Source organism: Calliphora vicina, chromosome 1 (assembly GCF_958450345.1).
Source record: "Calliphora vicina chromosome 1, idCalVici1.1, whole genome shotgun sequence".
NCBI classification, from domain to species: domain Eukaryota; kingdom Metazoa; phylum Arthropoda; class Insecta; order Diptera; family Calliphoridae; genus Calliphora; species Calliphora vicina.
In genome coordinates, this window is record NC_088780.1 from 97,397,693 (window position 1) to 97,469,781 (window position 72,089).

At 30.9% G+C, this 72,089-nt stretch overlaps 4 protein-coding genes across 4 annotated transcripts; 3 read left to right on the plus strand and 1 right to left on the minus strand.

Annotated features, from left to right (window-relative positions):
• The first annotated feature begins 1,769 nt into the window (after positions 1-1,769).
• On the plus strand, positions 1,770-4,051 carry LOC135963381 (sphingomyelin phosphodiesterase-like). The gene is made up of 5 exons (XM_065515212.1): positions 1,770-1,934; positions 2,009-2,915; positions 2,979-3,519; positions 3,582-3,761; positions 3,824-4,051. The coding sequence occupies exons 1-5, from the start codon at positions 1,820-1,822 to the stop codon at positions 3,983-3,985; spliced, it is 1,905 nt and encodes a 634-aa protein (XP_065371284.1). The 5' UTR covers positions 1,770-1,819; the 3' UTR covers positions 3,986-4,051.
• A 2,530-nt stretch (positions 4,052-6,581) lies between these two features.
• Positions 6,582-17,319, plus strand: LOC135963382 (RING finger protein 37). Its single transcript, XM_065515213.1, has 2 exons — positions 6,582-7,571; positions 14,354-17,319. Exons 1-2 carry the CDS (start codon positions 6,867-6,869, stop codon positions 15,293-15,295), a joined length of 1,647 nt encoding a protein of 548 aa, XP_065371285.1. The 5' UTR covers positions 6,582-6,866; the 3' UTR covers positions 15,296-17,319.
• Positions 17,320-21,254: 3,935 nt separating this feature from the next.
• On the plus strand, positions 21,255-21,960 carry LOC135954703 (uncharacterized). Its single transcript, XM_065504959.1, has one exon. It carries the CDS (start codon positions 21,260-21,262, stop codon positions 21,953-21,955), a length of 696 nt encoding a protein of 231 aa, XP_065361031.1. The 5' UTR covers positions 21,255-21,259; the 3' UTR covers positions 21,956-21,960.
• Positions 21,957-22,591, minus strand: mRpS18C (mitochondrial ribosomal protein S18C). The gene is made up of 2 exons (XM_065505074.1): positions 22,454-22,591; positions 21,957-22,387 (listed from the first exon to the last, which is right to left on the minus strand). The coding sequence occupies exons 1-2, from the start codon at positions 22,485-22,487 to the stop codon at positions 22,008-22,010; spliced, it is 414 nt and encodes a 137-aa protein (XP_065361146.1). The 5' UTR covers positions 22,488-22,591; the 3' UTR covers positions 21,957-22,007.
• Positions 22,592-72,089: the final 49,498 nt, after the last annotated feature.

Genomic DNA, 72,089 nt, shown 5'->3' on the forward strand with positions numbered 1-72,089 from the left:
TTTTTTTTTTTGATCACTAACAGATAAGCATGCAATTTATTAAGTCTACAGCTCAAACAATATTCAGTAACTTTGAAAACACTGGTAGAGTTAAAAACAAGCAGCGAAGTGGTCGCCCAAAGATACTACATCGTAGAGATGTAATCTTCATTTAAAAAGAAGTCAACAAAAACTCAAAAGTAAATACCACAAAATTGGCCAAAGAACTCGCAACAAGATCTGAAGTTATTGTTCATCCACGAACAATTCAAAGAACTTTAAATAATAATGGTAATTAAAGCAGAACTCCTCGTAAATTAGCGAACGGATCGCAAACTTCGTTTGGAATTCGCCCAAAGCACTTTGAAAAGGACATGGAATTCTGGAAGCGAGTTTTGTTCACTGATGCGTTGAAGTATAACATATTTGGAAGTGATGGGAGAGATAAAGTATGGCGCAAAACAAATACAGCAATGGATCCGAAAAACTTACTCGCTACAGTTATGCATGGTGTTGGCAGTGTGATGGTTTGGGGTACTTTCGCTGCTTCTGGAGCGGAAAAGTTAGTGTCTATTGAGGATAATATGGATCGTTTTCAGTACAAATCCATTTTGGAACAAAATTTAAGAGCATCCGTTGATATTTTAACTCTTGGTTAAAGTTGAATTTTTCAGCAAGATAGCTATCCGAAACATTGGTCTCAAATTGTGAAAGATTGGCTACTTTACCATGCCTTATGACAATTGTACACACCACCTCAAAGCCCGGACTTAAATGTTATTGAGCACGTGTGGGAAATTCTACAACGGAAGATCCGAAAACATCTTATTACTTGTGCACCAATGTTAAAGGAGAACCTTCCAGAAGAATGGCAAAATATAACGTCCGTAGAACTGGAAAATTTAGTTGCTTTGATGCCCAGACGCTTGTAGATGTCCGTGGTGGTCCAACGAAATATTGAATTTAATGAAAATTTGTATTTGCTGAAAAATGTTTATTTAGTGTACAGATAGATCGTATGTAGACTTTTGTCAACATATTTTTTTAATTTTTTGTGAATAAAAGTTAAATTAATTATAAATTTAGCGATATTTTTTTGTTATATTAATAAAAATGCATTTGAAATAAAACTGCATCATTACTTTTACTTATTATGGTTTAGAAGTCCGCGAGTTACGAAAATAATGGTCGTATGTAGAATTTTATCGGTCACTGTATATACCCTTGCCACTCATGGCGAAGGGTATAAAAAGTCTACCATATCTATCGCTCAAAAAATTATAAATTTAAGAACTTTATAATGGTCTGTAATAGAATATCTGATCAATATTGTTATACATATAAAATTCTACGCAAAGTAAAGAACAGAAAAGAAAGTTCCATTAAATTCCAGGATACTTCTAAAAAGTTTCCCTGTACATATGGTGTGATTTTCACTATCTTTTAGGCCAATTTCACTTTTCAATCAATTTCATTCATAAATTTACTAAATTTTCTAATATCAGTACATAAATTATTATATTTTGGTTGATTATTTTGTTTAATTTATTAAAGTCTAGTTTGTTTTTTTTTCTTCGTTAAATTAACGTCAATTATAGCAGTTAAGATAACCAAAAGAACATTTGGTATTATTTTGCAGTTTTTATATTTTTGTAATTTAATCAGTTTTCTTGAACTACATATAAATAATAAATAATTTTCTATTTTTAAAACACTTTGTTAGTTTTACAATATTTTCAATATAAAACTAGCACGGCCGAAGAACAAATTTAGTCCATTTTTAGACTCGAACACGTAGAGAGTAGGTCTAGTGGGTAATTGCAAAAAGTATTTCCAGAAAATGTTAAGAAAATTAATGTTGTTTGCCTTGTTGGCTGTAGCGGTCAATGGTTTGAATTTGCCAGGTGTGCCGGTGGATTTTGATCAAGATGACGAGACTCTTTCAGCAATTTCTCGTAAGTTAAAGTTTTAAGAAAAAAAGTGGATCCTTTTTTGAAAAAATCTTTCTTTTTTATGCTTTTGCTTTTAGAGGACATTGCCGATAAATTCTCCGAGGAATATATTAGATTCCTAGAAACTGGTGTGGAATCATCCATCTTAAAGCAACTCTCCACCCAATTGGCCAAATCGCACAGCAAAAAGGACATGTTCACCACAAGCATAGCCGAATTACATTCAGCCGATCAGTTCGTTATGTGCACCACCTGTCGTGCTGTGGCCAATGTTGCCGTCGAAACTTTCCGAGCTGAAGACGGTGAATTGAATGGCTCCAATGCTGAATCGAATACCAAAAAAATGGTTTTAGAATTGTGCAATCGTTTCCAAATTCAAACTCCAGAAGTGTGCAATGGTTTGGTGGACTTGAATTGGCCAATTTTGCATTACATTATCATGAACTCTTTGGCTGACACTCGCTCATTGTGTGGCACTTTACCCATAAGATTCTGTAAAGTTAAACAGGATAAGTTCAACTGGAGTGTTAAAGTTGACAAGAGCAAGGGTCTTTTAACGGCTCCCAAATCGAAAGTGCCTCAGAAAACTGATAACGATTTGAATATTGTGCAAATTACTGACATACATTTTGATCCCGATTATAAGGTAGGTGCTTCGGCGGAGTGTGAAGAACCCTTGTGTTGTCGTTTGAATCCAGAGGGTGGAGTGTCTGAATCCGCTAAGGCTGGCTACTGGAGTGATTATCGTTATTGTGATGCTCCTTTGCATATGGTTGAAAATGCTTTCGATCATGTCATGGAAACACATGAAAAGATTGATTACATCTATCAAACTGGTGATATTGTGCCACATAATGTCTGGACCACCTCTAAAGAAGGCAACAAAGCCATGTTGACTCAAATAAATGATTTGATGGCTGAGAAGTTCCCTGACATACAAATCTTCCCTTCTGTTGGCAACCATGAGCCACATCCTACCAATGTGTAAGTAAAAGAGAAAAACTGGTTTTATATCTAAATAATTTCTTGTTTTCTCTCAACTTAAAGTTTTGGCAATGAAGATGTACCCGCTGAATTAAATGTTTACTGGTTGTATGAACATTTATGGAGCAATTGGCAACGTTGGTTACCCGCCGAAGCTAAAGAAACCGTGTTGAAAGGTGGTTATTACACTGTCTCTCCCAAACCTGGTTTCCGCATCATTTCCTTGAACAACAATGATTGTTATATATACAATTGGTGGATCTATTTGGATGGTAGCGCCACCAGCCAACCTCAATTAGACTGGTTGCAAGAAACTCTATTGGCTGCCGAAAAAGCAGGTGAACATGTGCATATTTTGGCTCATATTCCTTCTGGAGAATCTGATTGCTGGACTGTGTGGGCTCGTGAATATAATCGTATTATTGAGCGCTACAGTCATATTATTGGTGGCATCTTTGGTGGTCATACTCACAAGGATGAAATGAATTTGCATTACTCCCAAAACGGTCATGCCATGGCTATTTACTGGAATGGTGGCAGTTTGACTTCATACTCTTTCAAGAATCCCAATTATAGAACCTATGACATAGAACCTTTAACTTATGTAAGCTTTCTTTTAATTTTTCTCTCTTAACCTACAAATTCTAACTTGTGCTAACTTTTTAGCAAGTTGTTGATCATCATACTTGGATCTTCAATGTGACTGAGGCCAATGAACTGGGTGCTCAAGCTACACCCAAATGGTTTAAGGAATATCAATTTACTGAATTTACCCAAGATTTAAGTCCGGCCGGTATTGATGCTCTATTTGAAAAGATGGCTGCTGAACCGGAAGTATTGCTGCAGGTGTGTTTAAATTTATTTTTAAATTATACATTTATAAAGTAAGCTAAATGTTATTATTTTAGTATTGGAAATATAAAATGACATCTGCTACTCCCCAATTGGAGGCTGGTTGTGATGAACGTTGCTTGTTAAACACCATTTGCCATTTGGTTAGAACTATCTATGATGAACCCGCCAGATGCAATGAATTGAAGGCGAAGTTAAAGGAATCATTAAATTATTAAAAATAATCAAGTTGTGATAAGATTTTTTAGAAATAGTAATTGTGAAGAAATATTTTAAAATACAATAAAACACTTTTGTACGAACTAGTTTTCCAGAAACTCAAATTACGCAATTTTTTTTCAAACAAATTTGGTGTAAAATTTAATAAACTCCAACTTTAACGATTTATTTTCATGGTAATTCAATTCAGAATTGGCATTCGCTATTTTGATAAATGATTGAAAAATGTAAAATTCATGTTCAGCTTGCACAAATTAGTAAGTAAAAAAAGAATTTCAAAAGAAATTATTCCAAAAAAAATTTTGAAAATTGATTATTTGAAAAGATAGAATGAAGGTTTTGCATTCGGCAAAAATAAATTGTATAAGATAGAGAAATAACAAAAATGCAAATAAAATAGTAAAAAAAAATATTTTTGTTATAAAATTCACACCATACTTAGATGAGGGCTGTTTTACTGAATATTTTACCATCAAAAAGTAATTTTCGTGAAAATCAAAGATAGAGGGTTTTGAATATAGGCCCCCGATATACATTTTTGAATTGGGTAATAATAAACTTTATCAAACCTCGTTCGTGTTGTGCATAAAACTGATTAATGTTCGTGCCTCGGGTATGTGTTTCATTCTCATTGGTCTATACGCAGTGTAAGAGATTACATTTATCATTAACGGCAGGTTACTTTTTAAAATCAAAGTTAAAGAATATCTAAACAAATCCATTGGTCTGTCCATCTAACTGGTTAGGTCGCAATTTATTTTGGCCCTAGGACGTAGACTAAAACATAGACCGTTTTTACCTAGCCACCATATAAATGTCTTTCCGAAATAGTTCTTAATTGGTCATAAATGTTTGAATATTGTACATAAATTGTAGACACTAATACCCCGGTTGGCGTCGCTAATTGTATTGATTTTCATTTAATTGGTTCCGAGATTAAAAATTTTAGCTGATTTAAACTGATTTTTCGGTACAAAAATTTTCATATTAACGACGCACATCGAAGTACAAACGACGCAACTTCGAAGACATGCGGCCCAAACTGAAGCCATGCGACGGAAACTGAAACAAAATCGATGCAACTTCGAAATCACAGACATTTTAAAAAGACGCAACTTCGAAACGCAGAACGAAGCGACTTAAACCGGGGTATTGGTGTAATTACAATTTAATTACTCGTGGAAACAAAAGGCTAAAATAATATCTGCGACAGGTTAACTGAATACAAAAAAGATCAGCATATAGATCAAGAAATTTTTGAACATTTCACAGCGGGATTTGTGCTCCACTCTGAGGTAAACCACAAAATAATTGTCTAATAACATGGGCATAATTTTTTCTGTTAACAAAAATTTATCTAAAAGCATATTTGTTCTTCTAAATAAATTTGTCTTTCACTTAAATGTGGCGTTTATAAATTGTACTATACTAATTATTTTTTTTCTGGTTTGACATACCTTTACTCCAATAACTTTTCATTAGGTCCACTGGTAATGCAGTTGATGTCTTCTTATTTTGGCCTAAGGTAGCTTGCTTTGTTTTTCTTTAGAATAATTTGTCACTATATCGCACAACTTGTTCTGTCTTATACACAATTTTTCCATTTTTAGTGTGATTATTATATCCAGTATCATGTTCTTTTTTTTTTTTTGTTAAATCCACTTTTTATTTGAAGGAAATCTCGTATCAATAAATTTTACCGGTATAAATAAAATCAGTTTATTTTAATATAAACACAAAACCGCAAAACATTAAATGCATTTTATGACTAGTATTTCCTCAATTAACATTTTGGTAAACATCTTAGCTAAGCCAATTGTCGGCTGTCAATTCCGTCACTATAAATTTTCAAATTATTTAATATTTGTCTTGACTGTTTAAAAATCAATCTGTTTAAAAATTGCATTTTTAATTTAAACACAACACCGGCAAACTTTAACCTCAATTTATGACTATTTCCTGAACCGTTAATTTAAATTATGAAATAATTTGGTAAGATTTTTAGCTAAGCCAAGCACCCAATTTGAAGGCTGTCAATTCCGGTTTCCTTTATTTATCATTTCCCTTCAAAATTGCCTTTTTAATTTAAACACAAAACCGGAAAACTCTAACTTCAATTTATGACTATTTCCTGAACCGTTAATTTAAATTTTCAAATAATTTGGTAAGATTTTTAGCTAAGCCAAGCACCCACTCTGATGGCTGTCAATTCCGGTTTCCTTCATTTGTACTTTTATCATTTCCCTTTTACACAATCTTTTGCATTTGCACAATGATATAGAAATTATAACAATTTTTACTCAATAATTTTTCTTATTTACACAAGATTTCTTAAACATATGTATGTATTCCGTATAACTATTACGCACCGCACTTTTTTTTAAATTAAATACTGAGTTTTACCAGTTTTTTTAAGAAATAAAAAATATCCAATAAGAACACTTGTCGACTGGCCGGTAAACCGCGAAAACTAAAGTTATTACACAGGGTGTTGCCAAAATCTATTGACATTTCATTTTGTTAGACACTTTATAGAGCTGTATTTCAGTCAATGGAAAATGTCATGTGCAAACAAAACAACAAACAACACTCAGTGTGTGTGAATGTAGTGGCTGCCGTAGTAGGAATTGCTGCAGGAGGAAGAGCAAACGAAAACGAAAAAAAAAAACATAATTTCGTACAAATAATTACAAAGCAATCGCAAGTGACGCCATTTTTTACATAAATCACACAATTTTATTCAGTTTTTAAAAAGAACAATAGACACAAAAAGAAAAATCCATATTCCAAAAGCCCTGGAAGCAAAGTGTGTATATGAAATAGTGTTTGATTTATTTAATTGTCGAGGCATTAACGAACAATAATTCATTCGTTTTTTTAATGAGTTTAATCAATTTCCTCAATCCCAAATTAAAACCCACGGTTGAGTGCGATGGCATCTGTGAAGATGGTTATGGTGTCTCCAACCTAATAGCCGACGATGCCGAACAGTTGCAGCGTGGCTTCATGGCCTTCTCGGTGAGCAAGCCACCGATTGAGATTGTCTTTGAATTCCCCAAGGCCATCGACTTGAAGGTGATTAAACTCTGGAACAGTCAGGGTGCTTTAAGGTCAACAGCATTTGAGCTGCACGGCAAATACGAGGGCATTTGGGAGCGTGTTGCGTATGTGCGTGATTTGGCCAAAGATGTCGATTCATTGACATTTTGCTATCAAAGTGACTACAGTTCGAAGAGTTCCGAACAGCAGTCGAGCGAGAAAGTGTTTTTCTTCAAGACAGCCCACAAAATGCTGTCAAACACCAACAGTATTAAATTGATTATACGTGCCACTCAAAATTGTGCACCAGTCTTGCGTAAGGTACAGGTATGGGGTTTGCCTGCTCGCTCACTGGACAAAGCCGATAGGGAGTTAGTCAAGAGTATATGGAATGAAATTACCAATCCCTATGATTATGGTGGCATGCGTCAGCGTGATGATGATGCCGGACAAAGATCACCATCGAGATCGATACCAGAATTGAATAAGGAATCATCGCTTAAAATACCGGAAGAGTTCCTAGATGCTATAACATGGGAACTGATGGTGAGTTAGAAAATGTTTGTTGAAAATAAAAGAAATCAGTTTGTTTGCATGTATCTTTAGTTTTAAGAGAAACAATTGTTGAAATAATAGAGAAAGAAAATCTTTAGTTTCGAAAAGTTATATTTTGTAAATGCGTTTACAAAAGAAAACTTTAATTTTTTATAATATTGATAAAATGTTAGGCTTTCTAATAAAATAAACAGCCCAATTATGAAAAAAAAATCCCCAGGAGTTTTTTCCATTTTCTTTTTTTTAACATAGAATTTGAATAGGGAAAAAAACTACCGGGGAATTTATTTTATAAAATCTTGCAATACATTTTCCAAAATTTTAATAATAAAGGGTATTTTTTTATGCCTGGCAGATCTTGCTAAAGGGTTAACTGTCAAACGAACTGTCCTCACTTTTTGACATTTAGGAACAGTATACTCTGGTAAATCATTATAAATAGATAGATACTTGAACAACGCTGCCAAATTATCCAAATATACTTTGAAAATCAGTTATAGATTTACATGCTTGTGGCATCATCGGACCTTATTTGTGACATACCATCAATTCAATGCCAAAGTGGTCGAAAATAGGACAGCCATGGTGGCCATATGCCCAAAATCATTTTCCAATGTTAGCCCTGTTTTTTGATTAAAAAAAATAATTGATAAAGATTTACTTTTGTGGAATTTATAACAATTTCAAGTTCCATCCGGCTTAAAAAAAACACATCTTAGAACTAGACATAACAATTCCAGAGCGACCACAAAAATAAATACTGGTAGTTTATTTAATTGCTTACTAATTACTAAATACATACATAAGTTAATTTTGCATACTGAAAGTATAACTCATTTACGTGAATATAATTTTGGAGAAAAAATTAAAATGGTAATATTTTTTGGAGCTAAAAATGGCAATAACTTGAAAAATTTCCCTATGGCTTTGGAAATTTTTACACTAATCGATGCAGAATTTCAAGCACTGCATAATACAGAAATAACGAATCATTGTTTTCGACTCAATTTTTTTCAATTTTCCAAAAAAAGTTCTGGACTTTCAGAACTAGTAAAACGATTGTTTCTTATCCCAACAAAGGCGTGATGCTCAAACAAATAAACAAACAAACTTACAAAGACATTTATATATTTATATAGATTATGATTCTTTTAATAAAGTGTATTTTATTACTGATTCATACTACAAACAAATATTTTATTTTAAATATAATTACATTTTACTTATTTATTTTCTTGTTCATTTAACAAAATTCTCTTCTTCAAATCACCACCCCAACGATATTTGTGCAAGTCACCCGTTTTAGCTTTAACACGATGACAAGGTATGAACATTGCAATATTATTGCTTCCTACAGCACTTGCCAATGCTCTAACAGCTTTGGGATTTCCAATCGCCACCGCCAACTCGCCATAAGTTCGTTCTTCGCCAAAAGGTATTTCCAGCAAGGTCGACCATACTTTCTTTTGAAAATCAGTGCCATTTAAAATCACACAAACTTCCTGCATTACTTTTTGCTCTGTCACATATTTGTCCCACACCTCCTTTGTTAATTTGTCATCGTGTTCAAGTTCTGAATTTGGCCAAAGTTTTTGCAAATCATTTGTAAATTTTTCCATAATTTTACCATTTGTAAAGTGGGCATAACAAATGTATAGATTTTTCTCTAGATAATAGGCAAGAAATAGCTGACCATATTTGAGAGTTTCAACGAAACCATAGTTTATTTTAGTGGGTGAAGTTGTAGAAATAATAGGTTTTATAATTATATTTTTGTACATTTTATTTAGTATTTATTTTACGCGCTTATTTTACGGAATGCGTTTGGGTTTATTGAGAACTAGATTGTTTGCTTTTTGTATAAATGTCAATTACATAGTATTTCGATTATTAGGGATGATAAATTGCGTATAAAAAAGTACTGTATAAATTATGATGAAATTGTTTGTGATAATAATAACTTAATTTCTACACAAATTTAAACCCTTGTAATTTTAAATGCTGGCAGTTGTATAACAACGACAAACAATTATGTTAATTATACCCTTCAATATGAGTGGCAAGGGTATATATCAATTTGTCATTCCGTTTGTGATTTCTACATTTTTCATTTGAGACCCCAGAAATGATATACATTCTGGATCGTCCGTCTTTCCTTCTGTATGTTGAAATCAATTTTGCGTAGCCCCCGGGAATTCTTCCGACTTGGTTGCCTTTTAAAATCGACAAAATCGGCCAATACATGGCTGAGATATAAGGAAAAAACCGGGACTACATCGACTTTAACCTATTTATACCCTACACCACCATAGTGGGAAGGGTATTATGCGTTTGTGCAGATGTGTGTAACGCCCAAAAATATTGGTCTAACACCCACCTAAAGTATACCGATCGACTTGGAATCATTTTCTGAATCGATTAAACGATGTCCGTCCGTCTGGCTGGCTGGTTGGTTGGTTGGCTGTCCATGTAAACCTTGTGCGCAGAGTACAGGTCGCAATTTTGAAGATATTTCTATAAAATTAGGTACATATCATTTTTTATTGAAACTGGCTGAAATCGGTCCATTATTTCACCTAGCCCCCATACAAATGTCCTCTCGAAATTGGACTTTATCGGTCATAAATGTTTAATTTATATAGGTATCTACACAAATTTCGCTTCAAATAAGTTTTATATATACAAAATTCATGTCACCAAATTTTGTTACGATCGGTCCATAATTAGTCATAGCTTCCGAAAATCACTTTAACGTGCTTAAATCACTTAAAAATGTTGGTATATACACAAAATTCAACATAAATAACTTTCATATAGACATAAATCACACGACCTAATTTCATGGTGATCGGTACATCATTGGTCATAGCTCCCATATAAGGCCCACTTCCGAAAATCACTCACGAATATAAATTATTGATATTTTAAAAGAAAAATATTTTTACTCATTTACTTGGACCATACTTTCTTACTTGTTTTGATCTACATATATCTGGATTACTAAGTCATTAAAATAGACAATATTGATATCTAATGATAGATATTTCAAAGTCCATTGCAACGATGTATATAAGGCTATAGTATATTGGACCTACAATAGGTCAAAATCGGGAAAAATATATGATTCGGCACAACCGAATATAGGACCCCTTTCACACTAGGCAATTTAGTTGCGCAAGTCTCTTGCCCAACACAAAACAGCATGTAAAATTTTCTTCTCCTTAACCCGACATTACCTCTTTCATCTACAAACACAAGAGACTTGCGCAACTAAATTGCCTAGTGTGAAAGGGGTCTAGCTCTCTTACTTGTTTTTCATTCGGCTCATTATCGATAGCTATGTCCGTATGTCTGTTTAAATCAGCTCAAATAAGTTACATACATGATCGATACATGAATATAACCGGTACAGTCCTTTTTCGGTTGCTATATAAATTTGGGAAAATCGGCCATCAATTGTTGATATATATCTGGATTATTAAGCAATTAACATAGACAATATGAATATATAATGAAAGACATTTCCAACGACGTATAAAATGCCATAGAAAATACGACCAACGATATATCAAAATCGGGGGAAAAGAAATTTTAACACGATTCCCGGGAAATTTAATTTTTCAATCCCGTTTCCTGGAAAAAATATTAAACGGGAAACTCCAAACCCTATTTGCATCCGACAGAACTTTTTTCCTGACCAAGAATTTTCGACATCATTACATTAATTTCATTTATTTTTATTAATTTATTTTATTTTTTGTTCATTTGACAAAATTTTCTTTTTCAACTCACTACCCGAACCATATTTGTACACATCATTACTGCTAGCTTTGACACGATGACATGGTATAAATATAGCAATATTATTACTACCAACAGCATTACCCACTGCTCTAGCAGCTTTTGGATTACCAATCATTGCTGCAACTTCGCCATAAGTGCGTTCCTCTCCAAAAGGAATACCCAGCAAGGCCGACCATACTTTCATCTGAAATTCACTGCCCTTTAACACTACATAAACGTCACGTGTTTCCTTTTGTTCTTGTAAATAATTACAAAATACTTCTGTTGTTTGTTTATTATCCTGAATACATTGCGATTGTGGCCAGGATTTTTGCAAATCAATTGCGAACTCTTCCAAAGTTTGTTTCAATGCAAATTGAAAACGGCAAATGTGTAGATGTTTTTCTTCCACATAATACGCTGTAAATATTTTACCATAATCAGGCGATTCAATGCAACCATAGTGTATTTTGTAGGGTGGATTTTTGGGAATTATGGGTTTAACTAAAGTATTTTTATACATTTTGTTTGATAAACTCCTATTGCGTGTATAACGGAGGTAATGTTTGTTTTTGTGCTCGACAAGTTTGTTTACTTTTGTGGGTATGTAAATAATTCGATAATTAGAGATGTTAACTTTGGTACTGTATAAACTAAATTTAGGACTGTGACCAAAATTAATTGAAAGAAGCTGAAATTTGACCCCATTTAAACTATGTACATTAGAGTGCTCCAAGATTGTATGGACGAAAAAAACTTTCTAGGTACAGGCCGTCCCCCCCTCTAGAATTGTTCTATGTATTGTAGAAACACGTTGTGTCAAATATTAGGATGATAGGATAACGTTAACTGGTGGCGCAACGACGCTGAAGTTTTGAGGTGCATTTACAAGGGGAAAATACGCAATTTTTTCAGTTTTTGTAAAAATTTTGCCATTAAATAATGACTTTTACAATTTAATTTAAAAGAATCGAAATGTGTACGTAATTGTCGTTATAATAAGATATAAAAGACAAACATTGGTGAAAAAATGTTAAAGTTATTAAAAAATCGCCAGGCCATTAACGTGTCTCATGCCACTAGAACAAGAAATTTATGAACAAAATTAACATATTTTGAGAAATATTAAAATAAAAGCTTATTTTTACTTAAAATATATCCATATTTACTTGTATATGAGTTTTTGTCCTCGTAGGATACCGTTAACCTATTCGCAGGTATGACCAAAAAAATTAAATTTTTTTAACGGCAGTTTCAAAACTCCAATTTCAAATTTTTAAAAATTTTGTTAAACAAATTTCAGAATTTTTTGATCATCACATGGGGATTTATTAACAACATAATAGGGAATAAAAGTGTGAAAAAAGTATGTCAATACCTCCTATAGTTTTTCCGTACCTGCGATATAAATTTTGCGATTTTCGAGAAAAACTAATTTTTTGGCCAAATTTTGGGGAATGACCAGAATTTCCTTACTGTAATGATTTTTAAGTAAAAGCTATTCAGAATAATATAGTACAGGTAATTTTAAATATAGTATGAAAGTTTTACTAAAATCGGAAAACTTTAACCCTTAAATCGTGAAGGTCAAAGGTCAATTTTTTCAATATTTGGAATTTCTCATGGAAAGATAGCGAAATATTATATATTTTTGGGCCGATTTTGATGAAACTTAAGAAAAATATAAAATGAAGTCTAGTATTCACAATAACAGTACAAAAATGGAAATTAACCCTTAATAGCACTTGGGGTCCAAATGACCCTCAACTTTTAAAATCACGAAAAACACATTAATTTTGACCCCAAGTACTCTTAAGGGTTAATTTCCATTTTTGTACTGTTATTGTGAATACTAGACTTCATTTTACATTTTTCTTAAGTTTCATCAAAATCGGCCCAAAAATATATAATATTTCGCTATCTTTCCATGAGAAATTCCATATATTGAAAAAATTGACCTTTGACCTTCACGATTTAAGGGTTAAAGTTTTCCGATTTTAGTAAAACTTTCATACTATATTTAAAATTACCTGGACTATATTATTCTGAATAGCTTTTACTTAAAAATCATTACAGTAAGGAAATTCTGGTCATTCCCCAAAATTTGGCCAAAAAATTAGTTTTTCTCGAAAATCGCAAAATTTATATCGCAGGTACGGAAAAACTATAGGAGGTATTGACATACTTTTTTCACATTATTATTCCCTATTATGTTGTTAATAAATTCCCATGTGATGATCAAAAAATTCTGAAATTTGTTTAACAAAATTTTTAAAAATTTGAAATTGGAGTTTTGAAACTGCCGTTAAAAAAATTTAATTTTTTTGGTCATACCTGCGAATAGGTTAACGGTATCCTACGAGGACAAAAACTCATATACAAGTAAATATGGATATATTTTAAGTAAAAATAAGCTTTTATTTTAATATTTCTCAAAATATGTTAATTTTGTTCATACATTTCTTGTTCTAGTGGCATGAGACACGTTAATGGCCTGGCGATTTTTTAATAACTTTAACATTTTTTCACCAATTTTTGTCTTTTATATCTTATTATAACGACAATTACGTACACATTTCGATTCTTTTAAATTAAATTGTTAAAGTCATTATTTAATGGCAAAATGTTTACAAAAACTGAAATAATTGCATATTTTCCCCTTATAAATGCACCTCAAAACTTCAGCGTCGTTGCGCCACCAGTTAACGTTATCCTATCATCCTAATATTTTACACAATATGTTTCTACAATACATAGAACAATTCTAGAGGGGGGGACGGTCAAAATTCGCAATTTTATTTTTTTGGAGCACTCTAATGTACATATATAAAAAAAAATTATTTGGTACATTTTGCAAATCTTTTAATAATAATGATCTAAAAATATTTTTCATAATTTGTATGAAAATTCATTTCAAATTAGAACTATATTTTATTTATGAATAATCAGTGTTTTTATATTTTTAAACCTTAAATAATTTTATCTTGCAGATCTTTCCAACCGTTTTACCATCCGGCAAAGTGGTCGATCAATCCACAATCGATAAGCACTCCGAAGAAGAAGCTAAATGGGGTCGTTTACCTTCGGATCCCTTTACAGGTCTTGAATTTACACCACATCGCAAGGCTATCTTGAATTTAGCCCTCAAAGCACGCATTGAAAAGTTCCTAATGGAGAATTCTGAACACTTTAAAACTGTACCACGTTCACTGGGCAGCTCACGAGTAAGACGCAGTAAAAATAGACATGCCTCGCAATTTGCTAGTCTCTGTCATCAACACACACCCGGTGTTTATTCATCTCTATCGAAAGCTTATAAAACTTCAGCCACAGCAACACTATCATCCGCAGACAGCAGCAGCACCATTGGTCTTATTGGCACAGCTGGCTCAAACTCGAAGTATGCTTTGCCAGCCAAACGTGCCCGACTTATGGAGTCAACAGCAATTGCCCCCTACACCACAATCACAGCCAGTAAATCCCGTCTAAACAAGAAATACACTACCTCGGTCACTTCCTCCACCACCTTAACTTCCTGCTCCAATCCCCTGCTGTTGACATCCACAGCTACCCAGACTTCTGCCACGGCAACAGCTTCATTCGCTAAATGTTCCACTTTAACCAGGGAAGCCAATGTTGCCAACACCACTACCACCAGCACTTCTGCCACAGCAACTTCCACCTCCTCCGGCATAGATCAGGCCATACAGCAAGCTTTACAGAAAATAACACGATTTTCACAATTGCCCCTGGCGCCCACACCACAGCCCGTGTGTTGTATTAAATGCCAGACCACAGAGTTTTCATACGAGATACAAACTTGTCGCCATTTGGTGTGTCGCGAGTGTTTGGTTACGCTTACGCGTGATGAAAAATGCATTTGTAGTATAACATTTCGTTCCTCGGATGTGGAACGTTATCATAAATTGTGAATGAATAGCAAGAAGAAGGAGGAGAATTAAATTTTTATTTTGTTTGTTTTTCTTAAAAAGGTTAAAAAAAACAGCAAAGCCAGCACACTTCCTACATAGGAGGAGGTTTTAAAGAGTATTATTTATATTTTTGTTTGCAAAAAGGTTTAGATATGTACACTTCCCATGCATTTTACTTTCAATAGAGTTTTTCTCAAAATTGCACAAATGAAATCATTATAAAGGTTAGATTAGCAGGTTGTCAATAGTAATGGATCTAATAGAGCAGCACAAAATTCAAAAGTTGTTGTCACCTAACTTTGATCAGCTTAAAAGTCAGCTGGAAAAACTGCATTAAACGTTTTTTTTAACAAATTCTTGGAATTCCATTGTACATTTTTAGCCTCCTCTCAAAAATTTAAGTACAATATTACTCACTGACATTTGTCTAAACGTATGAGAAGCACAAGAGATGACCTCAAATTTTACACATGAGTGCAAGGATAAAAAATCCAAATGAAATTGATTCGGACCTTATTAAAAATGTTAAATAATCCGCAGAGTAGTGCTGTGTTAGCTGAACCTAGACAAACATTTTATTTAATTTATTTGCTTTCATTAGTCGTCAATTTGTTTAATCTAGTTTATTGTCAAAAGCAGGTTACTTTTTTTCAAATAATTTTGTTTAAGCTTTAGAAAATAGATTTTTATTAAGATGGGATATATGAGACGTGGTTGCGCAAAATTATATTTGAAACAGGAAAGAACAAAGAAAGAGAATGAGCCTATAAAAATTTACTCAAAACTATTAAATTAAAATTGAGTGGAAGATTAGAAAAAGTGGCAGCATAAATGAAACATTTTAATGAAATAAATTTTCAATACTCAGAACTATTTAAATAAAATTGAATAAATGATAAAAAAAAAATATGGCAGCTGCAAAGAATATTATAGAATAGAAAACTTGCAATAACTAGGAATCTATTTTAATTGAAAAATCTTTCAAATTCGAATTTACGCAACCATGTTTAATATTACCGTGAATTGTAGTTGAGTTTTTTTTATAAGTAAAATATGCTGTAACTGAGTTTTTAGTTGGTTTATTTAAATAAAATTGTTTATTCATTATGTTTATATTATTTGTTTCTTAAATTATTAAAGAAATTAAAAAAAAGTGTTAAAATTAAAATAAAATAAAAAATATTCATACATTTAAATTTATTTTACTTAATTTGGAATTGTGCTAAAAATTTGTTAATTTTGTTTTTAAAACTCAGTTTAACAGTATATTTTGTGTAAACACACATTTTTTTGTTTAAACAATTTATCTCATATTCTACCACCGTGCATTAAAGCATAAATATTAATTATAATAATTTTTTTTTTTGAAAATAAAAACGTTCATTTATAATAGCTTTATTAAATTATTTTTAAAAACCTTTGTAATTTGTGTTTTTTTTTTACAACACTCTAAAATCAACAGTGCAAATTATCCATATACACACAAAATATAATTTTATGCTAATTTTCGTTTATTATTTCATTTAATACAGTTTAGTAGCAAGGTTTCTTTTACGTTAGAGTGACGAAGAATGAATAAGCGAGCGAACCAACAAGAAAACCCTCAAATAAATGAAACGTATGTTTCCTTAAATCAACCACAATTTAATTAATAAGTCAAACAGAAATCTAATAATTTGCTAAAACAAACATACATATAAACCATGTTATAAAATATATCATATATATTTTTTCATATAAACCTATTTTACATATACATAAAATACAAATAAATAAAGTTATAAAAAAAAATTAAGTAACATCATTAGCTGTTTAGAAATTTAACATACAATATAACAAACAATTCATCCGTATTTAAAATAATTAACAACTCATACAAACATATAATCTAATATATATATAGAAACCCATATAATTAGATTTATCATTATAATGCATACAACATACAACAATATTTGAATAAATATTAATAAACAATAATACAAATAAAATATCTATGAATAAAATCATATAGAAAACTTTAATATTTGCATATTTTTTATTTGAAATTTTACATGTGATAAGAAATTACACAGAGAAACACGACCTGAAAATTACACAGTGATACAAAACTAAACGATAAAATAAACAGAGATTCTCATGTAGCAATTCTCATTCCCACGACAGCCGGTTCTACATACCGGAATGACCCGAAGATCTTCGGCAAAGGGCTGCCAACCCAGCAACAACAACTATTTAGCATTCCCACGACAGCCGGTTCTACGCACCGGAATGACCCGAGTTCACTCGGCCAAGGGCTGTCAACTCAGCAAACACTGCTGCTACACAACAACAACATTTAGCAATTCTGTTTTGTTGGAGTCCATAAAAGACGCAAATACTTAAAGTTTTCCTCCATCTCGAAACATCCGGGGTTGTCATAGAATTCAATCATTGTCGGAATCGGTTTTGAAGACGAATGAAAAAGTACATTGGTCTTGGGAAACCGAAAATTATTTGTTTTATATTCGATCTAGAATTAAATTCTTTATCGATTAAACAAAAAATTACATTGGATTTCATAAATCAAATGTACCTTTTTTGTCGGTTTCAAAACCGATTCCGACCATGATTGGATTCTATGACAACCCCGATCATAAGTATTATCATTTGAAATTGATTTTAAAATTTTTTCTTTTGTTTGAAAGATGAGAGTTTTGCCTTTTAAGAATCGATTTTTAATTACTTACGTGTTCTCTTTTGTATGATTTTTCACAAGATTATGAAAAACTTATTTTACCTACTCACGATCAAATTAGAGCATGAAGAAAATAAAAATTTGTTTAAAAAGTGAGTTGTTTGAAACTTAAACGACCGTAACTCAGCCATTTACCAACCGGGTTTCAAATAGTATTTTCTGTTTAAAGGGTAAAACATATCGAGAGACTATATATTTAAATCTCTCTTAGAAAGCTTTAATTTTAAATTCTTCAACAATGTATTTTTATAGTGGAGAGGATAGTATATTGGATTTGTGCAAATGTTTGTAACGCCCAAAAATGTTAGCCTAACATCCACCTTTAAGTATACAGATCGACTCAGATCCACTTTTTGAGTCGATTAAACGATGTCCGTCTGGCTGGTTATCCATGTAAAACTTGTGCGCAATTTTGAAGATATTTCTCACGATAAAATTAGAGCGTGTAGAAAATAAAATATTTTTGAAAAAGGTGAGTTGTATGAAACTTAAACGACCGTAACTCAGCCATTTGCCAACCGGTTTTCAAATAGTATTTTTTAAAGGTAAAACATTTCGAGAGACTATAATTCTTAGAAAGCTTTAAATTTAAATTCTTCTACAATATATTTTTAAGCTCGCTCCATATACATATTTTTTTTTAATTTTGCATTATTGGCAATTTTATTAAAGATAGATGGTTTTCCATTGAAAAACTACATTTAAAATTGGATTTAATTTGTGACTTCCAGCTCGTTTTACTCGTCTATCCATCGTTACCTTAATATAGAAAGGCCCTAACTCGTGTTTTTTTTAAGTCGAGATTTTTTGGATAAATATGATATATGTATAATCGTACCATTTATCGAAATAAACGAAAATCTGGACTTACAAAAAACACGAGTAACAAATCATAATAATTTTTTTGATAAAAAAAGTTTTTTTTGGGATGTATTTTGCAATATTTTATTAACTTGTATTTTAATTTGACTACGCTACTATATATTTGCAATGTGAGTTAACGGGAATCACAACGAATACATTTAAAAATTTCAGAAGATAAAAATTAAGGAAGGCATAGTGTGTATAACACAGTGCAACACGAAAATATAACCATATACGATTTTTTTTTGCCCAGTTCAGGTCCATAGGTAGCAAACCGTTCAAAATTCAAGGAAACAATCAACTACAAAAATATACCTAAGATCAAAATTAACAACTTTCTAAAAAATGAACTTCCTGGAAATGATAACACCGTTTAGGTGGGTCAATATAAGTTAGTAAGAAAAAACTAAAGGAATTAAGTGTTTTGGTCCATAAACTATTAAATTATTATAAACTAAAGCATACATTACAAAACTTTATTTAGATTTTTTTAAAGTCTTGGAAATTCATTTTTTGGATTTTCTATGCTTACAATTTTTGTTCTTTATGAGAAAGGCGACAACATTGCCTCAGAGAGTAAATCAAAATTCCGAAATGTTTGCAAGATATGAGCCTAAGAAAATTATCACTTTTTTGCAAAAATGACACCAAGGCCGGGGGAGACACGGGCCTTTTTCTGGTCTTTTATCATGTACTGGTGTCCGTATATGGTTATATTTCCATGACTTAAAAAATTACATACAGTATAATTTAAGTTTTATACAGTTTATTGTGAAAAAAATAAACAATGGCAAGGAACAAGTGAATTTAAAATTGAAGTTATTGAAGACTGGAAGACGGGTTTATCACGCAATGAATTATCACGTTTCATATTTTAGTAAAATTAAATAATTTTATAAAAGTTTGGGACGTCATTTACCTTAAAAACTAAAAAAAAATATAATATGGTGATTTACCACGAATAAAAATATAAAATTTGAATTAATGTAAAATTTTAACAGTTAAAGATACAATAACAAATTTTGGAACCAATATAGACTCAAATGTCCTTAAATCAACGGCATTAGACTTTTTGACAATTTTAATTTTCAAATACCGAAATTCCTAAAAAGGGGAAAATGTGTTGCAAAAAACTGATAGGTCTGGGGGGTGTTGTATCCACTTAAGTGAGCCAAATTTATCTTTACACGCTTTTGTATTAAGTCCCGAAGAAAATTTTTTTCTACAAAAAAAATATATCGGCTTTTTTGGGAAAAAACTTAAAAAATACAACCCTTTTTACAATTTCCAACTTTGGATGTGTATAACTTTTTATAGGGACTAGATAACTGTTAGGAAGTTGTTTTTATTTTATTTAGAATTTTATCGCCAATATAGCTGATATTTTAAAAATAAATTTCGACCCTGCGTAGGCCCACCATATCTAAGAAACCATAAAAAGATCGAGCAAAATTAAAAAAATAATCAATAAACCTGAATATTTCTTCAACCAATAGAGATATCCTATACTTGTAAGCATATTTTTGTAGATCTTCTCAAGGACTATTTATATTTAAAATTTAATTTTCTCATTCGGAACATAAATGGATTTTTGGAGATTTTTTTAAAAAATTTGAGATAGGTACATACGTGATGAACAAACGTAAATCAACTCGAAAACACCTCAGCTCAAAACAAGATACCGAATTATTTCCAAAAAAATGTTTCTAAACCACTGTGCGATGTGTAAATCCACTAAGAGATTTTTGGAAAGGGGTTAAAAATGGGTAAAAACTTAAAATCGATATATCTATATCTCCGGAACTAATAAAGCTAGCACAAAAAATCCAATTTAAAATTTAGGCAAAAATTATTTTGTTTGGTAAAAAAATTAGTAGTAGTACGTGGTATCCGCTAGTGTTTAATAATTTTTTCTTTCGGATATATTTCTACTTCATTGATAGCATCTTCAGGAAAAAAATGAATTGTTTAAATTTTCCCCCTGAAGATGCTACTCAATGAAGTAGCTAAATATCGGAAATAAAATAATTATTAAACATTGTTTTTATATAAAATTAAGAACGGGTAACTCATCAAAATTTTAAACATAGTTCAGTTTTTATAATCTTGAAAATATAAATTTTTACCATATTTTTTACTAACATTATACTTCGAGGCTTTTAGCGATGACACTATGGCAAATCATGTTTATACAGTACTTTAATGTCAATAAGAATTTCTTTATAAAAAAACTTTCAAATAGTGTTTTTAGTTGTGAATTTTGCGCGTAAATTTTTCTGTGAGATTTTTTTAGTCTGTTAATTATAGTGAATAAAGTATTATTATAGAAAATTAAACAAGAAATTGTGATAAATTAACATAAAATGAATCCAACAAATGATAATTTTTCAACGCCGAAACAAACAAAAAGACTGGGTCTGAGACGCAGCAGTAGCATCTTAAAGGACAGCAGTGCAAAAAAAGCTTTGGGATCTGTAGCAAAAAATAAATTTATAGAAATTACCACACCCGCCTCCACACCTAGAAGGAGGTTGCCACAAAGTGATGTCAAAATAAATTATAAAAATTTAGAACAAAATGAAGGGGCGACGACGCATGCTGTTAATACACCAGGAACTCCCAAGAGTACAAATACCTCAGATTTACAACGACTAGCCGTAAGTACAAATTGTCGGCCCTATAGATTAGCGTTGAGTAAAAAGGTGAGAGAAAAAATGACCAAGAAAAGATTAGAATTTTATTTGGCCAATGAACTGGACAAAGAAGATGCAGAAGAAAAAGAAACGCATGAAAAACAAGAGAATGCTAAAACTGAATTAAAGCCAACTAATAAAGAAGATATATTGAAGCAAATAGAAATTGCGCGTAAAGAGCTTAAATCCCGGCAAGAGCATGTGAAAAAAGTTCAAGATCTCCAAGAGGCTGTTAATGTATGGAAAACTGGATTTTCCTCAGCTCTGCTTGATTTGCAAGAACATATTGAGCCCCGTTTAGAAACAGCCACCCTTTTAGAACGATTGCATATACCACAAGAAATGATTAAATACATTGACGAATAAGTCTAATTAAATATTAAACAAAAACAAATTGTATTTTATTCAAAATATTAAGTTAATATTTGTGTGGTCTGATAGGCTTCTCGGGATCAAACAATTTAGGATCCTTCATAAAATCTAAATCCTTATGGTACGTTGGCATCATGGCGCAATTTTGGGCTCTTATTATGGCTTTCTCCACCTCTGTTTGCTTTTGTTTACATAATCCGGTAATGTGGCGACCATAAATGCGGCCGGTGTATGGCGATTGGAATTGTGACAAAAGCTTAACATTCTTGTAGTCGGGCGTTATGTCATGTTTACACAATAGGCACACCTTACGTTCCTTTTCGAAGGGATTCTTGATGTCAACAGGTTCATCTGGATTTGTAGATGTTGAGGCCTTTACAGCAGAAACTCCCAGCAAACGTATGCCAGCTAAATTGCTGATATTCACTAACAAAAAAATAAAGAAAATAACATTTATAAATGAACAGATGTGATGTTTAATTAATAATTTACCATTTTGTGCTACGAATTTGCTTAATTTTAACATTTTAATTTAAAAACTTTAAACAAAAACTCGAAAATGCGACCACAGAAAACCTGCTGTAAAAATGTTTTATTCAACAGCTGTTCAATGCAGTGTAATAAATGACAGCTAAGGAAGTGTTCGGTATTTGTAAACAACAACATTCAAATGACAACCTTGTTCAAAGGGTTTTTGTCTCGAATAAAAAGCAAAGTACTGTATAATAAAATTAATAAAAAAGTTTAAAAAAAATTAATTTGTGTTTAAAAATAAAATATAAAAAAGTGAGGAAGAAATAAATTGAAAAAAGTATTTGTAATATTTATACCTATATGAGCAAAATCAAATATTTTGGAGAGTCGCTGAAACAGAATTCATATTTTGTGTTTCGAAATAAAGAAAATCAATGGGAATTGGTGGATCATAGAAAAAAATAACATGTGAGTCCGAAATCTTAGGTTACTAATATTTCACCTCTTACCTCCATTAACACGAAGTCTAGTTATGTGTTAACTAATAGTTATACTGTCGGTTAAAATTATTTTTGTATGAAAACTGTCAGTTTAACTATTAGTTAACACATAACCAAACTTCATGTTAATGGGGGTTAATGTTAAGTTAAAATCATTTAAGAGTTGAAAATTTAAATTTAAAAACTTTTTCAGAATCAATTGCACACAATGAAACTATTTAAAAATAAAATTAAGATATTTAGGATAAATCTTACTAATGAATCATTAAAAACTTAGTTATAATTTTACCAAACGTTAAATTGAATCCGATGTACATATCGAGGGCCTATATTCAAAACCCTCTATCTTGAAAAACACAACTTTTCAGGAGATCCATAAAACAGTTTTTTTCGCGTATTACTTGAGTTATTAAAATTCGGTATTCTACAATATTTTTTAAAAGCACCTACTGAATCTCACATACAATTGTTTTTTAAAATTTTGCATTATTGTGGGACTTTATGATAGATGGAGGGTTTTGCTTTTCAAAAATATTCAATGTGTATGTATGAAATGATCAGATAGAGGGTTTTGCACTTTAATAAAAATTAATTATTTTGATAGCGTCCATGATGTAATAAGTAAGGTGAGAGCGTTTCGACAACACAATATTTCTTACTGACAAGTACCTACATAGGTTTTGTCAAAATTGAATTTGTCAAATAAAAAATAAACAAATTTTATTTTGGCATCTTTTAGATTTTTTTAATGGGATGTTTATTTTTTAAGTTCAATTTTATTGATACTCATCTGATTATTTTGTATCTTTTATTTATTATTATACCCTTCACCTTCGATAGAATGGTATATATAAGTTTGTCATTCCGTTTGTAATTTCTACATTTTTTATTTCCGACCCTATAAAGTATATATATTCTGGATCCTTATAGATAGCGGAGTCGATTAAGCCAATTTTAAAATTTAAAAAGAAAATTTAAAATTTAAAAAAAAAAATTTTAACTAACAATCGAAAATTTTTTTTTCCAAAAACTGAAAAAAACAACTGCAAAAAAAAAATTAAATTTTGTTTACTTAAAAATATTTAAAATTTTTAAGTATAATTTGGTGAAGGGTATATAAGATTCGGCACAGCCGAATATAGCACTCTTACTTGTTTTTATTAACGTTGATTTTAGCAAAATTCAAAATGTTGCTTTCAGAATTAAAGAGATTTTAATTTTTGTTAGAATTTTTAAATGTATTATTATTTTTTATGTCAAGACACACAGTGGTTGACAAAACAATGGAAACTTTTCCAAATATTTCTTTAGTGGCTTAAAATCTGAAATAATTTTAACATTTTTGTAGTATTTTATTTGTATACTTTTATTAACTTAATTTAACAAAAAACAAAGGACATAATTAATTAGATTCTAAAAATGAGAAAACAAAATTAAACGATTTCTTTATTACGGCATTGCCAAAACAATGGAAACTTAGGTATTATTTTTAACAAATATGGTCTAAACTTTGCAATAACTCAATATTTTGTTGGGTATCCCTTATTTTTTATAACTGCTACACTTCGACGATGCATTGAACCAATTAAAGAGTCAATGGTATCCTTTGAAATATTTTGTCATTCTCTTATAACCACCTCCGATAAATCTTCCTTCCTGGTGTAATTTTGGGTCCTTATTTTACGATCTACAATTTCCCATAGATTTTCTATGGGATTGAGATCTGGCGATTGGGCAAGCCACTTCAAAACACGTACCTCGTTTGATTGTAACCACTCGGTTACAACCCTAGAGGTGTGTTTCGGGTCGTTGTCGTGTTGGAATCTCCAATCTCTTCCTCAGCGTATGGATACATAACATCGTTTAATATGGTTCTGTATCCTATACCTGTCATGGTATCTTTTATAATATGAATTGGGCCCATACCTTGCCCTGAAAAACATCCCCATACAATAATATTGCCACCGCCAAACTTTACATTCTTATTTGTGTACTTTGGATCCAATCTTTTTCCCTTCGGTCGTCTTACAAACGTTCTAACATCACTGCCTCTTAAATTTTATTTGTATTGGTCGGAAAAGTCTCATTTTTAGAAATTAGTGGTTTTTTCACAGGACGATAGCAACCAAGACCAGCATCATTTGCCCTGCGACTAACTGTTCGGGTACTTATTTCTAATTTTAGGCTATTCACAACGTCTCGAGGAGTTATTTTTGGGAATTTCTTGAACTCTCTCGCTATTAAATTATCTTGTCTAGGAGTAGTCTTACGAGGTCTTCCACCTAAATGTTGAGTTTTTACAGAACCGGTCTCACGAAATTTCTTTATAATTTTTGAAACTGCTCATTTATTTATTGAATATTTGTCACAGATACTTTTTTGTTTTAAACCAGCTTTAAAATCGTTAATTATTTTATTTTTTAAGTCTTCACAAATCTTAACTTTAGCCATTTTCGTTAACTTTGAAAAAAAGCAATTATGCGAAAAACTTAGAAAAAGAAATTGTGAAAAATTACCAGAATTTAAAAATAAAATAACTGTAAACAGGATGCTTTTTACATCGTTCTCTTAAGAAGTTTTACACTTCTTTCTTGCACAAGTTTAAAAGTTTCCATTGTTTTGTCTGTAGCGAAATAGTGAATATTTTTAATTTTGTTCCCTTTTTTCAGAATATAATTAATTATGTTGTTTGTTTTCCAGTTAATTTATATAAATAAAACTATACAAGTAAAATACTACAAAAAAATTTTTTTTTATTTTAAAAAAATATTTTAAATTTTGGGCTATTTGGAAAAGTTTCCATTGTTTTGTCAACCACTGTATTTTTAAAAGCTAACCTGATTAAAAAATAATAATTTGTTGGACCAAGAATAAGTTTTGGCTTTTTCTGACTCACTCTTTGTAGGTTATTTTTAAGACTTTTCAGATTTTATTATTTACTAGCTGACCGTTAGTTAGTTAGTTCTTCAAGTTTCTCCAAAAATTTCTCTTAAGTATTAAGAAAAATGAGAAGTGAAAAGGAATTAAAAATTAAAATTTCCGAATTTTTTTTTTCTCGAAAATTGCGAATTGAATTAAAAAAAAATCTGCCAAATCACAGAACATAGTATCTGAGATATAGGCAACATCTTGAAAGTAGGCCTTCCTCGCCTACTATAGAAATTATTAGAGGCAAAAATAATACCTTAATGAGAACACAAAGATTAACTTTATGCCATTTTAAATTCCTTAGACTTCTTCAATAATAATAATTTAAAACCTTTTGAAACATTCAATTTCACAAAGATAAACTGCATATTTCAAAAAGGGTTGTTTGAATAAACCCCTAAAATTTAAACAAATCAAAACCATATTTGATAAAAACATCACATGCAGTTCTCAAAGTAATTGAATTTCAAACTTTTTTTTTTAAAAAAATTTTGTTAAACAAAATAAAACTTATCAGCTGGCTGCTTATTAACTTCCTTTATAAAAATGTTTAACAAAAGAAATCTAAAATAACCTGTAATAAATTTTAATATGGTTCTTCCTGCCTTTCATACTTATTTTTTTTTTTTTCGTTTGTAAGGAAGTTTCATTTCGCGAAATACAGTAACATTATTAACATAATTTTCAATTTAAAGTGTATCATAGGAGGGGTATGCAAATTTCGAATTACCAGCACATAATAACCCATTCATTTATATTGGCACCCTTTGCTGTCTGCATTTCTGTTTTTTCTTGGGTTTGATGGCAAACTTAAGCAAATGTAACCCAATTTCAGCATTGGCTGCTGGTATGGAATGAATATATGCTGAAGTTGTTATCAATAGGGCTGTGTTGATGTTTCATTATCATGTAAATCCCGCGAGAATTTTTTTTGTTATTTTGCAACAATGTAATTTGTTGGCAAACAAAATTTATTTGACTTTTTTTGTCACTGCTGCTGATAAACACTGACACGGTTTATTATATAAAAGTGTATTTTTAAGAAAATAAAATTTGTTTTCTATTTGAAACACAGATACCGAGAAAAAAGGAACTAAATAAAGTTTTATGCATACGATTATTATGCGTTAAGCAAAAATGTGAGTAAAAAGAACTTAGATTTTACATGTTTATATCCGTTTCCGCATTTTTGTATAGAGGAAATGTTTATTCATGTGTCAGTAGGAGGCACAAAATACCCCTTTTTATTTTCTATTGTTGCAAAGAAACAGACAGACAGACACACACATGTGTTTGGGTGAGTGTGTTTGTTGTGCAGCATATTACAGCGTTTGTTGTGGGTTTATGGTTTGAAATGGGTTAAATGAGTGTCTACATTCTTGTATTGTTGTTGCCAATACATTGGAAACTGGCTGGGTAATAAATCTTTCAACGTCTATTGTTGCACTGTTGAACAATTGACATTCGATTGCCTCTGATGACATTCATTGTAAAGTCAAATATTCTATTTAATTTCGAGCGCTGGCAATGGGGAACACCGTGTACCGTGCATTCTTCACTATGAATAGGGGTTTAAATTTTGTACAAAAGGTAACTTGATTTGAGTCTAAGGGTTAAGTACTGGCAATTGAAATAGTTAATTAGAAATTAGAAAATTTACAATGTTTGCTATTTAAGATCAATAAGAAAGGGAAATATGATAGAGTGTAATATTCGATAACTATTAATAAAAGAGTTTTAAAGAAAAAACGGACGCTTTCAGAGTACTATCCCAGCTAAATTTTGGGTAATGACATACCATTACTGTCCATCATACTTTTCAATGTCTTTTATATACCATCTGCATTAATTACAAGTAGTTTGGCAATTAGTTTTCCACAACGATTTAACTGATTTTAACTGTGTGTGATGATCTTTGATTCCAATTTATAATCAGCATTACGAAGTCAAAACACGAGAATGCATATAGCTAGCATCGACTTTAGTTAATTATTATGAAAAATCGATTTTTGTTTGAATTAAAAAGTGTTAACAAATTACCGCCCATTTTCCATTTGGGCAACTATTTACCGTCTTAGAGCCACGTTTATGTTTTCGTTTAAGTTCATTTTCATATGAAAAATCTATCTTTGGTAGAAAATATAAGTGATCACAGAATATCGTTCTATTTCCATTTGGACTATTTACCAACATTTACGTTTCATTTTTTTTTTTATTTATAGCCTCGTTTATGATTCAGTTCATTTGTATTTTATCTTCCACTACATTTTTTTCTTATCAAAAATGGATCTTGGGTTAAAATATATAATTGATCACAGATTATCGTTCTCTTGGGCCCTTTTTATTTAAATTTTTATGAGCAAAAGAAAGCTTAGGTCCATTCCTTTAAGAGGTGTTTGGTTGCTTAGTGTGATATCTATCACTCGCTATTTTGAAAAAAATATGTATATCTTGAGTTACAAAATATTTATTTTGATAGATATCCCACTCGTAGCCCACTAAGCGACCGAATTTTGACCCCCTCTAACTCAGAGAATTCTCGACCGATCTTGCTGCAAATTTGTGTCTGAATTACTATCCAATAGAACTAATCTCGGAAGACATCGATTTCAAAAGTTGGTTCATTTGACATGAAATCCCCCATATACATATAATTTTTTATCAAGCTTGGTTACCTATTCGAAACGGTTAAAAGATTACGGTAATGGTAATTGCAATTATTTTGGTATTTTATTGATAAAGTTAATTTCATCCTGGATTGAATTATTATGTATATGCCGTTTCGTTATCCATTATGCGGCTGAAATATTTTTTTTATAAAACTTGACTTCAATCTCCGTGCTCTATTTTTGGCCTCTAAATTTTTAGCAGCGTTCCTGTAAGGAACCTTTTGAGCCTTGAATGTTTTTAAACTAACATTGGCTTTAACTTTTCGTACCAAATAGTAAGATCACTGAAGCTAACCGGGCTGCTTTCCTACCGGATGTGTTGGGAGATCTTTTAAAAATGATTTCACGTGTTCACCATTCCTTCTACCTTCTACCAGATAGAACAAGTTCCCCCGGTACTGTTTAATAATATTGGAATCAGTTTGACGGTAGACCTTTCATTGTTTGGCCAACTTTTTGTAGGACCAAGTTGGGGTTTGTTGAAAATATTTAATAATTTTAATACGCACTTTTTTCTGGTCACTCATTTTAATCAGATTAACAACAAATGAATATAATTGACATTAAAAGTAATAGCAGGCATGCTTTATAAAGGTAACTTGATCAAAAAAAATAATACTTAGGTTAAAAGTTTTAATGAAAAATGTGTATTAAGAATTTTTCGATATCAGTCCTTACATTTTTTCTGTTATCAATAAAATTTATATTATTTTAAATATGAAAACACCTAAAAAATTTTATTAAAATACGTAATTTCAATTGTTCGGATGCTATTTAAATTCGGCCCACAAATGGCTGAGATATAAGGAAAAAACCGGGAAAACCTCGATTTTAGGCCTATTTTTGATCTATATCTGGATTACTAAATCATTAATATAGACAATATGGATATCTAATGATAGATATTTTAAAGTCCATTGCAACGATGTATATAAGTTGGACCTACAATGGGTCAAAATATTTTTTAATCAAACATTTTTTTGTCATAAATAATTTTTCCAAAAAATTTTTTTATAAAAAAATTAAAAACAAAAAAATTTTTAAAAAAAAAATTCGAAAAGAAAAAATTTAAAAATAAATTTTTTATAAAAAAATTTTAATTTTTTTTACCTAAAAATAATTTAAAAAAAAATTATTTTTAAGTATAATTTGGTGAAGAGTAGTGTTTATAAAAAACCGACTTTTTAAAAAACCGGTTTGTCGGTTAACGAAAATTGGACTTTTTAAAAAAAACGGTTTTTCGGTTAATCGACATCTAAAAAACAGGTTAAACCGGTTAACCGTCATATACACATCTGCTCAAAATAATAGATACACCTAATTGGAAAAAATTTAAATGGCGGTAACATTGAAAATTTCCTCGCAAGCGTTAAGAATACATCATATTATTAAAATTTCTATCTGGCAATGTCATGTCAGTCAAAAATCTGGCAACTATTTGCTTTCATGTTGATTTTTAAAAACGAATTTATTTGAATTACAAAAAATTATTTGCTCATAAAAATAGATACACATCAGTAATTTGTAATTTGTTTATATACAATTTTTTTTTTGTGCAATTTTTTGTTCCTATTTACGTGAAACAGTAAGTATAATTAAAATTTTAGCAACAATTTTATAAAAAATAGGACTCTTTTGAAGAAAATGGGACGAAATCATCATTGTACCGAAGATGAGAAAAAAATTGTTCAAACGATGAGAAATCAAGGAAAATCATTACGGGAAATAGCAAAGAGCATAGGAAGATCTTTACATTTTGTCCAAAATGCTTTATCTAAAAAACAAAAAAGAGAAACTCGCGGTAGACCAAAAAAAACCAGTCCAGAAACAGATAGGCGGATCGTCCTTATGGTTAAAAAAGACCCTTTCATATCATCGAAAGCTATTTCTGCGGAGCTATGTAACGAAATCAGTCCACAAACAGTTCGTCGTCGTCTTTTACAAGCTAAATTGCCGGGAAGAATTGCCAGAAAAGTGCCACTAATGCGCCAAAAAAATATCAAGACAAGATTAGAATTTGCTAAAGAGCACTTACAATGGTCCGGGTGTGAAGGCGAAAAAAAATGGAGAAATATTTTATGGAGCGACGAAACAAAAATAAATTTGTTTGGAAACGACTACCAAAGAAATGTACGCCGACCAAAAGGAAAATAATTCCACGTTAAATTTACAAAAAAGACGGTAAAACATGGCGGGGGAAACATAATGGTTTGGGGTTGCTTTTCATGGAATGGTGTTGGTCCGATATTCCGAATAGAAGATACCATGAATGCTAGTGGGTATAGAGACATATTGGAAAACGTAATGCTTCCATATGCATCGGAAAATATGCAATTAATATGGACATTCCAGCAGGACAACGACCCAAAACATAGTTCAAGATTAGTTAAAAACTGGTTCTTGGAGAATAACGTACCTGTTTTAAGCTGGCCCAGCCAATCCCCTGATTTAAACCCAATAGAAAACTTGTGGAGTGAATTAAAGATAAGGCTTTCAAAGGAAGTTTTCAAAAATAAAGACGATTTATGGGAGAAAACGCAAAAAATATGGTACGAGATTCCATTGGAGAAGTGTCAGAACTTGATATCCAGTATGCCCAGAAGAGTGGAGAAAGTTTTACAAAACAAAGGTGGATATACTGGATACTAGCTTTACTTTAATAATAAACTAATTTTTTTAAGATAAAATTTATTAGCTTTTGTTTAATAAGAATTTTTAAAAATGTATCTATTATTATGAGCACCAAATTTTTCGAAATTTAAGAAATTTAATTTACTTTATAATATTTATTATTAATTATGAAATATTTTGTTTTTGTTTTTTACTCTCCTTTTAACTATAAATAAAAATCGACTGAATTTTTTTTATAATTTTACAATATACCATTATTTTTTTTCGTTTTTAAAAAATAAATTTTGGTGTATCTATTATTTTGAGCAGATGTGTATGTGTAGAAAACATAAAATGTCCAATAAAGTATATACAGCTCTAAATTTTGTAATTTTTAGTAGTAAAATAAATATAAATATACAAAAGTGCTAAGTCCATTTATTTTGTAAAAATTTCAAAATTATTATCTCAGTCAAATGGAATTGAGTATACTAACCCCCATATTCATAAAATATTAGTTTTAAGGTTTAAAATACAATTTAGTTAAAACACATTTTAGGCCTAAAATTGCTTTCTTATAAATTCGTATTTATAATGAGCATTTTAAGTAAACAGTATTTTAATATTTTTTTAAATTCTGTGATGGTAACACTATAATTTTTATGTGCCACTTCAATCATAGTGCAGCAAAACAATGAATATTAAATAATAAAGTACTCGTACTATTTTTTTTTCAGTAAAAAAATCTGAAATTACAGATTAAACTTGTTGTTAAACTTACACAATCAGCGAACAAAAACCGTTCCTATTTACATTAAGCCTAAATATATTAATATACAACATTTTTATATTTTTTTTTTTCAATTATTATTAAAAGTATTCGAATGACGAATATTCTTTGTTTAAATAAACATCACTATTTTATGATTTGTTTTATTAATTTATTTTTATTGTCATTTTGTTAAATTGTAACAAAATCTAATGATTTTCTATGATAAAACTCTTAATTTTAATGCCGGAGTGAGTATATTAGATTGTGTGGACCTTCTTCCACGATGTTTACACATTTAATTACTACATGCCGTTACAGGTTAACAGTAAATGACAAAAATGTATATAAAACTAACTTCTGAAACTCATATAGTTCACTGCCGGAGGAATATCTAACAAAATCATATATTTTTATAATGGTAATTATTCCGCAGCGGAGTTAAAATTATGTTTAGCAATTGCAATATTATCGTCTATTATTGCAAATTTATAAACACTTATCTTTAAAAATCCTTTATTTTAAGATAAAATATAAAAAGAATACCTTAAAATAGGTTTAAAATAGGGTCGAAGCAATTTTAAAATTCGTTTATTTAAAACAACATTTGTATTTTAAGTATTTTAAGCTAAAATACGTTTATGAATACTATTTTTGAAATTTCATTCAAGCGCCTCTTTGGACACATTTGAACCCAATGTGGGACGGTTTGTTCTTCAATAAATATACTGTTTTTTCCAAACTTCGAATAAATGCATTTTTTTATTTCCAATATTTATTTTACTGTATTTTCAATACTTTTGCCTTCTATTGATTTTGATTGGAAAAAGTTCTATTCATACCTCTATAAAATTGAAATCTATTATTAGGTCAAATCTTTCCACCCCTTTCACTAAATTGCCAATAAAATATGCTTAAAAAAACTTTTTGATTACATATTCCATAAATTCCTAATTTTTATTAAATTATACATTACAGCCACTAAACAATGACAATTTTTACACAATTATGTTTGTTATACATTTAACATAAACATAAATTTATTAATATTAAAAGCAAACAAAACAACAAACAAACCCACGAATAAAAATGTCATATTTTAGCCAACAACAAAGAAAAGAAATCGAAAAGATGATGACATGTAATTGAATGGTACGAGTTGGACAATATTGTAAAAAATTTACCAAACAAAATCACGCATTATCCTTTTTTTATTTAATAACCCAACAATGAATACAACTTAAAGCCAACCCCTATGATGAGTACAAAATAGAAAAAAGAAAGAAAAATTCTGGAATCAAATATGTATGAAGAATGAAACAATAAGGGACAATATTGAACAACGACATACATACATAACTACTTGTACAAACATGAGTAGTCATAACTATTCATTATTGTAAACTATGCATGAATAGCTTGTCCTGATAAATACAAAAGGACGAACAGGGAAAAAAGTTGCAGTCAATGGAAAAAGTGAAAGTACACAATTTATGGCACTCCCCTGGTTTAGAGAATATTCTAAAGTAGGAAAAGGAAACCATGCTGGGACCAAACAGCATACATACACTTACTTTAATACATAATTTCTAATAATAATGTATGTATGACGATGCGAACAAATATCCTGCAATCCTACTTAACCCTTTTTTTCTTGATTTGGATATTGGAAAATGTAACTGCGTTATTTCATAATGCCATCATCATAATTTAATATCAGAAAACTATTATACATAAATAACGATTTAAAATTATATTTATGGTCATGGTTTTATTAATATTTTCATCCTTTGTGTCACTTACCCGGTAGGGACACGCGCTTGTGTTTTTCTTTCATTCTCGTTAAAAGATGATTTCTATTACTATTTGACTTGTCAGAGAGCATTATTATTAAATAAAATTTAATTTTTGATTTAGTGTACGCCACCCCATCCATGCAACCCTTTTTGCATCACATTCTCCTCCTCCTCCTCGTCCTTAAATATTTCATTTCGTATCCAAGATAGTTGATAGTTTATTTATTGGATTTTCAAGTGTGCGTAGTTATGTGTACTTGAATAAATGTTTGTTTTTCCAGTTGCAGGATATTGATAAAATATCGAAATTGAATGGGAAATAATACCACATTTTACTTAAAACACATCATAAATGTGTGTAAGATGGATTTTATTTGAATTTGAAGAGGACATTGTGTCATGTTTGTACCAGTATTGTTAGTAGTTTATTGGAAAAAGGATTGATAATGAATATTTTTATTTTAATACCAATATTGGTTATGACGTGGTAAATATTGTTTGAGGGTTAATTTTTGGGTGTATTTCGGCATTTTAATTAAATATGCAGCAAAACTAGAGGAACCAGAAACTAGCGTTAAATATAAAAATGTATAATCTTGAATTTCTACTTCTAAATAATAATTTTATCATTATACCCACAATCAGTAAAGATAGGGGGGTTTAAATATTTTGTCATTCCGTTGGTAACACATCAAAATATTTGCCGTTGACTCACATAAGTATATGGGGGATTTCATGTCAAGTGAACCAACTTTTGAAATCGATGTCTTCCCAGGTTAATTCCAATAATAGTTCTATTGGATAGTAATGCAGACACAATTTTTCAACAAGATCGGTAGAGAACTCTTTGAGTTAGTGGGGGTCAAAATTTGATATTTTTCTTCAATCTTTTTTAAAAAAAAAAAAAAATTATATTTGTTTTCCGAAATCAAAACTTTTTTTACTTTTTTTTTTCAAAATAAGTGGGATATGTATCAAATAAATATTTTGTAAGTCAAGATATACAATTTTTGATTTTTTTTTTTTGCAAAATCTAACTTTTTTTTAAAATGGGTTTTTTTTTGCTCAAAAGAAAGTTTAGGTCCATTTCTTTAACATGTTTGTGGTCGATTAGTGTATGCGAGTGGGATATCTATCAATATAAATATTTTGTAACTCAGTACACAATATGTATTACTTTTTTTACAAAAGAAAAAAATTTCTTTTGAGAACAACAAATTTTAAAAGATGGCACCATGAGATCCCCCATATACATTCTGGGTCTTCATAAGATTCTAAAACGATCTACCAATCGATCTGTCCGTCCACCTGTCTGTCTATTGAAATTTTCCTCAAATATTCTCTGTTGATAAGGTTTATTGGGTATGGAGAATGGGCAATATTAGGGTATGATTTCACCCCCATATAAATGTCCCACGAAATACTGTTTGAGCAGTCATAAATATGTTGATAATGCGGCAATCCTCATACAATTTTGCACAAATTAGTTCTAAGTATTTCGATAAAAAAAATAAATGTTGGGCCGTTACTTTTCCATATAAAATTTAAAATTCTCAAGAATTTCGAAATTCGCTAGTTTATGTAAATTCACATAATACCTAAACTAAAACTGTTAATAACTTTATAATATAACAGAATATCAAATACCTATACAGTGTAGTATTTTTATAAGAAACTAGTTGACCCGCCCGTTTTCACCCACATACACCTGCCTGTTATTATTTATTTGCAAATAAAATATCCAAATTTGCACTGCATACTTAAGGGAGCTTTTTTTATTAAAGTCGACTGGACTCAAAAAAAAATTCCGAGTTTTACCCGGAATTTTTGAATTTTTTTTCTTTACAAACCATCTCCTGAAAATTTCGAATCGAATAACAAAAATCAGCCAAATCGCTCCAGCCGTTCTCAAGTGATGCCATTACATCATGGACCATTTCATTTTTTTTATATATAGAAGAGCACGAAAATGGCAACATTTAAAAAAAATTCAAAATTATCACCCTGTGATAAAATTCTACACATTCTTATTCAAAAGGGCAAAAATAAAACAGCAAAATGCAACATTTTTTGCATGCAAAGAAAGTAATTAAAACAATAGTAGATTTTAATTTTTTTTAGAAATCCGTTTCTCATTAAATCAGGATGTAACATAAAAAATCGACGTTAATCAAGGGATATCTCAAAAAAGCCATCATAAATTTTACACAGATTTTACTTAAATTGGAGGCTCCTCGTTATAATTGAAATTTTGGGATATATTTGAAAAAAATGTTTTTACGTTTTTGTGTATATTTATTATAATTAATTGTCCAATTTCTATAAACTAAGGGCCATTATTACAACTTGCCTTTAAGTTCCAAATAGTAAAAGTAACTTTAAGCAATAGAAAAAGGTGCTTTAAAGTTAACTTTTACTATTTGGAACTTAAAGGCAGTTGTAATAATGGCTCTAAGTCTAATATAAATCTTTGAATGTTTTATATTTAAAAAAAAAGTTTTTAACAGAAAGAGGAATATTATTATGATTAGGGTCCTTTGAATAAGGATATCTCGAACATTTTTAAGGATATACTATTATATGTACTTTTACCATTTCAATTTCAAATTCAAATACACCATTTTGCGGACATTTTTTGTGATAAGGATATGTCACAAACGATTATATCTGTATTCATATTTTAAATTCAGATTTGAATATATTAAAGTTTTTTATAATAAAAATCGGATTTTGCAGTAAAATACGAGTGATCAGAGATTGAGCTAATTTTCCTTAAAATTTCAGTATTTACGAAGTTATTAACGATTTGAGATATTTCATATTTGAGTTTTTTATACCCTTCACCATGAGTGGAAATTCCGTTTGTAATTTCCACATTTTTCATTTGCGACCCCATAAAGTATATATATTCTGGATCCTTATAGATAGCGGAATCGATATAGCCATGTCCGTCTGTGTGTTGAAATCAACTTTCCGAAGCCCCCAAATAACTTACACATTCATACATCAATATCTCCGAAATTCTTCCGGCTCGGTTGCTATTTAAAATCGAAAAAATCGGTCCACAAATGGAAAAAACTAGGACAACCTCGATTTTTGACCTATATCTGGATTACTAAGTCATTAATATAGACTAGAGTGACAATCAGTTGTATGGAAAAAATGTTTTGTTAAAATTTTGAATAGTGCCGGGTGGAATATTGTGACACTAGGCCTAAAAGTTAAGTGCTGAAAATTTGATCCAAATCGGTCAACGATTTCTTTACGCGCATCGAGGTCAAAGTTCAGATATATGCAAAATTTTACTATTTATATGGAATAAATAGGTGAAACTCGTTAAATTTCTGCATTGTTTTCTAGAAATGTATAGATTTATTTATATTACAGATATTTTAAAAAGTTTGCTACTAAATAAATACTTTTGCAATTGAATGCAAAAGAATCAAAATGTGTACGTAATTATCGTTGTAATGAGATATAAATGACAAAATTTGGTTAAAAAATGTTAAAGTTATTACAAATTCGCCAGACCATTAACGTGTTTCAGGCCACTTGGACAAAAAATTTAGGAAAAAAATTAACATATTTCGAGAAAAATTTACTTGTGTATGAGTTTTTGTCTTCGTAGGATACCGTTAACCTATTCGCAGGTATGGCCAAAAAAAAATATTTTTTTTAACGGCTGTTTCAAATCTCCATTTTCAAATTTTTAAAAATTTTGTTAAACAAATTTCAGAATTTTTTGATCATCACATTGGGATTTATTGAGATCAAAATAGGGAATAAAAATATGAAAAAATTATGTCAATATCTCTTACAGTTTTTCCGTACCAGCGATTTAAATTTTGCGATTTTCAAGAAAAACTAATTTTTTGTCCATATTTATGTGAATGAGCCCAATTTCCTTAATGTTATAAATTTTAAGTAAAACCTATTCATAATATTATAGTCCTTGTAATTTTAAATATGGTCTGAAAGTTTTAATAAAATCGGAAAACGATAACCTTAAATCGTGAAGGTCAAAGGTAAAATTTTTCAATATTTGGAATTTCTAAAGAAAAGATAGCGAAATGTTATATATTTTTGGGCCGATTTTAATGAGATTTAATTTTTTTTAATTGTTTTTTTTTTAAATTGTTTTCTAATTTTTTTAAAAAAAAGTTTTTTTTTAATTTTTTTTTGGAAAAAAAAATGTATGACAAAAAAATTTTTTGATGAAAAAAAATTCGACCCATTGTAGGTCCAACCCATTTGACCCATTGTAGGTCCAACTTACTATAGCCTTATCTACATCGTTGCAATGGACTTTGAAATATCTATCATTAGATATCCATATTATCTATATTAATGACTTAATCCAGATATAGATCAAAAATAGGTCAAAAATTGAGGTTGTCCCGGTTTTTTGCTCATATCTCCGTTATTTATGGACCGATTTTGCTGATTTGAAATAGCAAACTTCTCGAAAGCATGTCTGAAAGAATTATTGAAGATTTGGATCCCGAAGATATCTGGGGTCTTCAGAAAATTGATTTCAACAGACAGACAGACGGACATGGCTTAATCGACTCCGCTATCTATAAGGATCCAGAATATATATACTTTATAGGGTCGGAAATGAAAAATGTAGAAATTACAAACGGAATGACAAACTTATATATACCCTTCTCACGAAGGTGAAGGGTATAATAAAAATATATTTTTTGTATAAAATTTTAGTAACCACAGATTGAGCTTATTTTCCCTAAAATCGTGGTATTTACGACGTTATTAACGATTTAAGATGTTTTTGTTTGAGTTTCGATTTGTAATATAAAATTTGAGTGATTACAGATTGATATTATTTTCCTCAGATGGATTTGGATTAGATTTATCTACACCTTCACATTCGAGTTCCAATTAGCAGTTAGTTATTTTTTGTATGAAAATTTTATCAAAATTGGCTTGATAATTTCAAATAAAATGTGAATTCCCGGTTTTACCCCTTTTTGGAACTTTTTCGTCCCCATGGAAATAATACAAATTTTAAATAGTTCGAATTTCCAAAATTTTAATAAGTAAAGAATCTATTTGAAATGTATTTATATTTTTATTGGGGTAGCTAAAAGGTACCAAAATACAGTTTTTTTTTAAAAAGATAAAGAAGCATAGATTTGCATATAAAGTTACCGAATGTATCCATTTTTACCACCTAATCATCGAATTTGCAAAAATCCATTCTTAGTGGATCTTCATAGGGAGAGGGTAACGTATAGTCTAAATTTCATATGTCTAGCTTTTGGAATAGGAATTTTGTTTTCCTGTCTTTGGCACAATTGTAGCTATATACTATGAGAAAATTGTGTAAAACAAACTAACCCGAAATTGCTAAAATGTCGAAAATTTGTATTTGTTTATATCTTTTTTCACCATTTTTGGCCCATATTGAAATGAAAGTTTCATATAAGGCCAACTCAATCACTCACAAAAATAAATTATTGAAATTTTAAAAGAAAAATGTTTTACTCATGTGTTTAAACAACAACAAACAAAATATAATGATTCAAAAGAATCCATAGTTTTCGATCTAATTCCTTTCGACTTCCGATCTTATAATTATAAAATTCGCTTTAAATTTGACTAGAAATAAAGTTTTACAGCAAAACAATTGTTATGAAATGGTGCGTTTAGTGTGCATTTAATAAATTAATAAATTTTAAAATTGTTCGAATCTATTAAGATTTATTACCACTAACATTCGCATTAATACTCGTAAATCTCAACATTTAATTGAAATGTTAACAGTTGTGAAACTTTCTAACAATATAAATCAAAATTATGTCTATTTAATAAATTAAACATAAAGCGTTATCCATGATAGTAATAATTTTTCATAAATACATTTTTTAAAATACAATGATAAGAGTTTAAACAAGAAGTTTAGCTAAATATTGAAATATTTATAAATAATGTTTAAAATCATAAATACATTGCTCTGAGTTATTGAAATAAAGACACTTTCAATTTTTACACACGATTAAATAATTTTAATGATAAACGAAGACAATGTCACTTACAATGAAGGGTGAGGAGTTAAAGAGAGGGCGCCAAACAAATAACACCCCATTTAATAACCATAAAATTGAAACATTTCTGTTACTATCATATGAATTATATGTTCTTTGTATAGATTTGAGCAAATAAAACTTTTAAGAATATATTTATGGAAATACAACACATAAATAAAAATGATATATGGAGAAATGTATACGATCTGAAATTACTCGTATTTATTTATATATTTTATAATACAAGTATGTATTTCCATTAACTATACGTTTCTGTTTCCTGGAAAACTTTACTTACATCTGATTAATCAGGGTTAAAAGAAAATAAAAACAAAAAAAGGTTAATAAAAGTTATTGTTGTTTGCATACAACTTAATGACATGTAATTTATAAAGATTTTTACTTCAATTCAAAACATTGAGACATTTATTAATATTATTTAGGGGTATTTATTTGGCAAATATCTAGTACACATCTACCATACGTAGATATTTATGTTTGTATATTGAAAGGCTGTGTTTAAGTTTGCAAAAAAATGAAACATTATTGTTTGCTAAATAAATAATTTTTGACACTAACGCAGCTATTTTGGTCAAATAACTTTTTTGTTTGTTTTACTGTAACCAACACTATGGAAATATTGCCCTCAATTTGTCAATATAGAACCGTGACGAAAATCCAATCAACTCGATATACAACATACGTTTTTTATATTGCTTTAATATTGTAAATTAAAGGCGGCATATTCGATTTGTTGTGCTGTTTGTTACAACAAATCATAATATGTAGTTACTCGATTTATGTATTTCCACAAAAGATTAAGAAATAAATCGGGATACGAATTTTTAGCTCAAAAGGCTTTATTTGTAAATATTGTTTAGGTAGCTGGTCCTTTTCCTCTCTGGATAAGAACTATAGATTAATCTTAATGAATAGCTCTATTTCGGCCGATCATAAGAGATTCTCTCCTGCATTATTTCAAACTACAGTCATTTTACAAAATAGACTGTAAGTCTCATTTTGAATCGGTTAATCTTGCTGACATCGGCAGTGATCATGAGCTCATCAAAATCAAACTGAAATGGCAAGGAAGAACAAACAGGCACACTAAGCGTAAACGGCTGTACCTACAACAACTCCAAAATAACGATACTAAGAACACGTTAGCGGCGATTATTCGTGAACAGCTACCAATAAACCAACACCACTCATGGGAAGATATCACAGCAACATATAATCGAGTGGCAGAAGAAACATTGGATATAGCGCAACCACAAAAAAGGTTTGGATATCAGACGACACGTGGAACCTGGTTGCTCAAAGAAGTAAACTCAAGCTGCAGTTAAACAACAACAACAACACTTTGAGACAGCAGTACCAACTACTGGCAAAACAAGTAAAAAATCTGCAAAGGGAGACAAAAGAAAGTTCATAGAGCGGCTTGCAATATCGGCAGAAGAAGCGGCTAGCCTGAACAAAATGAGAAAACTACACCAGACGATAAACTATCTCATCAATCGAAAGTGTAACAAGAACCAACCAAATTATGCACAGACACAAAGATGGAGATAACATTTCGAAGAAATTAGTAATGACACCTTGAATGCAACTACTAAGACAACAAAATTTAAAACAACAGCCCTGCTGGAAATATCCTAAGAATATACAAGCAGCTCCCCCACAGTATAAGTGAGATAAAGGAGGCCATCGGAAAGTTAAGAAATAACAAGGCAGCAGGCGAAAATGGAAAACCAGCTGCAATTCTTTGGTTGAAATCGAAACCACAGCTGGGTCTGTGAGGAGGAAAGGCTATATCCAACTTGGAAAAATGGCATCGTCGTTAAGTTACCAAAAAGTAGCTACTTGAAAGATTGCAACAACTAGAGAGGAATTACTCTGCTTAACACCATATACAAGATACTAGCAGTCATAATACAGGAAAGCCTTCAAATTAAAATGGAGATCTTTCTACGTGATGAACAGGCAGGTTTCCGGCCAAACAGGAGCTGCCAAACATGTAGACCAGGTCAACACTCTACACATTATAATAGAACAATCTCTAGAATGGCGTACTCCCCTGTACCCACTGTTCGCAGGATGCAGAGTTATCAGTTCTTCACAACGGGATTATAAGTCAACCACTACACACAAACGCTGGAGTAAAACAAGTATGTCCCCTATCACCTCTGCTATTCACTATAGTGCTGGATGACATCATGAGCGAAGTCTGTTCAGAGATAAGAGGAATAACATGGACTTAGTTTATGAGGACTTAGTTTATGCGGATGATATTTGTCTACTCTCGCAAAGGTCTCCAACATACAAGCAAAAATAGAAGATTTGGAAAGATTAGCACGCAATGTTGGACTTGAGATATCAAGAAAACCAAAGCTATGAGAATCAACAACGTTAGCACCGATAACATCATGCTACAATGCCAACCAGTTGAATACGTAGAAAGCTTCTGCTATCTATCGGTACAGTATCAACGAATGGCAGCGCCGAAACAGACGTAAATAACATAACAATAAGACTACAACCAGTATGGAAACTCACAAATAACCAGACGAACCAAGCTTAGAATATTCAACGCATGTGTAAATTCTACTCTGTTGTACTTGGTTAGTATTGAACACCATCACGCAAAAACTACAGGTATTTATTAACAAGTGCCTCAGAATCATATGCAGAATATTCTTACCTAACAACATCAGCAATACGGATCTCTGGAACCTTACCAACGAGGATCTCATACATTCGTTGTTTCCATATCGAACCAATCAGATTCTCTGATGAGAGAATATATGCGCCTGAGATTCATCATCGACAGGCACAAGAAAAAAGACGAGGTAAAAGTACAGTTCCTCGTATTGGCCAAGGACAGATATTGCACAGTGGTTTAGAAACTTTTTTTTTTGTTGAAATAATTCGGTATCTTGGAAACTATTGGAGATATTGTTACGAAATTTCACATGGTATGAGCTGAGGTGTTTTCGAGTTGATTTACGTTTGTTCAGCTTCCTTGGACCAATGGGGGCCAGTGCGTAGCCCCTCAAAGTTGGTCACCTCGAGTCTCAAATTTATTAAAAAAATCGCCAAAAATCCATTTATGACCCGAATGATATGAAATTTTGAATGTAAATGGTAGATCTTTTAAAAAAGGCCCAAAAGTCAATCGTACGTATATTTTAGTAACTGTGTGTACATACAGAATAAGTGTCTTCTATGTTCTTTGGATCGGTGACCTTGTTGCACTTCTACAGACTACATTGGTTTGACATCGTCTGTGGTTGACCCACAGGAAGATGCCATTAGGGTGAACTGTTTCGGTTCTCTTTGATAACTTTCCAATATGGATCCATCACTGGAACTTCTCGATCGGCGACCTTGTTGCACTTCATGCCTTCTTAAGGCTACATGGGCTTGACATCGTCTGTAGTTGAGGTATCATCTTTGTTATCGCTTCGGTAGACGCGCAGTAAGATCCAAATGGGATGGACCACCTCGATTCTCTTTGAGAATTTTCCAGAACACTACTACAAGTTTTTGTTTCAACACATCCCAATTTAATTGGGATATGGATCCATCACCGGCACTTCTCTCACTAGTCCCTATCGCCGCTTTTAACAGGATGTTGCTGATCTTTGAATTTCCTTTAACTTTAGTTTTGCAAATTTTATTTGCATTTTGGTTATTTGTCTTCAACAGCTCTTCTTAGTATGACTAAGTAGTTATCGCATCCCATTTCTGGCCCGCCTTTTAACTTAACTTTACGATATCGTAGTTCGCTTCTTCTTAGTATAATGTAATTGATTTTTGATTTCTTGACGGCATTTCTGTGTTCGTTGTTATTTCTGTGTTTAACTTAAGTGCTTCTGTGGTCCAAAGTATATTACAATTAAGTTTTTATATTTTGTTATGTAGAGTTCTTTAAATTCGACCTAAACATATATTTTTACCTACATGAATTGCACAAAGTAGATATTTATGACAAAATTCTTCTGTTTTATATCATTTAAACATTTATTAAAGAAGGGAGAAAACACTTCATGGTGTAAAAAAGACAAATATGTTTTTCTATTTTATTTTTTTCCAGACATTTTTTCGCTACACATTCTGTGTTTTATTGCAATTTGTTTGTTTTTTCTCTCCTGTTTTTTGGTTTAAGGGTCACAGGCGTTAAAAATTTAGATGAATGTTGCAATTTGTATATGTTTTCATGTCTTACGATTACATTGTTATTAGTTTGCTATAATTTGCTGATTATGCCATAAATATTTGGGATATTTCTGTTGGCTTAATAAGGAGTGAGATCGAAAAATTCTTAACATACATATATGTTTATAAAAAAGAAACCACTAAACTTACAGCTTTAATTTTTTTTTTATTTGATTGAAATTATTATTACAATTTACAAAAAAAATTATTTTTATAGTTTTAATCACTAGTGATGAAATTTTGAACCTTTTTCGGAAACCCTTCCATTAACGTTTTTATAGTGCTTTCTGTCACTTTGCTCGAACATGTAGTCCATCTCCGTTTAAAATCTACCACACTTTTGGACACCTTTTTTGTACTCTTCAATTCTCTTTTAACAAGAGCCCAATATCTCTCCACTGGCCTTAGCTCCGGGCAGTTTGGAGGATTTGCCTCTCTTGGTACAAATACCACATTATTGTTCTTGTACCACTCAAGGGCTTGTTTGCCATAGTGACAGGATGCCAAGTCAGGCCAAAAATAAGTGGACACATTATGAAGTCTTATGAATGGAAGCAGCCTTTTTTGTAAACATTCCTTGATGTAAATTTCGGTATTTATAGAGCCCGTTGTAACAAATGAGTGGCTTCTTTTGCCGCAACTGCATATTGCTTGCCATACCAAGAACTTTCTGGGAAATTTTGTCTGCTTTTGGGTCCTAAACTTTTCTTCAACATTCCCTCGAGCATCAGCAACATAAAATTTTTGACCTGGAAGTTGCGAAAAATCTGCCAGAACATACGTTTCGTCATCCATTAGGCAGCAAGAATATTTTTTTATAAAACTTGACTTCAATTTCCGTGCTCTGTTTTTGGCCTCTAAATTTTTAGTAGCGTTCCTGTCAGGAACTTTTTGAGCCTTGTATGTTTTTAAACCTGCATTAGCTTTAACTTTTCGTACCAAATAGTCCGAGCACTGAGCTAACCGGGCTGCTTTCCTACCGGATGTGTTGGGAGCTCTTTTGAAAATGCGTTCTATTTTTTTGGCTTTAGAAACATCATGTGGACCATTCCTTCTACCTGAACCAGGTTTTCTATCAACTGACAAGTTCTCCCGGTACTGTTTAATAACATTGGAAACAGTTTGACGGCAGACCTTTGTATGCTTGGCCAACTTTTTGTAAGACCAAGTTGGGTTTTGTTGAAAATATTTAATAATTTCAGTACGCACTTTTTTCTGGTCACTCATTTTAATCAGATTAACAAAAAAATTAATATAATTGACATTACACATAATAACTGACATGTTTTTCAAAGGTAACTTGATCAAAAAAAAATTCAAATAATACTTGGGTTAAAAAATGTAATGAAAAACGTGTGTTAAGAATTTTTCGATCTCAGTCCTTAGCAATATTTTTGCCTATGGAAGAATTTTTTTGTTTTGCATGACTTGTAATAGGAAATGGGGAATATGCTTAGACAAGTGTATTAGAAACAGTAGTTACTTCACATAATCTTGATGTAACAACCACTGAACTTGGCTTGACTTTAAAACTAAGGGAACAATAAATATTGAAATAACTATATCATTGAGGATTTCAAAAAAACTAATTAAAAATTCATGAATTTCAATCAAATATCCCGAAGGACCATTTGGTTCATATTTTGGTATGTTGTACATTCAAGACTAAAGACAATTTGACATTCACCAAATGTCTTGCGATATGACAGGGTATTTCTGTCATGTTGGCGGTTAACCATACACAATAATGCCATTAAAATAAGTAAATATGTATAAACATACGTATGGGGTCATAATTAATAAAAACATAATTTTAAAATTCAAATAACAAATGTATGTGAGTAAGATTGTTGAATGAAAATGATAAGGAAATTAAGGACACCAACGGTACGGCGAAAGCAAACATATAGATGCGTATTAAACCCGTTATGAGAAACAGAACAGGAAACAGATACGAGTACTTTGAATGCCGGATGTTGTGGTACACACCAACACCAGCAATGTTGGAAAATTTACAACCATGACAACTTGAAAAGTTGTTAAGTTGTTTTACTATTAGAAACCAGAAAAACAATAAATAAATTCCCTCCTGGAAATTCATTAAAAATTCAGCTTCTACATACGACTAAGTAACATTGGTTGGGTGGCTGACTGGCTGGCTGACTTCATCGAGCATTAAAGCATGAAATATGCCCAACAAAACTTCCATGTACTAAGCAAAATTTTGTGTATAGAACTTAACTCCAAGTTGCAAACAAGTGGGCAGGATGAGTTGTAGGAAATTTTAGAAATTATTATCATGTTGGTGTCTATTACTTTATGTAAATGTGCGATATCATCAGTTTTATTTATTTTTTTTGTATTTCAACTTTTCATTTCGATAAAGTTAAATAAGTTAACAATATTAACATAACATGGCTTTAATTTTAATCACTTGCCAAATATTTGAACAGCAGGAGTATGAATGAATTGTGTTTCCAAATTAAAAAAATATAAAGTGGGTGTGAATTTAAGTATCTAAATGTGTACTTCATCATCTGTATCACATCATTATAATAAAACCATTCTTTAACAATCTTTTTAGCTGAAGGGGTTGCGTTGTTTGCTTTGTCTTTTAAAAAGCTGCTTAATTTCTAAATGCTCGCCATTTTTTCTATTTTCTATTTTCTATGTGAAGAATATTTAATTATTGCATGACTTTGTAATTTTATTACGTTTCTATGAAACCGTTAATTTCATTAATAAATATTTATGGTTTTTAATATTTACGTTAAGCCCAGCCGAAAAGAACAAGGATTTATTAGCCAGAAAAGTTTTGTCGTAATTTCATTAAGTCTTTTCGCTATCATTTAGGGCTTTTTGTCGTTGTTAATTTAAAAATTGTTTTATTATGGAAATTAACAAGATTAAAATTTGTTGTAAATTTATTTGAAATCATTCAACTGCATGGTTTAATATTAAGAAACAATGTGGGTGTATTTAGTTTTTTAAGAGGTTTACTTGCCATTTTATTAATAAAAAAATTTAAACAATTCACTGAAACTTCGTCTGTCTCTACAAGTAATGAAACTAAATATTAGTCGAAATTCTGAACATCCAGTTTTGTTCCAGAAGCGAAATTGGTTGGCTTTTTATTCAAATTATACAAAGTCGGCCGTTCAATCGTACAGCTCACTTGGATCCACTCAGTTTATCCCTTTGTGTTCCTTGAGAAGATAAGGAATAGATAGAGAAAGCGAGAAAGCGTGAAGATGTTATAGTATAAAAAGTCGAGTTGAAAGTTTCAGAATAATTTTATATTTTGTACTGGTAACCGATTGCTAGAGTGCTCCAAGATTGTATGGACGAAAAAAAATTCTAGGTACAGGCCGTCCCCGCCACTAGAATTGTTCTATGAATTGTAGAAACACGTTGTGTAAAATATAAGGATGATAGGATAACGTTAACTGGTGCCGCAACGAGAGGAGCGGGACCAGGGGTTCCCAAAGTAGGACACCTCGGGTATGTTCAATTTTTAAAATGATACTATTTCTTCGATTTAAAAAAAAATACAGAATCTCCTCGTGTAGCACTACATAAAACCTATCAATTATCTCTTATAGCTTAGGAGATATTCGCATTTGAAAATTTAATTTTCAACATTTTTACCCACCCTACACCAGTTTTTTTGGTGACCGCGGTTCCAAATATTCTTCGATTTTATCCATTTTTCTTTTATAGGATTAACTATATAACTATCTATAGTATATATCAAATAAAGAAAGAAGTGTTAAAAAATCGTGACTGAGTCCAAAGTTACATGCATTTGAATATAAAAAAAATTAAAAAGGCGATTTTTCGCAATTTTTTTGAGAAAAAGGTACTTTTATTCTTTTTCAGTTATCTAAAAAATTTCTAAGAGATTGTATAATGAATTTCTACTTTTTGAAAAGCTAAATTAACGTCAAATATTTTAAATGAACAAAAAAATTATAATTTTTGATACCCAGGGGACCAAGTCCATTCAAAAAACGCCTATTTTTTATGTAAAATTAAACTTTATATCAATGGATAGAGGATTTTGTCTACTTTTCAAAAATGTATATAACTTTTGACAATTAAAAAATTCATGGAATACTTTTTTGAAAAATATGACAAAAAATGCTTTTTATTGAATTTTGCATAGATACAAATTTTTCAAATTGAAATAAAATTTTTATTTATGAATATTTTTTAATGAAATTTCACAGTTATGTAGACTTTTCTATTTAAAATGGAAAAATAAAAACAAATTTTGAAATTTGTAATCAAGTATCCCGCAATTTCCAAAAAAATCTTGAAAAATGGGATTTTTCGTTTTTTGGCTATAATATCTATAATAGGGGCAAGGTTATCGGAAACCTTTACAAGATCATTAAGAACTTATTGGGCCATCTAAAAGAGGTTACTATATTTTGATATCGAGTATGCGATTTTAGAATTTTTGCCCTAAATTTGTATTTTAAATAAAAAATAGGAAGTTTTTGAATGGACTTGATCCCGTCGGTATCAAAAATTATAAATGTTTTTTTCATTTGAAATATTTGGCGTAAAGTTAGCTTTTCAGAAAGTACAAATTCATTATACATCCTTTTAGAAATTTTTTAGATAACTTAAAAAGAATAAAAGTACTTTTTTCCCCTTTTTAATTTTTTTAAATTCAAATGCATGTAACTTTGGACTCAGTCATGATTTTTAAACACTTCTTTCTTTATTTGATATATACATCTATTGCTAATCCTATAAAAGAAAAATGGATAAAATCGGGGAATATTTGGAATATTTGGAATATTTGGAACCGCGGTCACCAAAAAACTGGAGTAGGGTGGGTAAAAATGTTGAAAATTAAATTTTCAAATGCGAATATCTCCTAAGCTATAAGAGATAATTGATAGCTAGTTTTATGTAGTGTTCGACGAGGAGATTCTGTATGTGTAATTTTTTTAAATCGGAACACAAATGAAGAAATAGGATCATTTTAAAAATTGAACATACCAGAGAAACCCTGGTCCCGCTCCTGTTGGGGTCATGAGGTCCAAATTCGACTACACTTCCTCTTTGCGCATGTGAAATTTCATTCAAATCGGCGTAAGGGTTTAGAAGTTACAGATTTATTTCCCTCTTTTTTTATTCTCATACCACTGTGCGACGCTGAAGTTTCGGGTGCATTTACAAGGGGGAAAAAATGCAATTTTTTCAGTTTCTGTAAAAATTTTGTTATTAAATAGTTACTTTTGCAATTTAATTTAAAAGAATCGAAATGTGTACGTAATTGTCGTTCTAATAAGATATGAAAGACAAAAATTGCATACCAAATGTTAATGTTACTAAAAATTCACCAGGCCATTAACGTGTCTCAGGTCACTAGAACAAGAAATGTAGGAACAAGATTTGAGAAATATTAAAATAAAAGCTTATTTTTACTTAAAATATATCCATATTTACTTGTATATGAGTTTTTGTCTTCGTAGGATACCGTTAACCTATTCGCAGTTATGACCAAAAAAATAAAATTTTTTTAACGGCCGTTGTAAAACTCCATTTTCAAATTTTTAAAAATTTTGTTAAACAAATTTCAGAAATTTTTGATCATCGCATTGGGATTTATTGAGAAGATAATAGGGAATAAAAATATGAAAAAAGTATGACAAGACCTCCTATAGTTTTTCCGTACCTGCGAATTAAGTTTTTTGCGATTTTCGAGAAAAACTAATTTTTTGGCCATTTTTGGCGAATGTGCCGAATTTCCTTACTGTTATGAATTTTAGGTAAAACCTATTCAGAATATTATAGTCTAGGTAATTTTAAATATAGTCTGAAAATTAAAAACTAAATATAGTGTAATGGGGGCAAGTACGTAGCCCCTCAAAGTTGGTCAATCCGAATGAGATGAAATTTTGAATATTAATAGTCCTAGAGAAGATCTACAAAAAATTACAAGTGTAGGTTATCTCTATTAGTTGAAGAGATATTCAGGTTTATTGATTTATTTTTTTTAATTTTGCTCGATCTTTTTATGGTTTTTTAGATATGGCGGGCCTCGGGGGATCGAAATTTATTTTTAAAATATCAGCTATATTGACGATAAAATTCTAAATAAAATAAAAACAACTTGCTAACAGTTATCTCTTCCCTATAAAAAGTTATACGCATCCAAAGTTGGAACTTGTAAAAAGGGCAGTATTTGTTGACGTTTTTCCCAAAAAAGCCCATATATATTTTTATATTATATAGAATTTTTATATGATCCGGAAAGATAACTTAATGCAAAAGCGTGTATAGAAAAATTTAGCTCACTTAAGCGGACATACCACCCCCAGTCCTATCAAAACTTGGCCAATTTAAAAAAAACAAGTAAGAGTGCTATATTCGGCTGTGCCGAATCTTATATACCCTTCACCAAATTATACTTAAAAATTTTAAATATTTTTAGGTAAACAAAATTTATTTTTTTTCCAGTTGTTTTTTGAATTTTTTGGAAAAAAAATTTTTCGATTGTTATTTTTTTTTTTTTTTTAAATTAAAATTTTTTTTTTTAAATTTTAAAAAATTTTTTTTTTTTAAATTTAAAAAAATTATTTTTTTTTAAATTTAAAATTTTTTTTTTTGTTTTTTCAATTTTTTTTTTAAAAAAAAAAATTCGGGTTCAAAATTTTTTTTCCCGATTTTGACCCATTGTAGGTCCAACTTTCTATGGTCTTATATACGTCGTTGCAAATGCCTTTGAAATATCTATCATTAGATATCAATATTGTCTATATTAATGTCTTAGTAATCCAGATATAGGTAAAAATATAGGTCAAAAATCGAGGTTGTCTTGGTTTTTACCTCATATCTCAGCCATTTGTGGACCGATTTTGCTGATTTTAAATAGCAAAATTCTCGAAAGCATGTCTGACAGAATTATTGAAGATTTGGATCCCGAAGATATCTGGGGTCTTCAGAAAACTGATTTCAACAGACAGACAGACAGACAGACAGACAGACAGACAGACAGACAGACAGACAGACAGACAGACAGACAGACAGACAGACAGACAGACAGACAGACAGACAGACAGACAGACAGACAGACAGACAGACAGACAGACAGACAGACAGACAGACAGACAGACAGACAGACAGACAGACAGACAGACAGACAGACAGACAGACAGACAGACAGACAGACAGACAGACAGACAGACAGACATGGCTTAATCGACTCCGCTATCTATAAGGATCCAGAATATATATACTTTATAGGGTCGGAAATGAAAAATGTAGAAATTACAAACGGAATGACAAACTTATATATACCCTTCTCACGAAGGTGAAGGGTATAAAAATTTCGGTTTGAGTAAAAAATTCTAAAAAGGAAAGCACCGATCCACGAAAAAGCTCCATATTTGTATAACCCCATATGTTTCTTAAATACCTACTAAGTATTTTTACTATCACACGGTAAATAACGTCACAGTAGGCACTTTTCTAAAAAAAACTTTCGGAACACATTATCCCCGTTTTAGGAATTTCGGTATTTGAAAATAAAAAATTTCAAAAATTCTAATGCCATTGATTTAAGGATATTTGAGTCTATATTGGTTCCAAATTTTGTTATGATATCTTTAATTGTTAAAATTTTACATTAATTCAAATTTTATATTTTTATTTTTTTGTAGATCTTTTCTAGGACTATTTATATTAAATGTTTCAGCTCATTCGCAACATTCGCGATTTTTTTAAAAAAAATTTAGAACCGAGGTGACCAGGAAGCTGAACAAACGTAAATCAACTCGAAAACACCTCAGCTCAAACCATGTGAAAAAAAAAATTTTAAATCACTGTATAACGGTATATCTCGAACATACGAGTTAACCTAAAAAACGGTTAGCACCACTTAACTCTGCGTACCCGGATTAGTTTAACCCACTGGGTGCCCTTCTTGACAGAAAAAATTTTAATTTCGTGCACAGTGTAATTATACATAGAGGAAGAGCTATAAGTCTTTTGTTTAAATACTTTTCCCTGTAAATTGTAAACAATTTTTTCAATTATCATATTTTGTAATAACAATGAAATCTTTAAAATATTTATAGAACTATATTTTACTATCTATGCAAAGTATTTACTAAACATCCACGTACATAATTTATACAATTTTAAAACATCAGTAACATTTTAATAAATCCACAATGAAATTCATCTGCAACATTTTCAATTTATTTAGCATAAATTATACAATTTAAAGAAAATTAATTCTAAACTGACAAATGAAAATACACACTACATAGTACATAGATATAAGTAAGTTGGTATTTATTTGTTAAACCAAATGAATAAAGTTTAAAATTTCCGCTACAGTTTTTGTAGCAAATTATGATTATGTATTTTAAATGTTAAAACCGAAATACTTGCTCTCTAGGGAAACAAACATCAAGCCGGCGAATAAAAGTCATAAATCTCTTACAGATGTCAGCGAATATTATTCTCATTTGTAGGAAAATTAAAAATAGTACAATGAAATAAACAAAATTTGTATGCATATTAAACAAATTTGAAAATGAAAATCGAATCAAATATCAAAAAAACATAAAAGCTGAATTTTTTTAAATGATAAAGCCACCAACCACAGTTGTTACACAAACATACATTTATTTATATCCTGTTTTGTAAAATTTTAAAAGGAAATGTAATTTTCAACTTCAAATACAAACAACGTCAGGAACATTAGAAACCAACCCTAAAGTGTTGGAAAAGAACTTTAAAGTAGAATTATTTTTACGTTGCTTTATGGTAGGTCCAACGTTTAAATTTAATGGTAGAGGGTGTAACTCTTATTTGTTGGTTGTTGTCATTTGTTGAGTGTTTTTAAATTATGACTTTTTTAATTCCCAACAAAAATATTCGTATCTATCGGATCTCGTTTTTATTTATTAGAAAGCACTAATAGTTGGTCTTTGTTACAGCATACACACTCTTTTTTTTGATTTGAAATGCAATTTCAAAAGCAATAAAAATTTTGGGAATTAAAAACAGGAAAAACGTTGTAATTTAAAAGTGCGTCGCGTGGTGCCTGGTGTCTGGGTATCACACCAATCAACACCAACAGTTGCCACGTTTTGTAGGATTTTCGTTTTTTGATTTTCCTTTAGATTTTGTTGGATAATAAAGCGTGTCCAAAATAACATATTTTACATACATTTAATTTGTCTATCCTGTATTTATTTATTTTGTGAGGGGAACAGAGAGTGCGGAGTCGGTTGGTCAATTTGTTAGGTAATAAATACCTTTTTCTTTACTGTTAACGTTCGTGTAACAAGGTGTAAACTGTGTTTTGAGATTTGTAGCTGTAATGAAATGTGATTTTAAGGGGTGTTGGTTTTGTAAAAAATAAAATTTCGATTTACAATATGTACTAAATAACATTACTAGTTAGCTAAAAAGGACTCTTTAAAATCGTACCTGTAGTTTTCGAGATATGTTTACTTTTAAATCCGTGATTTTTAAGAGTTTTATATCAGGAACGTGGAATTTAATTGAAACTGTTGAGCTCCTTATTGACGATAATTTCTTATTTCTTAAAATATTGGAAAAATATTTAATTATTCCTTGTTTAGATCAACACAAATCAACATTCAAAACTATTGGTCAATTCACAATATTAGTCATATTGTCATAATGTCGTAATATATCACGAGTCGGCAGCTCGGCTTAACCGACTCTTAGGCATTCGGCGCAGGTCTCTGCATACAGAGTAATATTATTTTAGGACATTTTTTGCTTTAAAAGCAATAAAAACCATTGTGAAATATTAGGACATTATGACAATATGACATGATAAGAGACCTTGTGAATTGACCATATAGATCTCGAGTTGATGAACACTCATTACAATGTTAAAATTGTTTTTTTGGATAAACATATCGCACACCCAGTTCAAAATTTTAATTTTTCAGAAATCGCAAAAAATTTTATACAAATTGAAACATAATGAAAGACATAACTCTTGTTTTAGCAACAGTTAGCAACAACAAAATACACTGATATTTTTTTATAGAGAAACAAGTGTATTGTCCATAGTTTAAGATATAAACTCGAAAAATCAATCTTGAGTTGTGTCACTTTTGAACTGGGTGAGTATTTTTAATAATTCTGGTGTATGTTTTGGAATATTTGTCTGATCAGACAACAACTCAAAATTGATTTTTCGAGTTTATATCTTAAACTATGGACAATACAAAATTTGACTCTTAGCTTCATCTAGACAAATTTTTTTTTTGAAAATGTTGGTCATAGCCCAACTTAGGTTTTTATTAGCCAAAACGGCTACACCGATTTGGCTAATTTTTTGTTTAAATGATCATAGTAATCCAATTTAAGTTTTTACTGAAAGAAAAATTGACTATGCCAATTTTTTTTCGATATATCTAAAATCCAGGACACCTGGACCGATTTAACTAATTTTTTATAATGTTCGCAATACATAGTCCGCAAAAGTTTTTACTTATTAAATACATCTGCAAAATACATCGGTCTGTGATCAATCATATTTCAGACCATAATTCGATTACTTATATAAAAACTCACAATAGCTTAAATCGATAATAACTTGACCAATAAACGTTGAATCAAGAAAAGGAGCTCGATCTGTGATCACTCATATTTCCGACCAAAAATCGATTTTTTATATAAAAACTCAAAATATCTAAATTCGCTAATAACTTGGCCAATGAGCGTTTAATCATGAAAAGGAGCTCGATCTGTGATCAGTCATATTTCTGACCAAAAATCGTTTTATTTTTATAAAAGCTCAAAATATCTAAATTCTCAAAATAATATTGTTACGAAATTGTACTTGAATTCAAATATAACGATTTTAACGGCTGATTTAAAAGTGCTGTAAAACTGTAACATATCTGTGGGCATTATTAAATAAAAGCTTTCAGTTGATTTGATCGTAAGTTGGCAACGCTGTATTCGATTTCGAATATTCAGTTAAAGAACATTGTAGAAAGTACACCACAGATGGCGTATGTATTAGAAACCTCTAGACAGTTAAAGAGAAATCTAGAGTGCAGATGGCAGTGTTATAAATAGTAGCAGAGGTTGCAGTCGTTAGTGAGTTTATCAGAGACGCTTTTCGAATAAACATCAACTAAGTGCCTTAAAGTGTGTTGTGTTTTTCAAGTAAATTCGTGTACATTATAAATTGTGTCTGTATTTCTGAGAATTTATAAACGTGTATAAAAAACATTGAGTGGCTATTTAATTATGTTGTTGTTGTAAATTTTAAAGAAATAAAGAGTTGTTACAATTTTCAAACTACTAAACGGCTTTTATTTGCAATCAAAAGTATACGGTTTATTTAAAGGAAATAAACCAGCGTTTTGAAACGGTTAAAACGTAACAATATTTTGTATTTCGAAAATTCTAAATAAAAATTTAACACTGCACACTGGATCGATTTGTAATGACAAAAATTTGACAATATTGTGCCATCGATTTTTTGATAGCTTTTGGCATGAGAATAAGTAAAATAAAAGTTGAGAATAAGTAAATTTTTTGACTTTCGAAAAAAAAATAAAAAATTCCGACCAAAACTCGTTTAAAATTATTTTTTTTTTCGTAAAACTGATATCACCATCGACTTTAACGTGCGAATTTCTTTAGAAATGAGCTATTTATATGAGAGAAAATACATAAAAATTGGTTTGGAGTCTTAAAAATAACAAATAGAGTAAAAAAAATCCAAAAAAATTACAAAAACTCGACTAAAAAATTATATCGCCATCGTTTTAAGCGTAGAGATATATTTAAAAAATTTTAAATATACGAAAATGATTTTTTGATATGTTGTTGTGGAACATTTTTCCTCATGCCAAAAGCTATCGAAAAATTGATGGCAAAATATCAACAAATTTTTCTCCTTACAGATCAGCCGACTCTAATAATTATGCGGGTGTTAAAAATTCATGTTACGAACATTTGTATAATTTTTTTTTATACGAATAAAATATAAAACATATTGTAAAACTTCGAGTTATAGTTTAGTATATTGTTATGTTTTTACCTTTTAAAAACGATGGTTTATTTCCATTAAATAAACCGGATACTTTTGATTGCAGTAGCTTCATGAAAGTTCTATTTCTACAATGATCAACTCAAAGCTTTCATTCAATGTTGTATGTTCTACAGCTATGTTAATAATATCCACAGATATGATAATAACGTCAACAGTTATGTTAACTGTTGTTAATCGGCCGTTAAACAACATTGTCCACAATTAGAAATCTCCAGCAATAGAAATGTTGAGCAACATGATGCAACTTTAAACCCGCCATTAAAACCGTTATATTTGAATTCAACAACATTTAAATTTTTTTTATATAAATTAGTTTACTGGTATGTTTTTGTTGTACATCGTGAACAAATTCTGATCCATTTTACCAAAGATCAAATTTATATTGAAACGAAACTGAAAAGAGTTAATTTTTAAAAATTTTTGTAATTCCACCAATGTATCCTGGAAGATCAACAAAATTTATATCAAACAAAATATCATTTTTTTTTTAATTTTAAATATTAGTTCATTCCAAACATAAAAATATGTCTTCAGAAAATTGTATTTTCACTAGAAATGTTCGATTAATCTAACATTCTGATTAATAAAATTTAATTAATAATAATATTTTGATTATTCATATCCATAATTAATTGAATAATTTTGATTTTGATTGTTCAAAGCAAAGAATAATTGATTAGTTACAAATCTCAACAATTTCAAATACATTTATTTTGATTCTGTGTAAGTTTTCTTTTAATTTGTTAATTTTATGTTTTTTTCTTTTCTGAACAAAAATATTCAAATTTATAAAATCAAAATTAAAATTGATTAATTATAGTTTTGGTTAATCAGAAATATTGATTAATCGATTAATCAGAATGTTTGATCATTCGATCAATCAATGGTTTAGAAACGTTTTTTTTTTAAATAATTCGGTATCTCGGGAACTATTGGAGATATTCACCCCTATCGCGAATCAATATTTCACATGAAATATTTTCCCTTTTCCTTTTTTCGTTCATCAAATTTGTTCACTTGAAAAAATTCCCCTTGTTGTGAAATTTTTAGATGGAATTTGGAAACAATAAACAGCTGTTACGAACAAAATTAACTATTGTGAATGAAAAGTTTAGGGGAATATCACGATAGCAATTTTCACTTCGAGAGAAATAGATATTTCATGGGAACAAAATTTCACATGTTATTGCCGATAGGGGTGATTGTTACGAAAATGTGGTTCGAGCTGAGATGTTGGTAAAAATAAATTTCGACCATCCGTAGCCTGTCATATCTAAAAAACCATAAAAAGATCGAGCAAATTTTTTGATTTTTTGTAGATCTTCTCAAGGACTATTTATATTTAAAATTTCAGCTCATTCGGATTATAAATGGATTTTTGGCGATTTTTTTTTTAATTGACACCCGAGGAGACCAATTTTGAGGGGCTATGCACTGGCTCCCCATTAGGGCTAGGAAGCTGAACACACCTCAGGAAGCTGAAAATAATATCTCCAATAGCTCCCGAGATACCGAATTATTAAAAAAAAACGTTTCTAAACCACTGTGGATTGATCGAATGATCAAACGTTCTGATTAAACGATTAATCAATATTTCTGATTAATCAAAACTATGATTTATCAATTAATTTTGATTTTTTTGTTATATTTTTGATCAGAAAAATTTTAAATAAAAAAACACAAAATTAACAAATAAAAAGAAGGAAGCCGAACAAACGTAAAATATAAAAACAAAAATAATAAATCCAATAGTTCCCAAGATACCAAATTATTAAAAAAAAAAACGTTTCTAAACCACTGCAATCGCAAATCCATCCAAATATATGGAAACTAACCTATAATATAGTTTGTTTTCCAGTTTGTTTTCCCGTTCAAAATTTTGCTAAAAAAGTAAAAGCCTATAACCGAAGAATAATTGTCGGTTTTCGGCGAAAATCTATGTTATACTAGGAGATCCTTGAACTTTGGGAGTGGTGCAAGTTCGTTCAAATATATAGGAAACTCTCCTGTCAAAGACCTAACTTAGTTGTCATAATACTAAGTGGTGAGAATGTATTAGTAAAAAACTATATGAAAACTCGTATATGTGTTTTTTTGAGAACTCTTTTTGTTTAAATTTTTTAATAGTTTCCGCTCTATGAGTATTTCTCTATGGCTAATACTATCCTAAAATAAAACAGTGTCTTCTATATTGATTTTCGCTTCCCCTACTTATCAATCTCAATCTAATCAATTTTAAAATTACACACATCATCTTCAAAATAAAAAACACAAAAAAAATTAAAAGAAAAATACATTATTATGTTTTGCAATATTCCCAAATGCCATCCCATGGTCTTAATTTGGTAGTAAGAGTGACCTAATCGAAATTACGTGCTCTGTTTGTTTACGTGTTAAAATCGACAGGACACATTAACATCCTTAAACACACTCATACACCCCCCTCCCCTCCTACGCAAAAACACTTAGAGACCAGAGCAAACAACAGAAAAGAAATCAAAAAAAAAATAGTCTTGTTAGAACATTTGATTGATTGAAAATGAAAACGACGCATGAGACTAATACTCACTTGTTAAACAATGGTGTGATGTTGACAATCAAGAAGGATGGTTGGTGATGATGATGATGAGGAAAATATATAAGAACAAAAACAAATGTATTACAGGAAAACATTTCCTGCAAAAATGGTGATGAAAGAATTTTAAATGAAAATTGCAAAAAGTACTTATCACTCCTACAAGTGAAATTTGAAAGAACAAAAACAGGAGAGTTCTCCTGTTAAGGACCAAATACAACTCGAACAACTGTATTAAACACACAAGTAAGTGGGTAAACAAACTCACATAAAGGATACTAAAAACAAATCATTGTTAGTTTTTTTGCGCATTTACGGATTATTGAAATGGATAAGTGGGATGTTGTAGCACGGCAGAAATAACTAGACATGAGAATTAAATTTAGTTTAGATTTAAAAAGGAAAAATCCTGATAAAATCCTTAAGGATTTAGTTAGAAATTTTTAACACATTCAAGCAGATTCGATAGCCAAAAACTATACAAAGATAATAAAACTTTTAAATATTTCATATCAATATTTGACCATTTATCTTTCGTTGTTCGTGGCAAAAGTAAATAGTCTGTGTAATTATAATATTAAATGCAGATGTGGCAAAAAAAACTCCAGATTCCATTCATACATCTTCTTTCATCCTTTGTACATGTTCAGACAAAATGTCTTCAGTTTTCTTATTGTCGTTTTTCTATTCGCATTAATGTTTTCACAAGGAAAACTTTTATTTTTGCTTAAGTTTGCAAAATATTACAAAAGCAATAGCAGTGAAGAAAACATTCTTCCTGTATTTTATATTATTTTTGAACGTGGCTCTAACAACATTTGGCAATGTTGCTGGTAAAAGGATTATCCAACAACCAACTGCATATACAAAATGAATTATGAGCTCAATGTTTGTGTATTTCATTTTCTACAAAATGTTTAATTTTCCCTTTTTGAAAAAGCGCTATTTGAAAGGAAAAAGGTAGATTTTATAAGATAGTTATTTTGGCATCAAGACCTAAGGTTGATATTTTCTGGGTATCATAAAGGCCATTAAAACCTTTGCCATGTTGTATGGGGGATCAGAAAAGCGTGAATGGTGCCGTCCGTTTCGGCGTGAACTATCGGATCAGTCGGTGGTGAATATTTGGATAGTTTCATAGTTCAATATTACCCATTTTCAATACCAAACAAACCTAATCAACAAAGAGCTTTTGTCAAAGTTTTCATTTTTAGATCGAAGGGAGCAGTTACTTACTAACTGAAAAAAATGTAAGTTATAGTCTAAGAGAATTTTTATTATCAGAGTTATATTGTGGAATTTTATGTTGATCATTTTTGCGGAAGATCTCAACCACTAGCTCCGCTCCTTAGGGGTAAATTTGACCCTTTTTTCGAGAAAATCAAAAAAATTCCTTTCAAAAATATTTACAAACATTTTTGACGGAAAGGGTGAATTCCAAAACGTCTGTATGCAATGCAACCTTAAAAAGTCGAGCGATTCTTAACGCAACCGTGTAAACTTTGATAATGTTTCATATCGCTAAATGTATGAAACAGTAAAAACAGGCAGTATGATAAGCATTTTTTAAATTTTAAATACGTGTTTGCTTGCTTTGTCTTGATAAAGATATGACTGCATTGCATACAGACATTTTGGAACTCACCCAAAATTTCAGTGGGGGTCACCAAAGATACCAAAGATGTAAATAAAGCTCTTTACGCTTAATTAGCAATATTACAAGCCTTCTCAAATCTCAAATTTTTTAAAAAAATTGCCAAAAATTCAATTATGACTGGAATGAGCTGAAATTTAAAATATAAATAGTCCTTAAGGAGATCTACAAACATGCATACTTATGTAAGGTATCTCTTTTAGCTCAAGAGATATTATTTATTTATTTATTTTAATTCTGTTCGATCTTTTTTTGGTTCTTTAGATATGCCGGGCCTATGGAGGTTCGAAATTTTTGTTGCAAATATCATCTATATTTGGGATAAAATTTCGATTACGTAAAAACATTTTTCTGACAGTTATCTCGTCCCTCTAAAAAATTACACGCATCCAAATTTGGAAAATGTAGGTTAGGTTAGGTTTCTAGGCAGCCACGAAATGAAGGAAAAGAATAGCAGCTCACGTGGGTCCAAGCAATGGTCCCTTTGTGTTACCTGAAAGTAGAAAAAAAACAGAGAAAGAGGGACAGATAGACGTGAAAAGAGAGAAGGAGAAGATTGAAAAAAGTTAAGAAGAACATGTCAGAGGAAAGATAGAGGGAGGAGATCATAATATTAATAGGCAAGGCGATTTCTTTAGACTCCTTTTACGCTCACATTATACATTCAATTTGGGCAAGAAATATACCATTTTAAAGTGATATATTCACAGAAGTGCAGAATATATATTTTATAGAAATCGGTTCAGTTTTTTAGGAGTTATAAGCGTTTAAAGATGTTACTAACACATATGCAAAAACGTTTACATGTGACTCTTAAGCTAAAAAGTAAACAAAACATTGCGTGTTTGTTCAATTTGTTGTTGGAAATAAATAAGAGAAACAATTAAACAGTATTGATTTCGCTCTGTTTTAAGTGAGAGTTGTTATAGAAAACAAGGAAGAAGAATTTAGTAATTTAAATTCGCTTTAATAAATATATTTTGAAGGTGTTTTTTTTATTTTTTTACTCCCATATGCATAAACAATTTTTGTTTTATAAACCTTTTACAAATTAAAAAAAACAATTTATGCAAAGTAATAATTGCAAGGTTCTTCAAACTTTGTCCGCATAGCTCTCTTACCATTGGCTGAAAATGGTCGGGATTGCATTAGTGGTTATGGCGCAAAGTAAATAATTAATTTTGAATATCTGGAGAACTATAATTCTAAAAGAATTTAAACTCTGTATCAATCAATTTATTACCATTCTAAGGAGGTTAGCTAAAAGCGAATTTATTCCTGATCCCTGTTCGAAGTTTAGCTAAGCATGATCGGCTTAGTAGCAATGACCCCTCCCTTATAAAGGAAAGTTAAAGTAAAGCATGATATTTACATAAAAGGTTTAAAAATGGGTGGGATCAGAGCAGTGGAGTTTTCAGAGCAGGAGAATTAGTTAGTTATTTTCGACTATCAAGTGAACTGTAACTGAGAGATTCTCAAATTATTTATGTGTTATTTTCGTATTTAAGGATGCCCTGCATTCCTGGACTAAATTAGATGTTGTGTACACACCTGTTAGAGAAATTATTGCGGCCTGACTGTCAGTACATATACGAATATCCCTGCCTGATATCTTGTTATAACTGAGCCAGTTAACCGCCCGTTTGATGGCCGATATTTCAGCCTGCATAATGCTACATTCATTTGGAAGTGTAAAAGATAACCTAATGTCGAATTACCGAATGTAGACACCTACGCCAACTCGATCTGCCTTCATAGAACCGTTAGTATAGACTAAGAGACCCGTTGTGTCATGTAAAGGTCCGTCCATTGCATCCGTATCATACGGAATTGAGAAATCGAAATTCCACGCCATGAAGGGCCTAGAAATGCAGTAATCTGTAGTATCCGGAAGAATCTGAATACTACCTATTATGCTGGCGTGACCGTATGGAGCATGTTTCCAGGCCCCAATCGCGTTTAGCCTAAAGGCAGAAATAAATGTCATTTTTCTTGCCATTAGATCCACGGGGATCCAGTTCAATATAGTAAAGAACGTATTTTTTAAATTTTTCCAATACACATTTTGCATGGAATATATAAAAAAAGTTAACATTTTTCTAAAGGGAGAAAGGTTTGTAGAACTTTATTTTCAAATACCAAAATTGCTAAAGCTAGAAAATATGTTCCAAAAACTGAGTTTTTTTTTAGAAAAGTCCCTACTGCGACGTTATTTACCGTGTGATAATAAAATAGCTTTGTACGTATTTAAATAGGGCTATAGAAAAATGGAGCTATTTCGAGGATCGGTGCTTTGCCTTTTTAGAATTTTTCACTCAAACTTAAAATTTTTTTGGAAATTGGCAAAGTTTGGAAAGGTCTGGCGGCGACTAGGTCCGCTTAAGTGAGTCAAGTTTTACTTTACACGCTTTTGCATTAGGTTCTCTTTTCGGATCATATACAAATTTTATATAGTCCCGAAGAAAATTTTTTACTACAAAAGAAAATGCGGCCATTTATACATGTAACTTTCTATAAGTATAAGGTAACTGTTAGCAAGTTTTCTTGATTTTATTCAAAATATTATAGCAAATATAGCTGATGTTTTTTAATAAAAATGTCGACCCTCCATAGCCCGCCATATCCAAAAAATCAAATAAAAGATCGAGCAGAATTAAAAAAATAAATAAACCTAAATATCTCTTGAACAAAAAGTGATAACTTACACATGAGTGCATGTTTTTTGTAGATCCTCTTAAGGACTATTTACATTCAGCTCAGTTGGATAATACCTGAATTTTTGGCGATTTTTTAAAAAATGTGAGACCCGAGGTCATATAATTAAGCGTAAAGAGATTTATTTACAACTTTGGTATCTTTGGTATTTTAATCCTTAAATGTCCCTTTTGAAAGGATTTTTTTTGATTTTCTCGAAAAAATGGTCAAATTGAGCCCTAAAGAGAGGATCTAGAGGGTTAAGATCTTCCACAAAAATAATCCCCATAGAATTCCACAATATAACTCTGACAATAAGAATTCTCTCAGACATTAACTTAAGTTTATTCTACAAAAGTGATCTACTCAACATGCCCTTTCAGAATTATAGGGTCGCTATTCTGTTCCAATCAAAAAGTCTCAATTTGTTGGACGGTGTTATTAGTTTCAAAATCAACTGTTCAAGGTATTAAACCTTGATGTAAATTAAATATTAGATGTGGAAATCCTAAAAAGTTTAACAACTAAAAGCGTAAAATCGGGACATTTGACAATACAAGTACACGGACATGTAAAGAATGGTCTGGATGGAAGGGACAAAACATTGATTTTTTTCGGTTATCACTACCATTATAATCTAACGAATTAACCTAAGGTAAAATGTAAAAGAAAATCTAAACTCTTAACCCAGGGAGTAATCTACTTGGAGCCTTTAGGTGTTAGCGGTTATACTATATCATTTGCTTCGTTATGTCGTCCCAGGATTCCTCATCATGTAACCAACCCATCCATTCAATTTACGATATTTTTGGCTATTTCGGTTTCGGTCATGTTCTATAGTATAGAATTTATATGATATTCGACAGATTCGAGGTGTCGATTTGCGTTTCGTATTGTCCACCCCTTGGTTGAATACTGGTCGTATTCGATTTATTTACTATGATTTATTTTGTCTTACTGGTGTTAATTTGTTTAGTAAAATCTTGAAACATTGTCAGAGTCATTATAAAACTTTAAGTATATGAACAACTACTTTAGATGTGATTGCAACACAAACATTTGCACCAAAGATTTCAGAGCAATATGGATCCAAAAATAAACGATTTTCAATTTAAAAATTCAAAAAATAGTAGATTTTTGCTGTTTTTTGGGCGAAATGGTGACTTAATTCTTTTTTTTATTAAAAAAAAAAACTATCTTTAAGAACGTATAACAATTTTATGTTTTTCTATAAAGTTTCTTTACGGAGAACATTTTGGTATAAAAAACATGTCCTAGAAATTTGGTACATACATTTATTGATACAAAAAAGAAACGCATGCCGAGTTTCAATTAAATCGGTCACGCCCACCGCCCACGAAACCCATACATAGATAAGACATTTTTTGATATTTCGTTTATTATTCGACAAAAAATATGAAGTTTTCATCCTGTTCCGAAAACTTTTTTTTCTTATAATCGAAACAAGACAATCCCACCTTTCATTTTATTATAAAAACAGCCTGGGGGAAAGTGGGGCAACATTTTTTTTTCTCCATGGAAAATCAAAAATAAAATAATTTTTAGAGGCTTATAAATATGGCCATATCTTCATAACGGTTTATGATATCCCCATAATTTTTTTTTTGTATTTATGGAGAAATGCTATATTTTTCGAATATGTTAAAGTTAAATGGTATTATTAGGAAAATTATACATAAATAAACCACTGAATTGCTTGAAAATATAAGTAAATTTTTGCTTAACACCCTTGCATGGACTTTACTTCAATTTTTTTTTAAAATAAAAAAAATTTCTTAAAACTATCAGTGTACATTTTATCTTTAAACATTTATCTACAAAACTGCATCATTTGATTTTTGAAATTAAGTGTTTGAAAATTTGACTTTTTGACACCAAAATCCCTCTGTGCGCTCTTTGGAATTTGACCTATTTTTTTATAAAAATTTCAAATTTGAGTCACATGTTGTAAAATCCAAAAGCTGGGATCAGAAAACGGAGAGCAGCATTGGAAACCCTGATGTGTTCCCTATTTATCCCCAAAGTATTTTCCCACCCCCAAAGGAAACTTGGACCCTATGGGCAAAATTGTAAAAAATACCATTTTTGGTATTTTCGCTCCAATTTTTAGGAATTGCGGGATTCCCTTTGACCTTTTGACAAGTTTTTTTTACAATTTGTATCAAATTTTTAATTGCAAGTATTAGGAACAATTTGATCCATACAAGTTAAAATTTCAAGTCAATATCTCATTTAGATTCAAAAATATGCCATTTTAAAACACCGTCCTTTAAAAAATATATGTAAAGGAATTTTCAGTGTTTAGACAAAGTAATCGATTTGGATTTAATACTTTGCATAAATACAATTTTAATATTATTTTATTGCTCATTTTGAATGACCAACCCAACATACTTCCTAATCTACACGTAGCATCACTAAAAAATCAAAATGTCTTACTCGAAAGCCAAAAAATCTCAATACAAAGAGAAAGTTCTTTTGTTGCCTTTTTGTTACAAGCAGATTTTTCCTGAATACTTTTATTTCTGGAGTTTTTGTCTTCATTGCAGCAGGCAGATTAAGTGAAATTTGCTAAACTGCGGCCAGCAATAAATTTTCCACAAAAAAACGCACCGAATTAAAAATTAAACTTCTACTCGTACATATTTTATTTATTTCTATCTCAAAAACGAAACAAAACGGAAAAGCTTATCTTAATGACTTGTTTAACGCAACTCATAGAAATGAAAGTTAAAAAAAGGGTATTAAAATCCTGTTAATTCCAGGATTTTTTTTTCACTTTTTCACATAAATTTACCTGGTAAAATAAAAATGTCACGCCTTTGCATATGTCTGATGTTGGAAAATTTATGGCAGTTTAGTTTAGACTTACGGAAAAGATTTACAACTTAAAGTATATGGTTAAACAATGTACAAATTTACTTTTGGTTTTGTTGGGCAGCCTTTTAAACAAATTAGTTTTGATAAGTTTGAAATGTTTTCAGATAAGGATGAAAAAAATTGCATTTAAATTAAAAAAAATGAAAGTGTGGAATTTATTATCACATTTTTTTGTGGAAAATCCTGAGGACTTTGTTCCTAAGGCAATTAGTAAATTGGCTTAAACTTTAAATAGTTTTAAATCTGATAATTTTGATTGTATGAAACTGTTATTAAAATCACAACTGTTACGTTTTTTTTACAAAACAAAAATTACATGCTGATAAACATTTTTACCACAAATGTCGCAAAAAAAATTACACAGACAATCGCTAACAAAAAAAAATATGACAAGTTTTGAAATATAATCAAATTTAGAGATTTTATAAGCTAAATATTCAATATCACACACATGCAACAACTACAACCAAAATCCCTCAAATCCTGATAACAAAAATAAAATACAACCAAAGTTAAACGGTGAAAAAAAAAACTGTGCAAATCATAAAATGTTTGTAAAGCAACATGTGACCACACATGTTAAAATATTTGTATTTTTTTTTCAAATTTAAACAAAAAAAAAAATCATTGATAAAATTTCAAAATTGACACATGTAAAAAACAAAATATCCTTGTAATGCGATTAAATAATATGTGTGTTTTTGTAAAACACTACATGTGTATGTTTGAGTTTATGAGAGTCCTTTTGTCATCATTGTTAAGATGTTTATTTGTGACCAGGGTTAGAAAAATTGACATGCCATGTCATGTCTATAGAAAATTTTTAAATCCAAAATGAAAATTGGTTCAATTTGCCAATAAGATTATTTGTAAAATCCCCCCATATGAAACAAATATGTAGCTAGAAATGAAGAAATGACAACCACGTTTTATTAAATTTAATTTGTTAAAAGAAAAACCTCATATGAGACTGATGACACAGGAAGAGGAAATAGGAAATCGAAGATTTAAAGGAATGTATTCTATATTATTTAAGAAAGCTGTGTTCACTACCATAAATTGGGATCGGCACGTTCTTTGTAGCTCTATCCTGATCTCTTCTATCAAAATGTGTTTCGTTTTCGATGTCATAGGCAATATTCAAGTACGACAATTATATTGTATCCTAAAACCGTGGAATTGATGACCTCTCTATCTGGGAACAACTGGATTATCTACATACACGGATTGTGATGCAGAAGTATTGTGTGAGTTTGTATACCCCGACCGAGAGAACCTTTGATGTATTGTTCTCACGTTATTTAGGTCCTTCTGTCTCCGATTTCACAGCATGGAATATTTCTTCAATGAGCTTCAATCAACTGGATTACCGTAACTGATCACGGAGCAAGTGATGTCCGTTAGCACTTTCAACTTTCTTTCTATTTCAGAATTTGTTCGTGGTTGCAGTGGCATGTGCTGGATTGATATAAAGTCTGTAAAGATTACGGTTATGAGGATATCCTGGTATCTGGCGAGAGTGTCAGAGACCGCTGAGTAGAAAGAACCTGGGGGCTGGAATACTGAATAAGTCCATACTAATATAACAAAGAGTCACCCTAGGTCCTTTGATATGATCTTACGGATCTTGGAACCGCAACATCTAGGTCATTACTTGCCACGCTAAACTTGCTTCCTATTAACCTTAAGGCTAAGAACATTACTGAACATGAGACTCGTATGCAACCGGAGGATTATCAGCCATTCGACAATATTAAGCAGTTTCGGTGGACAACATTGACTATTGCATATCCAGACTTTTCTTCGATAGCGGAGGGATACAATTTCTCCAAGGGAATCTACTTGTCATGCTGAACTTGCTTCGTGTTGACCTTAAGGCTAAAAACATAGCTGAACATGAGATTCGATACTAATGATGTATGCAATCGGAGGAATATTTGCACATCCAGACTTTTATTCGATAGCGAATGGACAGCCCGTCCAAGGGAATCTATTTGAAATCTTCACTGATGGCTCGAAGTCGAAGTTGAGTGGGATGGCTCTTAAATTGCACCGACTGCAATGCTACCGGCTCAGGCTACGATCTCACATATGGGAAGGGCTGCTGGCTGAGATTTTACCGAGTATACGGTGAGAATATTCGGATTTACACTGAATTCAGGCCTTTTGTAAATCCCATTCGGATGTCCAGATGACATCCAATTTTATCTCAGAATACCTGGCATCTCCGAATAAGACATTCTACAGTTGAAGTTTATTAGGGACACCATGGTGGCTCTGGAAACTGTATTCCATATCTCGCTTTTGGATGGTGAAGTTGACCCATTGAATGGTATAACGATTTCATCCATAACAATGGATCCAGGGGATACACCACGATTTCGCGCAGACGAAATGGTCTCTTAAGACTACCTGACCTGGTGCCAGTGATGTACACTAGGGTATTGAACTCCCATATAATAACTTATGTAGTTGTCATGCGGAATGTCAGGACTGTGGGGAATCTCCACTCTCTGGCTGAGCGGAGACTGGTAATGCTTGGCGGTTTTTTTCTATCGTGACCTGACTGATCTATTCTAGATGCACGTCAGAAGTGTGGACACCTTTATAAGTGCAACGGTATTGTTTGGTTGATAGCTCGAATTTATCGGATGAAAGTTTGGTCTCTTGGTCTCTTAAGACTACCTGACCTGGATAAGAAGACGATTTACTAAATGTGGTGACAGTGATGACTGTTCACTGACTGCTCGGTATGTACACTAGGATATTCAACCCCCTTATAATAACTTCTGTAGTTGTCATGCTGAATGTCAGGAGGAGACTGTGGGACATCTCCACTCTCTGGCTGAGCGGAGACTGGTAATGCTGGGCGATTTTTTTCTAACATAACCTGACTGATCTATCGTAGATGCACATCAGTAGAGTGACCACGTTTATAAGTGCAACGGAGTGTTTTGGTTGTCGGCTCGAATTTATTGGATTACAGTTTTGCTTTCCTATTCTTGACCAGCTAATATTCAGTTATGACAACGGGTCCCATTAAGACTTCATATGTGTCGCTCAACACTTGTTATACTTCGGGATATAGCTATTTCGATGAGTCAGGTATGACAACGAGGCCTATTAAGACTCCATGTGTGTCGCTCAACACTTGAGATACTTCGGGATATAGCTCTTTCGAAAACAAATTAATCGATCTGGCGAATAAAAAAATTTCTTATTTTTATTCAATCAAAAAACTAAATCTAATAACTGACAACTCTAAGCAGAACCCATTAAGATCATTTGTTTCGTCGCCAACAGAGTATATTTAACACCCAGTCACTGCACAGTTTCTCGGCATCCAAAATATCCTTATGTTGAACTGATCAGATGCGAAAAATAGCCTTCTTGATATTAAGATATTGAGATCCCTAAGTATATCCCATACATCAAACTATCGTACAACTAGGAGACATCTGTGAAAAAGTGAATGTCCCTCATTGTAATAGAAATACCAGTTCGACATGTATTACTGGACGGTACAAATCGAGACGTGCACGAATCACTACAGGGAATGTACAGATTGAAACCATAATCTTTGGAGTTGTCTAAAACGATGGTTCGGTAGTCAGATATCATCTACTTTCTCATAATGATAAGTTCTGTTTTGTTTGAATTTACGGCTATTGTGCATTTCAAAGCCCATCTAGACCTGACAGCCTTTTGACAGGAATTTGCTGTTGACCTTAAAGACAACATATTTGGTTTAAACTTTAGAGTGAGGTGTTGCTGTGGAGAACCCCATGTGAACCTATGAACATTTTCACCAATTAATATCCAGAATTGAGATTAATCTCTAAAATTTGTGATTAAACGTAAAACTATCGACACCTCCTCCGTCCAGTTGCTGTTGATAACTTCATGAAGAACTGGTTGATTTTGCTGAGATAACAATTTAATGTACCACCAGATGGCAGCACAGTATAATTTTTTATTTATTCAACTTTTGATATTGTCCCATGCAAATTAGTTTGTTAATTTGAAAACGAAGCAACTTTTTCAAATATGAGAAACATAGGATTTATAAAATTCCACATTTATAAAATTCATACCTTTAAAGACTTCAAAACCTCACCTCAAAATAAATATCATTAGAAAATTTTTCAATAAACTTTTCCAAATAAAACCAACATGTTTTCCTTTAAAAAACATGATGAAAGTACCACATAAATACAGGAAAAGATGGCCTGAAGCATACAACACACAATTTAATTTTGATTTATTGTGTGAAAGAATATGTGAAAATATCTAATTCACTCGCAACGCAGCACAATGTGAAGAAGGGGCGATTGAAGTTCCTTTTTTGTCTATGAGATTTTTGAAATTGTCGCATGGTCACTTTAATGTTTGAATTATTACACGTACGCAGAGGTTGATTTTAAAGTTTTAATATAAAATATAAATACAAATAAAAAAAAAACAAAACAACAAGGGGATGTATAAAATTCATAAAAGGGATGATAAAGAGGATGATGATTAAGTTTTGTATGGCGCATAATAAGTTGAGCAAATGTCCTACAAAAGATACATGATGCTACTCAAAACACAAGTAATCATGTGTCTGTATTAACGGAAGTGAATTATGTCTTTTCAAAGAATTTTCAAAAATATTAATTTTTTTTTTTTGTTCTTTTGAGGTTATTTAATGATGTTTATACATTTACTCTCACACACTCATTCATATCTAAGGATATATAAGGTGCCCGTCAAAATTATAAGGTCACATACTTTTTCTTAGATTTATAAAAAAAATACCAATATTATTCATTAATACTATTTAATTGTTTGGTCTTACGTTGATCAAACAATAATCTGTTGATTTCATTTGATTACTGTTAATCCGAAATAACAAAAATGTGCATTTTAAAGCGTGTCAAAATTATACAGTCAGTGCTAATATATTTTCAAACAATGCTAGACAATTGATATTTTTGAAAAAAACTTTTATAATTTTGTTTAATTTGAGACTCAATGAGACAGGAAAAAGACTTGTCTGACCTTTGAAAGGATTCTTCAAACAGAATTTTGAGCTTCGAAAAATTCCACGAAAATTAGGACGTTCGTTTTGTGTCGTGCAAAATGATTTAAAATATCGGGAAAATTACGATAAAAAAACTCTGGTTGACTAAAGTCACCCAAAAAAAAAAACGTTGTGGGTGAAATTCTCAAAGTTTAAAGAATGGCTTCAATCTTTGTACGAAGTTTGATGAGTTTGGCTTGATTGAATTTGTCAAAATTACAGTTTTGAAAATGCGAATCATAGATGAAACGCTTGGAATTTGAGAGAAAATGCCTCAAACTGACATCAGGTATTGTTTTTTTTAGAAATTTTAACGGTGAAAATTAACCCAGGTATTATTCATATACAATTTTAGGTTGCACACAGTTGTATAGATAAACAAGTAAGAGGACTATATTCGGCTGTGTCGAATCCTATATACCTTTCACCAAATTATACTTAAACAATTTTTAAGTAAACAAAATGAATTTTTAAACCCTACACCCCATAGTGGGGAGGGTTTGTGCAGATGTTTGTAACGCCCAAAAAAAATATTAGTCTAACACCCACCTTAAAGTATACCGATCGACTTAGAATCACTTTCTGATTCGATTAAACGATGTCCGTCCGTCTGGTTGGCTGGCTATCCATGTAAACCTTGTGCGCAGAGTACAGGTCGCAATTTTGAAGATATTTCAATCAAATTAGGTACATATTATTTTTTCGGCCCAAGGACCAAGCCTATTGAAACTGGCTGAAATCGGTCCATTATTTCACCTAGCCCCCATACAAATGTCCTTCCGAAATTGGACTTTATCGGTCATAAATGTTTAATTTATAAATGTATCCCAACAAATTGCGCTCCAAATAAGTTTTATATATACAAAATTCATGTCACCAAATTTTGTTACTATCGGTCCATAATTAGTCATAGCTCCCATATAGACCCGCTTCCGAAAATCACTTTAACGTGCATAAATCGCTTAAAAATGTTGGTATACTCACAAAATTCAACATAGTAAACTTTCATATAGACACAAATCACATGACCTAATTTCATGGTGAGCGGTCCGTAATTGGTCATAGCCCCCATATAAGGCCCACTTCCGAAAATCTCTCAATAATATAAATTATTGAAATTTTAAAAGAAATATGTTTTTGCTCTTTTAC

Excerpts from the sequence above, each read along its gene's own strand:
- LOC135963381 (XM_065515212.1), top strand. The coding sequence starts at position 1,820 with ATGTTAAGAAAATTAATGTTGTTTGCCTTGTTGGCTGTAGCGGTCAAT. Across the intron at positions 1,935-2,008 it reads GACTCTTTCAGCAATTTCTC|AGGACATTGCCGATAAATTC; the intron begins GTAAGTTAAAGT and ends TTTTGCTTTTAG. Across the intron at positions 3,520-3,581 it reads ACATAGAACCTTTAACTTAT|CAAGTTGTTGATCATCATAC; the intron begins GTAAGCTTTCTT and ends CTAACTTTTTAG.
- mRpS18C (XM_065505074.1), bottom strand. The coding sequence starts at position 22,487 with ATGTTAAAATTAAGCAAATTCGTAGCACAAAATG. Across the intron at positions 22,388-22,453 it reads CAAATTCGTAGCACAAAATG|TGAATATCAGCAATTTAGCT; the intron begins GTAAATTATTAA and ends TTTTTTTGTTAG.
- LOC135963382 (XM_065515213.1), top strand. The coding sequence starts at position 6,867 with ATGAGTTTAATCAATTTCCTCAATCCCAAATTAAAACCCACGGTTGAG. Across the intron at positions 7,572-14,353 it reads CTATAACATGGGAACTGATG|ATCTTTCCAACCGTTTTACC; the intron begins GTGAGTTAGAAA and ends TTTATCTTGCAG.
- LOC135954703 (XM_065504959.1), top strand. The coding sequence starts at position 21,260 with ATGAATCCAACAAATGATAATTTTTCAACGCCGAAACAAACAAAAAGA.